Source organism: Sparus aurata, chromosome 11 (assembly GCF_900880675.1).
Source record: "Sparus aurata chromosome 11, fSpaAur1.1, whole genome shotgun sequence".
NCBI classification, from domain to species: Eukaryota; Metazoa; Chordata; class Actinopteri; order Spariformes; family Sparidae; genus Sparus; species Sparus aurata.
The window spans coordinates 35,291,111-35,363,199 of NC_044197.1; the positions used below are offsets into that span (position 1 = coordinate 35,291,111).

At 44.4% G+C, this 72,089-nt stretch overlaps 1 protein-coding gene across 3 annotated transcripts; it reads left to right on the plus strand.

Moving 5' to 3' along the window:
* The first annotated feature begins 12,803 nt into the window (after positions 1 to 12,803).
* LOC115590972 (uncharacterized) lies at positions 12,804 to 42,615 on the plus strand. 3 transcript variants are annotated; one of them, XM_030432486.1, is made up of 18 exons: positions 12,804 to 12,970; positions 13,495 to 14,002; positions 14,243 to 14,380; positions 14,491 to 14,615; positions 14,719 to 14,891; positions 14,982 to 15,083; positions 15,442 to 15,757; positions 37,441 to 37,487; positions 37,696 to 37,878; positions 38,049 to 38,161; positions 38,268 to 38,619; positions 38,702 to 38,828; positions 39,008 to 39,030; positions 40,861 to 40,943; positions 41,020 to 41,100; positions 41,191 to 41,751; positions 41,840 to 42,003; positions 42,560 to 42,615. In XM_030432486.1, the coding sequence occupies exons 1-7, from the start codon at positions 12,887 to 12,889 to the stop codon at positions 15,626 to 15,628; spliced, it is 1,317 nt and encodes a 438-aa protein (XP_030288346.1). In that variant the 5' UTR covers positions 12,804 to 12,886; the 3' UTR covers positions 15,629 to 15,757; positions 37,441 to 37,487; positions 37,696 to 37,878; positions 38,049 to 38,161; positions 38,268 to 38,619; positions 38,702 to 38,828; positions 39,008 to 39,030; positions 40,861 to 40,943; positions 41,020 to 41,100; positions 41,191 to 41,751; positions 41,840 to 42,003; positions 42,560 to 42,615. The 3 variants fall into 3 exon arrangements, with proteins under 3 accessions (XP_030288346.1, XP_030288347.1, XP_030288348.1); XM_030432487.1 differs by lacking the exons at positions 37,441 to 37,487; positions 37,696 to 37,878; positions 38,049 to 38,161; ... (6 more) ...; positions 41,840 to 42,003; positions 42,560 to 42,615 and adding an exon at positions 32,605 to 32,707; XM_030432488.1 differs by lacking the exons at positions 37,441 to 37,487; positions 37,696 to 37,878; positions 38,049 to 38,161; ... (6 more) ...; positions 41,840 to 42,003; positions 42,560 to 42,615 and adding an exon at positions 16,009 to 16,023.
* The last annotated feature ends 29,474 nt before the right edge of the window (positions 42,616 to 72,089 follow it).

Sequence of the window (72,089 nt, forward strand, 5' to 3'; positions counted from 1 at the left end):
AGAAGTCGCTAGCTACAGCTAACGTTGCTAATGCTAGAAAAATGTTGAGCTGTAACTTCTGTAGGAAGTCGGTTAAGACTTTGATAATGGAGAAACTGGTTTACTCTTAATAAAAGATGATACAAGGAGACTTGGATGTATTACGAAGGAAACATTTATTGACACTTGATCTAGGCGAATTCAAAGATAACATAACAAGTGAGAATGATGCCTTTAACACCTTAGCCATACAATTTTTTAACAAATAATTTCACCTTCTCCACAGCACGGTGTAGCTGGATAATGCAAGGCAATCAACTTTGCAGGAATGCGGTATGGCCAGTACTCTGATTCGTCGTCATCATTATCAGCACTCAGCTTCAGTGAGTACATTTAAATAGATTGGCTTCTGAACTGGTGCTGCCATTAAATGTTTTTGTTTCTTCATACCTGTCAAATACTTACATGGCCACATCAATAATTATGTCTCCCATATATGTCTACTACCCTGTTATCTGGAGTTCCTTAAGGGTAAATCCTCAGAACTATCCTTAAAAAAATCAAAATCACTGATTCGATGTCAAATCCAAAGGATTATGTGTTTTCAGCTGTAGTCTCCACAGTTTCTCCCTCAGTCTCTCTCAATCTATTAGATCTGCTAAATCTGTTAACTGTTTTAAGCGCCTCCTGAAATCATATTTATAGGATGGCCTTTTTATGAGATTTTTTAAACCTACTCTTCATTCACCATTTAATTTTTTTTCTGTTCCAACTTCTTTAATTAATGTTTTGTTTTTTGTTGTTGTTGTTGCGGGAAGCACTCTGCAACAGTGTAAGTGCTATATAATAATAATTATCATTATTATCATTAACAATTTTTTCTTTGTTGTCTTTCTTTGTCTGGTTGCAGAGAGATTCATGCCAGTCCACAGTAAACACCTGATTGAAGACTGCTGGTGAATTTTCAAGCAGGAATGATGACAACACCTGCCCAAAGTTCCAGTTTCCTTCACATTGTAACATGTCTGTATGAGACTCTGTCCCCCCTGTCTTCAGTCAAGTCTGGACCCAATGACTCAAACACCAGTCTTGTCAAGGTAATTAGAGGTAAGCTATGGTTTATGTCAGTGTAGCAAATGAGTTGATGCAAGCACTCAAACTACACTCAATCGATCTCCCTCAACTGAACGCTGCCAACAGCTTCATACAAACATACAGTAGAAAAAAAAAATCAGTATTATGGACAGGATTCAGGATTTAGGCTGCAATTCGACAAGGGTGAAACAAATACTGATGATCACTTAGTCCTGAAAAGTGACTGTTTCTACTTTTCACACTAATACAATAAAATAAATGAAATACTCCTGATGACCTGCAAAACTATATTCCAGAGTGCTGGTTTCATTCTATGTATAACTCATTGGAGTTCAGTTTAACAGCAGAAGGCTGAATTTATCTCTGTAGGCATCATGCTCAGGCACTGCATCAATCTAACCTTTGCTTTGTTTCTTTTTTTCTGGCTGCAGAGAGGATCATGCCAGTCTACAGTGGACACCAGATGGACAACACATGAGTCTTCAAGCAGAACTGGTGACTGCTATATGCTTTAAGTTCCAGTTTCTTGAACACCATGTCCATGTTAAGAGCCCTCTTCAGCCAAGTCTGGACTCAGTGACTCATTAGTGTTGATCAACACAGGGCAAGTGGCTCCTTTTTTCATGACGTTTATTTCTTCTACCATGGACTATCCTTCATATGTATGGACACACACTGTCTTTTGAAGATGTCAACACTGCCTTGTGAGTATACTGGACAAGTTCTGTTTTTCAAAGAGAATGTGTATATGCAAAGAGAGGTTCTTAAAGTTTATCAATTATAGTCTGTACTTTGGTTTACAATGGGCTTAATTGGTTATTTCCTTTATAATTTACCATTTGCATTTGCTGACTGTAAAATCTACGCCAACAAACTGTAATTCCATGTGTGTTGTACCATATTTTTTACAGTGAAATTCTGGCAACCACAGATGCCAGTATTTTACCGTAAAGTTGAACTTTGCAATAAAATACCGTAATATATCTTACAGTTTTACCGTGTTTTTTCACTGATGGACTGTAATTAGGTTTACAGTATATATGTTATTTTTAAAATAATTTACTGTAAACAGTTTTATATGATAACTGTTATTTTTACAGCAAATTACCGTAAACAAATAACAGTTCTCTACTGTGAAATTTACAGTTACATTGTGACCGTATTTTCTACGGTAAAGTTCTGGCAACCACAGCTGCCAGCATTTTACCGTAAATTCTACAGAATTTTTTTTACAGTGTAGGTCCTGTATTTTGCTGTGAACATGCTGCGGGACTGACTGTGTCAGCACGGTACTGGAACACGGAAGTGTGCTCCGTAGAACTCTTCCCATCAACATTTGTGCAGGTGACATGTCCAGTCCTGTCACTGGTGTGTTCCTCAGTGACAGCAACACCAGATGTGGGTCAGTGCCTGTCTGCGTTGCTTTCTTCAGCGCATGTTTCACAGTCTTTATGGCCCGTTCAGCCATTCCATTTGAAGAGGGATAACCTGGGCTGGAATGTGTGAGCTTGAACTCCCATGAAGCTGCAAATTCCCTCATCTCATAGCTGGCGAATGGGACATGATCACTTACTATCTCCTTAGGAATCCCGTGCCTGGCGAAAACAGACTTCATCTTCTGAATCACTGAGTAAGCTGTTTTATCAGACAGGTTGAGCACTTCAGGATATTTGGTCAGGTAATCAACTAACAAAAGGTACGGCTGTCCATGTAGCTCGAAAATGTTAGCTCCGACTTTCATCCACGGCAGTTCTGGAACCTGATGTGGTATGAGTGGCTCAGCCTGGTGTTTGGGCTATAGCTGCTGGCACTGCATGCACTTCTCCACCATTGTCACTATGTCTCGTGCCATGCCGGGCCAGTACAGAACTCTTCTAGCTTTAGCTTTTGTGCGCTGCACTCCTTGGTGAGCAAGGTGCAGCTTCTCCAAAATCATGCTCCTGAAGCTCTGGGGTATGAGGATTTTGTCTCCGACCATGACAATGTCATTCTCTATGCTGATACTGTCTCTCAACGGCCTGTAGCCGTGTAGTTTCCAGTCCAAGCTTTTCTTTTTTATGGGCCAGCCTTTCATGTGTTTCTCACACACAGCCTGCAGCACGCTGTCTGCTGCTGTTGCTTTTTTTAGTTGGCTGAGTGTATCCTCACTCAGGGCATCTGTGGCCTCTAAGGCGTACACAACCCTCTCATCACAGGGGTTCTCATTAATATTGTCACCATCTCTGCTTGCCGTGGCGCGGGAGAGTGTGTGTCATGTGCTTGCCTGGTGTGTATGTTACATTTAGATCATACCTCTGCAGTTGTAGAAGCATCCCTTGCAGCCGCGCTGGTGCTTTGCTCAACGGCTTGCTCATGATGACCTCCAGTGGCTTGTGATCGGATTGCACTGTTACTGGTCTGCCGTAGACATACTGGTGGAATCTCTTAGCAGCAAACACTATGGCAATCAACTCTTTCTCTATTTGTGCATACCTCTTTTCTGTGTCTGTGAGTGCTCGTGGGGCATAACACACTGGGCGGCCATCCTGCAGCAAACAAGCTCCCAGTCCATCTTTTGAGGAATCAGCTTGTAGAGTCAGTGGCTGCTTGTGATCATAGTATCTCAGCACTGGGGCTTGTGTTAGGGTAGATTTTAGTGTCTGTAGTGCTGCGCTGTGGTGTGGGCACCACTGCCATGCTACATTCTTCTTAACCAGCGGTCTGAGGGGTGCTGTGAGTGAGGCTTCATTTGGTATGTACTGTGCCAGGAATTTTGTCATTCCCAGCAGACGTTGGAGACCTTATTTGTCTTCTGGGGTTGGCATGTCGACAATTGCTCTGATCTTTGCATTGTCTGCTCTCTGTCCTGCTGTCGTGATGACGTGTCCCATGTACTTCACTGTATCCACTTTGAACTGGATCTTGTCTTTATTAAACTTCACATTTGCAGTCTTTGCTCTCTCCATTACTTTTTGTAGGATTTCATCATGCTCTCGCTCTGATGATGCTGCAATGATCATGTCATCTGCGATGACGTACATACCTGGGATGTCGCCGAAGGTCTCACAGTTTTTCTGTTGGAACACTTTACTGGCAGACTTGATCCCTGAATGGGAGTCTGAGGAAGTGGAACCGGCCCCACGGCGTATTGAAGGTGCATAACTTGGATGACGGCTCATCTAGCTTGATCTGCCAGTATCCATCCTTCTCATCCAGGATGGAGAAGATGGATTTCCCAGCTAGTCTGCTGCGCACGTCTTCGGGAGTAGGAATGGAGTAGTGCTGGCGCTTGACTGCTTCATTCAGGTTGCAAGGATCCAAACATACCGTTAGCGCAGCGTTCTTTTTCTTTGTGGCAACAAGACTGTTCACCCATTCCGTTGGTTCACTGACAGGTGATATCACCTTCCTGTTCTGTAAGTCTTTGAGTGTCTCTTTCAGTGTGTCCATGATAGAGAGGGGTACATTTCTGCAAGCGTGAATCACAGGTGTGACACGTGGGTCAATATGTATGTGATGAACTCCGGGAAACTCACCTAATCCTGTGAAGACCTCTGCATACCTTTGTAGCAGCTCTTCTTTGGTGGCTGGAGGTTTTCCTGTTTGCGGAGATTCTGCTGTAAGAGCCTCAACCCTTTTCACCAGCCGTAACTCCTCACAGGCATCTCCTCCCAGAATCGGCTTGTCTGCCCGGCTAGTTACATGGAAGTCCAGCACAGCTTTGCTTTTGGTCGTCCTGCATTCTAGAGATGCAACACCATCTGCTGGCAGGCGGGCCACACCAAAGGCAATCAGTACAGTATCTGTGGGTCGCAGCTGAATGGGACCTGGTAGCTGTTGGTACATGTGCATGGGAAGCACATTTGCATCGGTACCTGTGTCGAGCTTGAAATGAATGGCTACACCTCTGATTGTGGCTGTCTCATGCCACACGGTGTCTTTCACCTGGTGTGTCCTTTGAAAAGTGGTTGTTTTTTCCACATTTATGACACACTGCACCATAAGATGGGCAGTGACGGGGCTCATGCTTGTATCCACATTTACAGCAGACAGTTGTTGCCTGCTTCTTGCTGCTTGTTTTGCTCTTGTTCCAGCTGCCTGTGTGTGTTTGCCCTGTTGCTTTCCTTAATGCATCTACTGAGGTGTCTTGGACAACAGGTGACGTCGTCATTGCTTGTAATTGTGATTTAGCGAGCTCTGCTGATCTGCATGTTTCCATAGCTCTGCGCAAGGTAAGGGCATCATCACGTAACAGTCTCTCTTTCAGACGAGTGTCATTTATGCTAAACACTAATTTATCCCTGAGCATGTCATCTTCATTTCTGCCAAACTCACAGTCTTTGCTCTTCTGACGTAGCTCTGTGATGAATCTGTCCACCGATATTCCTGATGACATTGTGTGTGACCAAAACTGATGGCGCTCGAAAACGACGTTCTTTTGTGGACTGCAGTAGTCACTGAACGCTTTCAGAACTTCCTCCATCGTTTGGTTACCTCGTCTGGGATGACGGTGAGTGTGTTATACACTTCCAGCGCCTCCTCGCCGACAGTGTGAAGCAGAATGGCTATTTTAACCTTCTCTTCTTTCTCCAACGCACCTGAAGTGACCATATACAACCGAAAACGTTGTTCCCATCTTCGCCAGCTTTCAGCGATGTTCCCGGTGAGTATCAGCGGTGATGGAGGCTTGAACTGCTCCATGTTCGCGGGCGCCTGCTCCTGTTAGCTGCTTGCTAGTCTTCGGTTAGCTTGTTTCAATACCGTCCTCAACCTACTCCGTAACTCTGTCTTCTGACACCATGTTGTGACTTTGTTTAATGTAGACTACTACAATACTACTACTCGTGGGTTACTAACTTAATCACTGCTAATCACATATAGACACGGAGGCAAGGATGCGGTAACGGACCGATCTTTACTGGCGCTCAAGTCACACAGACACAACACATCGAACACTGATCTCAGTCGTAGCGTAGTCCCCCACAGTCGAGCACCGAGTGCTCGATCCAATATACCACAGCGCCCTTCGCTTCCGCCTTCGCTTGGTTGCAGGTAGGCTGCCGGCGGCGACTATAGTCTGGTCTCACACTGTCCCTCCAGTTGTTTTCATGGTGGTTATTTTATTTCAGCAGCTCGCTTGGGTGTTGCTGCTGGCCGCACGTTGCTTACTGCTGGTTGTGCTGCTTACTGTCCGCTGCTGGTTGCTGTGTAGCTGATCGCGTTGCTCCACACCGTGCCGACCGTGATTGCCTGACCGGTATGTAGCACAGTGACTGTAGCTTCCTCCTCCAGCCACTCGTAAGTTGCTAATATCTGTTCTCTTATTGTAGGGTAAAGACACCTGTGTAGCGGCATAGTACGGAAGAGGATTAGGGCCACATGTGAATTTTTTTTTTAGTTCTGACTTTAAAGTCAGAATTCTGAGAAAAAAGTCAGAATTCTGAGAAAAAAGTCAGAATTCTGAGATTAAATTCAGAATTCTGAGAAAAAAGTCAGAATTCTGAGATTAAAGTCAGAATTCTGACTTTTTTCTCAGAATTCTGAGATTAAAGTCAGAATTCTGAGAAAAAAGTCAGAATTCTGAGATTAAATACAGAATTCTGAGATTAAAGTCAGAATTCTGACTTTTTTCTCAGAATTCTGACTTTAAAGTCAGAACTAAAAAAAAAAATCACATGTGGCCCTAATCCTCTTCCGTAGCATAGCAACCGCTAACCTGCAAGAAATCGCTGCTGCTTTGCTTTGCTTTGCTTCGCTGCTTTGCCTCACCACTAGCTGCCCTGCTGCTAACTCCTAACAGCTGCGTTGCTTGCTGCTCAATGCTAGCTGCTTTGCTTTAAGTAGCTATTGCTTTGACTCATTGCTTGGCCTCACACTGCGCTGACACAGACTTTTATTTGCATCCGCGGTTGCTGTGCTTCAACGCTGTCTGCCTGGCACCTGGCTGCTCACTCCAGCTGGCTAAAAGTGTTAGCCTTCGTCCAGGCTTTGTTTAAGCGTTGCCATGGCCTAATCATTGTTCGTCCACGTCATACTGAACTGTGTACTGTCAACCCTGTCACTTGTTGTTTGTGTGTATGTGTGTGTGTGTGTGTGTGTGTGTGTGCATGAGAGAGTACAGTGGGAGAGTTTATCCCATTTTCTTTGTGATTAGTAGTTTATGAACTTTTTTTAATTTTCTTTTGTAACAATTGGTTTCACTGCAACCTGTAATTCTGATTTGTTAGCTTTATGGTTATTTTGGTCTTTGCAGGTTGCAGGTGAATTTCATTTGATGTACATTTTAATTCTATTTGATATTGTGTTAATTATTAGAGATTTGATAAATTAAGTCCTAATTTCTTGTGTTTGTGATTAGTTGCCTTTAATATTGTTTGTGTTCTCACCTGCTGTCCTCTGATTTCCCCTGTTCAGGTGCTGAGCCTAGGGCAGAGTCCTGCACGGGTTCGGGTACCCGCGGGTGACCCGCACAATTTGGATGAAACGGGTGAAAAATAATGTCCTGTGTCGGACACGGGTGCGGATCGGGTCGGACGCCTAGAGAGCGCGGGTCGGGTTTTGCGATTGTCATTTTCATGGCATCAGGTGCAAAAAAAAAAAAAAATCATTAGCGACAGATCTACAAAAATATGCCTGCATTTCAAAATGATAAGCATGTACCGTAATGACTCGAATATAGGACGAGGTTTTTTTCGATGAAAATTATGTGAAAAAGTGGGGTCGTTTTATAATCGGGGTCTAACCGTTGTGACACATGATAGTTGTCTGGGTCGCTACACGACCGCAACAGCAGAGGGCGCCAGCTTATTGTAGAGACGTCACTGACACTGTGGCTGGGGTTATCTGTCAATCACAGCGGAGAAGAAGTGACAGGAGATGAAAAATGGAGAGACGCGGTGATTTTACGGAGCAAAGTGGATCAAGTGTGGCAAGTTAACAGACATCTGAGGCGGAGCTATGATGCTGATTTTAAGATAATGGAGATCAGTGCAGCGGAGGCGCCAAACAACTGTCAGCCAGCCAAGAAATATGGAGTTATGGAGTTACGGAGTGTAACGTCTGAAGATGGCGGGTCCAAAAAGACCATCTGAAAACACTAACAGTAAGAGAAAAGCTTATCGTGGTCCTCTAAGCGGCCGCTTCCAAGAGACTGATAGGGGGTATGTGAGTTTGTTATTGAGAAACTAATTGTGGTTATCAGAGTCTTTTTCTGAAGTCTTGAAAAGAGGGGTCGTCTTATAATCAGGGTCGTCCTATATTCGGGTCAATACGGTATATTTCATATGAGCTCATTCATGCATGCTTGCGCCCTCCCAGAACTCCCATTCCCCACACTGGCTTACTTTCATTTTTAAAAATTGCGTCAGTCTAATTTTGCTTCAGGTGCGGGTCGGGCGTCGTTATCAATTTATAGCGGGTCGGCTCGGGTGTGGAATGTAATTTGTGCTACTGTCGGGAAACGGGTCGGATGCGGTTTTAAGTACAATGGGTACGGGCGGGTACGGGTTTGCAAAATAAGACCCGTGCAGGACTCTGGCCTAGGGTGGTGGATTGGTGTCCTGGTGGCGATGTCCCTCTTGTGTTTTGCACTTTTAGGTTGATTTTGCTTCACTTTTATTTACTTCACATGTGGTGTTCCTGGGATCCCCTTTGTTTTGGACCCATCTCCCCCACTAAGTCTCAGCCCTGATTGGTCCCCCTTTTTGTCCTATTGAGTGACTTCTTAATAAGTTTTTAAGACTGTTTAACCGAAATTAATAAATGTTTTGTACCCAGATATGCTGTCTCTGCCTCATTGTGAAACGGACCTGAGTGCCTTATTTAATTTACAAGTTGTCCTTTAAAAGATAAAAAGGTCCCTGGGTGAAACCCCCAGGGTGGCGTTGTTTGGCATAAAATGTCTTCTTAACAGAGTGCTGCCCAGAGCACGCACCTCGTGCCGCCACAATCTGATTATGTTCATGGCTCCCGCTTGCTCCCGCCTGTGGCACACTTTTTTTTCAATCAACTTTATTTGTCATTCATTTACAAAACAGCGCAGCGCCGGTCAGAATGACGTCAAAGTCGCATTAAATGCGACCTGGCTGTTCAGATTGCGGTCGCATTCAAAAAAATCCGATACGTATCCGATTCAGTACCACATTTAAATGTGGCCTGAATCTGATTAGAAAATGTCAGATTCAATGCGACTTGTGCTGTTCACACTGTCAAAAGCAAATCAGATATGGGTCACATGAGCGAAAAAATCGGATTAAGGTCACTTGTAACTGCAATGTGAACGTAGCCTATTAAGCACCGTTCAGCTGGACTGCGCTCCTCCCCATGTAACTTCTCTGTCCCACTCAGGGGAGGAGCAAAGGAGGAGCACACAGTGATATATAAAAAAAAATAAATAAAAAAGAACGGTTCCCAGCTGCGATTCGGATCCCATCGTTCATGTTAACGAGCCGTTCAATAGAATCGGTTCGTTCGTGAACGTCACAACACTAACAGATACACATAGACGCCTCATTGAGCGCTGGACCATATGTCGACGTCGCCGCCATATTTGAGGAGGCAGATCCGCCCCGTGAACTAATACAAGTCAATGGGGTGAACTTTATCATGCTCCTTCTACAAAGTGCTATAAGTTAATGTGTCTTCACACATGTACGGATATATTCAGGAAACAGAGAGGAACCAAAAACAACAACGTCAAACAACGTCTAGACGTTCTCTGAGGATTATAAACGTTAGCTAATCCTCATATGTTCAGTATACAGGTCGGCACCAAACCATTTTATAATTTTATGTTTTTATGAGTGTTTACAGCTATGTAACGCTGTTACTGTGTCAAAGTCAAGAATATGCAGAAAGATAGTAGTACTACTACTACTACGATTTCACTAATAATAATGTTGAAAACTATATATGGTGCATATTTATAATAGTAGCCTGCCTTCACTTTTTTTTTTTTACCATACCATATATACATACCATATGTTATAATGTTCTGTCATGTTGTATATCTCTTCACTGCTGTTGCAGTTTCTGATCTTGATTTGCAGACTTGATTTTTGTCGCCATGATTGTTATTAGTAGTACTTAGAGCAAAAATCACTATTTATAAAAACGACGGTGTTTTTGATTCACACAGATGCCACATTTACATGTCAGGATGTGGTTATTATGGACAAATTAAATATTTAATTGTCATGTATCCTCACAGTAACAGCGTTACATACATTAGCAGCTGTAAACACTCATAAAAGCATTATAAAATGGTTTGGTGCCGACCTGTATACTTAACATATGAGGATTAGCTAACGTTTATAATCCTCAGAGAACGTTAAAGACGTTGTTTTTGGTTCCTCTCTGTTTCCTGAATATATCCGTACGTGTGTGAATGTGTAAATGAGAGACATTAACTTATGGCACTTTAAAGGAGCTTTATAAAGTTCACTCCATTGACTCGTATTAGTCCAGCGCTCAATGAGGCGTCTATGTATATATGTCTATGGTGCGACCACTGAGGAGTGTCTCTAGCGCCCCTAGTGGTAGTGACCACTGGTCTGTGCCAGAGACCATGGTCCCTTGACAGACCACGGAATCAGCTACAACCCCTGCTGCTGTGTTTGCTACAGGCTCCCGCAGACTCCCGCTAAAATCTTGAGAGAGGCACGACAGAGACACGGCTGTCTGTCCGCCAGTAAATCAGAACTCTCGCATCATACCGCCAGCTGCAGCCAGCTACGGTTCAAAATGGACAATGAAGAGGAATGTGAAGAAGAGAAAATTGGGTCGGAGGTGTCAGAAAGTCATGAGGTAGAGAATGGTACACTGCAGGGGAGTGTTATAAGTCCTACACTATTCACAATAATGATAAATGATATATTTGAAAAAATACCGATAGGAATGGGAAGATCTCTGTTTGCAGATGATGGGGCATTATGGAAGAAGGGAGGCAACATAGACCATTTAGTGAAGAAGCTGCAGGAAGGGATAGACCAAGTGGAAAAATGGGGAGCAGAATGGGGTTTTAAATTCTCAGTGGAAAAAAGTAAAGTAATGTTCTTCTCAAAAAAGAAAATCAGTGGAAATAAAAAGTTAAACTTATACGGAAAGAACTTAGAGTAAACAGCTTTCGATTCTTGGGGTTGATTTTTGATTCTAGATTAACGTGGAGAGAACATGTGAAGAGAATAGTAGAAAAAAGTAAGGGAGTATTAAATGTTATGAGGTGTTTGGCCGGATTAGAATGGGGAGCGGATTTTACTTCATTAAAATACATATATGTAGCACTAATTAGGTCTAGAATAGAGTATGGTAGTGTGGGATATGGATCAGCAGCTAAAATGGTCCTCTCACAGCTAGATGTTATCCAAGCTCGAGCATTAAGAATTTGTCTAGGAGCAATGACAACAGCACCAGTATGCTCCCTTCAGGTTGAAGCAGGAGAAATGCCATTATGGATTAGAAGGAAACAGCTTATAGCCAACTACTGGACAAACCTAAAAGGGCACAGTGAGGATCACCCAACAAAGAGAGTATTGGAGATGTGTTGGGAAAAAGGGAAAGAACAAAAAACAAGCTTTGGATGGGTCAGTGAGGGTATAGCTCAACAACTAAAAATACAGCAGATAGAATTCAGCCCAACAGTTCTGTGGACAACAAGACCAGAATGGATGTTAGAAGAATCAAGTGTAGATCTAGAAATATGGAACATCAAGAGAAGAAATAAGACAGCAGATATAGTACAGGAATTTTATAACTATGTAGATGAAAAGTATGGGGAATATGTGTACATATACACAGATGGTTCAAAAGAGCCGATAACAGGAGCAACAGGTGCAGCAGTAGTGATTCCCAGCAATCATACCACAATATCAAAGAGAACATCAGATCATTTAAGCATATATGCAGTAGAGCTATGCGCAATATTACTAGTAATAGAATGGATGGAGGACAAGGTGGACAAAAAGATAGTCATATGTAGTGATTCAGTTTCATCAATACTGAGCATTAAAAACAGGACAGGTAAAACACATCAAGAAATACTCTATGAAATACTCGTAAAAACATCCAGATTAATACAACAGGGGAGGGAAATAACGTTCATGTGGGTTCCAGCGCATTCAGGAATACAAGGAAATGAAAAAGCAGACAAAATTGCTAAGGAGGCAGTGAAGAAAGAAGAGGTGGAAATGAAAGTAAAATTATCAAAAGCAGAGGGGAAAAGTTTAGTATGGAAGGAAATGAATAATCAATGGAGTCAACATTGGAAGCAGGAGGAAAAAGGGAGACATCTATATAAATTACAAAGTGTAGTAGGAGATATAGGATGTTTTGGAGATAATAGAACAGAACAAGTAATCATGAGCAGAATGAGAATAGGGCACAGTAAATTGAACAGCACACTTAGTCTGATAGGCAAACATACAACGGGTTTGTGTAACTGTGGGGAGAGGGAGACAGTAGAACATGTGGTGATGGCATGTCCTGGTTATGAATGGGAGAGGGAGATGATGGCTACAGGGTTGTGGAAGGTGGGAGTAAGGGAAATTAACTTTAATAATATTATAGAATGTGGAAAATCTAGAGAAGGGAGGAGAATCATCTTCAGATTTCTTATATCAACTGGATTAATTAAAAGGATATAGAAGAAGAGAAAACGAGAAAAGTAAAGTCCAGCAGATGGCGGTATATGCAACATTAAGGACTGCCATTAAACACCAAAGAAGAAGAACAAGAAGAATGTGAAGAAGAGACTGCGGAGCAGCCAGTCGAGGAGCACCCATGGCCTTATTTAAAAGAACTGTTCGAGTTTGTGGGGTCTAAGAATAATTCTTGGCGAATGTGCTGCGTCTTATGCAAACCTAAAGTCCATGAAGTGTTGACATTCAAGAACTCTCCGTCTAACCTCAGGAAACACATACAGGTAAGTCATTAAGGCTAGCTAACGTTAGTAATGTTGCGCTAAATTGGGCTGGTTAGGCTAGGTCAAGGCTAAGTTAACTAGCTAGCTACCGTTATCAGACTACCCTATATGACCATTTTAATATGCTAAATCAACTTGGAGCCCAGGCGTTTATAAGAACCAGGCGCATATTTGCAACAGCCAGGCTACTGTTTATTTTTGCAATGACCAGGGATACCAATAAACAGCTATCAGCACACAATCAACACACGGACACACACACACGAACACAGAGCCCTCCTCTGTTGTTCACCCTGAGGTTTCTCCAATTTTTCCCTGTTAAAAGGTTTTTCTATGGAGTTTTACCTCAGTCGATGTGAGGGTCTTACGGCAGAGGATGTTGTTATGATGCCATGTAAAGCCCTTTGAGACAAACTGTAAAAACGGGCTACACAAATAAAATTGCCTTGCCTTGCCTAACCAGTTAAACGGCCCAAATCGTATCACTTGACTTAATTGTGGCTCTCCTACATTTGTCCCTCTAGAGAACACACGAGAGACACCTGGAGAGGTATACAAAGCTCACAACCCTGAAAAGGAAGAACGACGAAGAACCTAAGGACCAAGCACCCAAGCAGGTGAAACTTTGGGAAGGCAGGCACGTGTCACAGAAAAGTGTGGATAATCATATCGTTGACTTTGTAGTTCAGGGCCTGCACCCTCTGAGTGTTGTTGAGGAGGAGGCTTTACAACATCTCGTGCATCACCTGCAACCAAATGCAAAGGTCATGGCTCGTAATACGATGAAAAGCAAGATCGAAAAAGCAACACAGGAGATGAAAAAAAATCTCAAGGTTGCGATGCGCGATGTCGAGTTCATCGGAACCACTACAGATTGCTGGACAGCACATAGAAAGGGCTTCATCGGTGTCACAGCACACTGGATACAACCCACAAGTCTGCAGAGGTGCTGTGCTGCACTAGCGTGCAAGCAACTGAAAGGACCACACAACTTTACTGCACTCGCAGATGCTCTGACTGAAATACATACAGGTATGTAGGCTATTGGTAAGTTTAGTAGTATTTTACTTAAGTCCAATCCAGTTAAAATGTATAGGTTTGTTACTCACATTTTAATACATTACTTTTAACTAATATCTGGTTCCTTAACTTCTTATCTGTGCATTTATGTGTATGTGTCTGTGCATTTTCCCTGGCTACTGCGAACTTGAATTTCCTGTGGGATCAATACCGTATCTGCTTGCCTTTTCTCTTATCCGTCTGTCTGTGTAGAGTTCAACATCAGAGACAAGATTGTACGTACAACGACAGATAGTGGCTCCAATTTTGTGAAAGCCTTCCGAGTGTATGGTGTCACTGAAGATGAAAACAACAACGCAGAACCACTCGGGGCAGAGCCAGATCAATCAGGTGAGTGTTACACATTGGTTTGTGATGATGACATAGCTATTGTCCAGTGTTTGGGTGTATTGAAAAGCACCCTATGAATGCAGTTAATATTTTATTATTTTATTAAGCAGGAGAAGAGGACAGTGAAGAGGACATGGTTGAGTCCGTTGAAGCCGGTCCCTTGTTGGAGCAGGATGATGGGCTCGAATACCAGCTGCCAAAGCAGCATCGGTGTGCCTGTCACCTTTTGAACCTGGTGGGTGATTGATTGAGTTTATGGATTGAGTAAAAATGGTAATCCAAGGGATGACATGTAAGTGTGAACACTTATTTCCAACACGGTCCTTTGATATTAACAGGTGGCCACAGTTGATGTCAAAGCAGCGAATGATAACCCGGTGTACATAAAGCTCTCTCGCTCATCATTTGCAAAGTGCCAGGCTCTCTGGAACAAGAGCAGCAGATCCACCACAGCTTCAGAGATCATTGAAGAGCACTGCAAACTCCAGCTCCTCAGGCCATGTGAAACAAGGTACACTTTGCACTTTGAGATATGTTCAGCCCTCTGTTTCAGATGTAAACCACTATACAAATATAATGTATCCTTTTTTATTGTTACAAGGTGGAATTCTCTCTTCTATGCTATTGAGCGGATTGTACGAATCATTAAGGAACAAGGAGAAGCAGCCATTGCAGCGGTCAGCAGCGCGCTGAAGATTCTGATGTAAGTTTACTTTGCATTAACACCTAACTGTAGGGTTGGCTGGTGTAAGTAAACATGCAGGAGAGAATCAACATGAGCAGCTAGCTTCTTTATTCACCATCTTTTCAGGCGATACATTCTCTCTTCACTGCTGTTCTTCTACCTGCACTGAAGAATGCGTGATAACTTGTAGTGCTCACTTATAGTGCCACTTAGTGGCCTAACGGAGTAGAACTAGGCATAATGCACTTGTGACAAAGAACACAACAATTACTGCCTGCCTTGGATATTTTTAGGTGTTGTGGGCCTTGTTGTTCCATGCAAACATGTTTGACTGCCTAGACATTGATGGTTTTGTGCGTGTCTGTGTGTTACTCAGGTTCACTTCTGCCGAGATTGCATTTCTCACGGAATACGCAGAGACCATGAGCCCAGTTGCAGGGCAGTTAGCCGTCTTCAGGGAGAGGCCAACGTGCAGCTGGGTTGGCTTGTACCCACCATCACACTGCTCAAGTCCAAGCTCCACAACCTTCACACCACTTCCAAGTACTGTGGGCCCTTGGTGAACGCTCTTCTAGCAGGACTTGAACGTCGCTCCGAAGAGATGCTAGCTGAACCAGAGCTGATTGCTGCTGCCATTCTTGTCCCCAAATTCAGAACACGCTGGACCACTGATGAAGGCATCCTTAAATGTGGTATGTGCTGCATCACTTTCTTTTTGTTTAATATTATGCTATTTTTAATATGCTTAACACCCTAAAACTCACTACCCTCACATCTCTTTGTACATTCAAACAAAGTGGATCTTAACCGACTGTTCGGTTGCTATGGCGCCGTACTAGGTGGCAGCCTGTAACAGCAGCTCCCGTGGGTTTTTAAGTTTTTTTGTAGTTTTTGTTGTATTTCTGTACTGATTTTCGCTGAACTTTTGGCAACTCTTCTCCAGAGACTGAGAGAAGACGAACACCTTTCTTTTTTTCTTTTTTAAACTTTTACGGCGCTTTTTTTGTGATGGTTTTGCTAGCCCTAGCAACGGAGGGTCAGGAGCGCATCACTGAGCGCACTGTTTACACACGCGACCAGCTGATTGCGCTGTGTGAACCTGCACTGCTGCCCGGAACCAGGCCTGAGGTCCTGAAGGAGCTGCGGAGGAGACGCCGTGGCTGCAGAGCTGGAGTCAAACGGAGGGTGAAGAGGAGGAGACACAGACCGGCTGTACCGGCGATCGTCATGGGGAACGTGAGGTCTCTGGGGAACAAGACGGACGAGCTCGCCGCGCTGATAAAGGCTCAGAGTGAATATCGTGAGTGCAGTGTGTTGTGTTTCACGGAGACATGGCTTCACTCAAACATCCCGGACCACAGCGTGGCGATTCCCGGCTTCAGCACTGTTCAGGCGGACAGGGAAGTGACAAGCAGCGGAAAGAAAAAAGGAGGAGGGATTGCACTGTATGTGAGTGAGAGGTGGTGTAATCCCGGACATGTTCATGTGAAGAAACGTATCTGTACCCCGGACATTGAACTGTTGACTGTGGGACTGTAGCAGCAGTCTCTCCCTCCAACTTGTTCGGGTGTTTCCATCGCAGGTGGTTTAGCATGGATCCCGTGCTGTTGTTGTAAGCCAACTTTGCCTGACATAGCCTACACTCAACTTGATTTCCACTGGCAGTTTGTTCAAAAAACACACAGTGCTCCGCTTGTTGACCGCCGCCATCGTGTCCCCCAGTCAACTTGAAGTGACGTGACGTGACATTGGCTGTGGGTTTTTTTTTTTTTTTTATATCAACGTAACATTGTGCCCCATTCATCTATTATGTATGCGGATAACTGCGCTAGTGGGAACATTTAATTGTATAGTTAGTTAATGTTATTATCTGAAGCTTTCAGGCAACATTATCTTACTTTCACTTTTAAAAATTGCGTCCATCCAATTTTCCTTCGGCCGTCGGTATCAATTTATAGCGGGTCGCAGGGCTTGACGCTAAGCTTTTTTCCAAGTAGCACTGTGCTACCATGCTGAAAAATTTAGTAGCCCACAACACTTTTTAGTAGCACAATGAAAATTCAGCAATGTTGGTAAAAACGTCATTTTCAAACAAATAAAGTATTTATTTAGCCTAATCCTAACCCTGTAGACTAATTTTAATGTTATAACTGGCTCTTTTAAACTGGAAGAATGTCCCTGCTCCAGCAGTCAGCATAGTCTGGTCTCCTGACCCGCTTGGAACTAAGCCACCTCTCTACGGCTGGACTTGGGTCATAGCTCTCCAGTGGAGGCCCCTCGAGGCTGATGCGCATCAGGTCCTCTGTTGTGGACACGGCCAGGCTGCTTCGTGTGGAGGTCTTAAAGCTTCACAGCTACAGTGCCCCGGCTGCCTCCCAGTGTCCAACATAACATTTTTTTCTTACTGGCCCGCTTGGCCAGTAGATTCGAGTTTTACTGGCCCCATGTGTAATTATAGTGGCCCAGCCACGAAAAAAATTAAAATAACTGTTTTTCTGGAAAAAAAAAGACTTGTTTATAAACTGAAATTGTTCCCATTTAATTGTTTGGAGAGTCTGTCCCTGCAAAATCAGTATGATCTGGCAGTGGTGGCAAAAAGTAATAGGGGTTTGCGTTATAACAAGTATTACAATTTCAAAATTGAAATGACAACATATTTAATATTTTGAGATGTATCATTTCTCTCACTCCTATAATTATGTTATCATTTTTCAGGTGATTGATTTTCTGAAAGCACTGTACAAACAGTACCATTAATTATCCCAAAGTGGAGGGATCAGTATACCTGGATCATTTTTTAAAGGCCCCCATAATAACCACACCCTGACATGTAAATGTGACATCTGTCTTGATTCATTTAATTTAACTTAAAATATGGAAAACTGACTGCATAATATATGAATCAGAAACAGAAATGCTTTACAGCAGTTCCCATTCAAAGTCAAGAATATGCATAATAATAATAATAATAATAATAATAATAATAATAATAATAATAATAATAATGATGATAATGATAATAATAATGATAATAATGATAATAATAATGATAATAATAATAATAATAATAAACTATATATATGCTTGTCTTGCGAGTCTAATTTATTTTGAAAAAACATCAAGGAAGAAGACGTGACCACTGACACTGCACGTTTTTCTTTTTACGCCTTTTTCACGTGTTGTGCCCAGAAGGATGCCAGAGAACTCACAGAGAAGCTGGAGAAGTTTGTGACATTTTCATCCCGGATTTTTGTGAGGAGGGAATTAAACTCCTGTCCCAAATAAACGCCTGGCCTGTTAAGTGATTGAAACAAATAAACGCCAGGCTATTATTGGGTATTTTGCGGTAGTTCCCTCCTCATCAGCACGAGCTGAACAATAAAATCTAACACAGCAAGAGAGGCGGGACTTAAGGCAGAACAGCCAATCATCAGCCGGTCAGTCCCAAAGCCGGTGTCATGTTTGAAGCAGCAACAGGAGAGGGAAGAGAGAGGAGGCAGCTGCAGCGAGTGCAGACACAGAGCGGCCATAGAAACTGAGCGACTGTAGTGAGGCGTTTGTGCAAAACTGCGGATAAACGGCAGAAAAAATGTGGGTGTTGACTGCTCAGTGCTCACGTAAACAGCAAAACGGTGTATGTACTACAGTTTTGTCGGAGTCGCACTGATGCGACTGAATGTAATTTTCTATTCGCACTGGAAATAATCAACTCACAAATGCGAGCAAAACAGTCGCACTGTCGAGCCCTGGGTCGGCTCTGGTACGGAATGTAATCTGTGCTACTGTCGGAAAACGGGTCGGATGCGGTGACCCGCGCAGGACTCTGCTCTAAGTGACCATTTTAATCCTCTAGCCAATTATCAAGCTAAATATCCAACATGCTAGTTAACGTCAAAGACTGTGGTGGAAGACGACGGTAAAATATTTCCACTAGATTTATTTATGCCTGAATTTTTAAGGTGTGGCGGCTTTTATTTTGCCGTGGCGGTGCGCCACAGTAAATTACATGTAGAGGAAACCCTGAATAGTATATATATTGATGAGAAATGAACGAGGAGGAGGAGGAGGAGAAAAAAAAAGACGTGTAAACGGTTATTGATTTTTCTAAACGGTTATGATTTGTTATCCGTGTACCCGTTTACACGTGTAGACGTTGACACCCCTAGTTGGGGGTGTTATTGCGTCCCTCACCAACTCATCCACAACTTCAATCCCTTCGCGGTCCATCTGATATCATTTTAATAATTCCCCGTTATTTAGCGTCTCCAAACCATTCGGCTGTGACCAGGTCTTAGCGAGTTAGGAGTCCTCTGGACTACTTCTAAGGTCTCCCACACTTCGGTGCTACTTTTAGGCTTAAAATGTTTTGTGAATAACTCTTATTTTCAAAAATTAGGAGTCCTAAAGTTACGATTGACACGCCCATTATTTTTAGGAGTTGCTCCTAAATTCGCCTGTTAGGAGCTACTTTTAGCCTTAAGATTCTTTGTGAATACGGGCCCAGGTCACTTGGTGCTCGACTTGCCATCTTTCTCCCTCTCTCTCTGTCTCTCGCCTCTGCGCTGTCACGTGATGACAACCACACATTAGTGCTGCTGGACATAGAATCATTTTTAGGCATTTAATAAATTATATTTCATAATTAATCCTTATCTCCTATATAAGTGAATTGCATTTTTTTTAAATGACGGTATTGAAACTGATACCGTTGCTATTTTTATGACCCTGTGGTATAACGTATTAGGGTCAATGACAAATAAAGCTCCTGAAAAAGTATTTTCAAAAAGTATTTTCAATATAGATGAAATGCATATTTTTGAGTCCAGAAAAATGTGTTTGAACAAGTCTCATTTATCGAATAACTTTTCTTACTGTTTTAACTCATTTTTTAACAGTATTTTTAACTTCACGAAAAAATGGCAGTTGGCGCAACCAAAAATGTCAGGTGGCGCAACCAAATATTTATAAAAATATATATACATTCCTAATATTTATTTCAAGATTATTTCTTTGGCAACTATCCTTGAGGGTGTCTACACTAGGTGATACATTGTTTTATTATTGTGTTTTGTTTTTTTTTTTACAATAATTTAAGATTTTTGCATTTTGTAGGTCAGGTTTTAAGTATCGTTAACGTCCAATTTTACATTTAAAGACAGGAAAATAATTGCACAAATACAAAAATTCATATATTCAGTATAATAACTACACACATTACATTTAGAAACCATTTGGTCACTTTGACCTATCATTTATTGGTTTACAGTGGTTGCACCACCTGACGAATATTGGTTGCACCACCTGACAACATTAGTTATGACATGAAATATGCTGAAAAAAATGCATTTTCATTAAAATAGTAGCATAGTATTTTTTAGATAGAGACTTAAACCCAACCCATCAAAAACACTTCAGATAAGATTACATTCGATACAACACTACAACACTATAACACTGTTGTAAATGCAACAATGAAGTATCTTTTAACAAAATCGGAACATTTTCAAATGTTGGGTCAACATTGGTAGACAATATCTCATCTCAGTTTTGTGTATTAAAGCACTCCGAGTCTGAATGCATTAGCCGTGTGTGCCGTGAATTGAGAGGCTCTGGCTCTGCAACCACTTTGAGCACTTCAGCTGTGTAGAAAAAAATGATGTCAGCACGATGGTACTCTGTTACCACTAGTTGAAATAAGTACAGCTTTGGCCAACAATTCGATTTTCTCACCGGCATGTATTCTCGGACAATTGCAGTTGTCTGATTGAGTAGCATAGTCAAACTATGGCTGTAATCCGATTAACCTGTGCATGTTTAAATGTACTGTCTGTGTTAAGAGGTTGTAAAAATCTTGGGGTCTGGATGGGTGGCTTTACAAGTTTTTCCTCTCTCTTGTATCTCTAAGCAAAAAAATCGTGATTCTCATTTTTTCCAGAATCGTGCAGCCCTACTTGCCATGATAGTTATCCAACTTCAAACATTCAAAGTTAGGAAACTTGCTTTAAAAATCTTGTTTCAGTGAGATACAGTTGAGTCTGTATACGAGTGACAAAAGATGTTCTCTCACTGAGAACAGCTTGAACATTGCCATAGGTGAGTTTTGACCAGAATTGAATTAAAACACAACTGCAATCATGTTTGCCATAATATTTTTTCATATATTCTAAATCTTTTTTCAATGAAATACAGGTCAGAGTGCCAAAAGACACTTCTCTCACCGCTTGAAAATCAGCACAAGTGATTTATGGCAGAAAATGATTTAAAGTACAACTGAAACAATGTCTACGATGTTATTTATCCAAATTCATACATTCTGAGGTGGTCAAACTTACTAACAAAAATGAATTAAAACACAACTTAAATTATGTTTGCCATAATATTTATCCAAATTTATACATTCTAAGGTGGGAAACTTGCTTGAAAAAACTTTATTCAGTGAGATACAACCTAATCTATTTCTTGGTGCAATAAGACGCTTTTCTCAAAATTTACATCAGTGAGTTTTGACCAAAAACAAATGAAAACGCATCTAGAACCATGTTTTCCATAATATTTATCCAAATTCATACTTTTTTAAGAAGGGAAACTAACTTGTGTGAGAGAAATGTTTGATATATTGTGCTTACATATGAAATGTAATGATAGATAGATAGATGGATAGATGGATGGACATAAAGGATCTTAGTTAAGGAGTTCAAACCAAAGGGGGTTGGTGAAGCTCTTCTGTGTTTAAGCATTTTGAAATTAAATTGTGTGGGAAATGGGGCTGCCCCCGACCAAGGATTTTCTTGGTCGACCAGTGGTCGTCATTTAGAGCGATTAGTTGACTAATCGATGCTGTATATATTAATTTTTTTTTCACCCAAGTATACTAGCCTCAGGGACAGAATAACATAAAATTGTGACACAGCCGCGTGCTATAAATCTGCCGGCTGTTAATGACACCGGCAAATTGTCTAATACTAGCGCATATAACAACAATAAAAAGTATTTATCTCTGCTTTCAAACGTTTGGGCCGCCATGGGCAGGTAGCTAGGCTACTTTCATGTTTAAGATGTTACATCATGTTCGTCGTGGAGGAGTGATGGGCGAAGTTTTTCTTGCAAAGTTTGCATTTCTTGGGGTCATCCTTCTTTTCAAAACGATTCAATATTTTAGACGTCTTTCCCGACATGGTTGGCTATTAATTGTTAACTGTCTAACCGCGATGTCGAAGGGACCTGCCGTGCCTTTTATACACAGGCCAGCCACCAGTCACATAGATTTTGACTTAATTTTGACAAGACACAGCTCCACATGTTTTTTTCCTGCGACCAATTGACCAATGAAATTTTGGTCGGCTAATGAGTTTTTGGTCGACTATTTGGGGGCAGCCCTAATGGGAAACTGTCTAAACCTTTGCTGTGCAAAGATTATGTGTGACAAGTATGGAGACTTGACATGCACATTTAACATTCTGGGAGAAATTTGGGTTTCCAGAAAAATGTAACTTTAGTCCCATTCCAGTAGAAAAAATGATAACACAATTAGTAACTGCTGAAATTAAAAAAGATACAAATTATGTTGGTTGGCAAGGTTTACAAACCAAAAGTAACACCTCCTAAAGCAGCCCAACTTGATGGAGAACGGTGAGCAGAAACACAGAAACACACACACACAAAAGGATGAGATACACGCCATCATTTTGGGCACGGACTGGCCTGGGTTCAGTAGGTTAGTGTGGCAATGTGTGGGGGTCACACTCTGGCATGTTACGTCACACCACCACACTCTGGAATGTCACATCACATCACTACATACTCTGGCATGTCACGTCACACCACCACACCACACTCTGCATGTGACTTCACAACAACACACTCTGGGTCACACCACGTCACACCTAGCACGTCACGTCACACCACCAAACTTTGGCATGTCACCTCTCACAACCACACTCTGGCATGTCATGTCACACCACCGCACTCTAGCAGGTCATGTCACACCACCAAACTCTGGCATCTCATGTCACACCACCACACTCTAAGTAACACCACGACACTCTGGCATGTGACCTCAGACCACTACACTCTGGCATGTGACCTCAGACCACTACACTCTGTCATGTCACGTCACACCACCACACTTTGGCATGTCACGTCACACCACCGCACTCTGGCATGTCACGTCACACCACCACACCACACTCTGCATGTGACTTCACAACAACACACTCTGGGTCACACCACGTCACACCTAGCACGTCACGTCACACCACCAAACTTTGGCATGTCACCTCTCACAACCACAGTCTGGCATGTCATGTCACACCACCGCACTCTAGCAGGTCATGTCACACCACCAAACTCTGGCATCTCATGTCACACCACCACACTCTAAGTAACACCACGACACTCTGGCATGTGACCTCAGACCACTACACTCTGGCATGTGACCTCAGACCACTACACTCTGTCATGTCACGTCACACCACCACACTTTGGCATGTCACGTCACACCACCGCACTCTGGCATGTCACGTCACACCACACCACCAGCTCTGCAATGACACGTCACACCACCACATGTCACGTCACACCACACCACCAGCTCTGCAATGACACGTCACAACACTACACTCTGTCATGTCATGTCACACCGCCACACTCTAGCATGTCACGTCACACCAACACACTTTGGCATGTCACGTCACACCACCGCGCTCTGGCATGTCACGTCACACCACACCACCAACATCACACAACCACACCCTGCATGTCACGTCACACCACCGCACTCTGGCATGTCACGTCACACCAACACACTTTGGCATGTCACGTCACACCACCGCACTCTGGCATGTCACGTCACACCACACCACCAACATCACACAACCACACCCTGCATGTCACGTCACACCACCGCACTCTGGCATGTCACGTCACACCACACCACCAACGTCACAACACCACACCCTGGCATGTCACGTCACACCACCACACTCTGGGTCACACTACGGCACTCTGGCATGTCACGTCACAACACCACCCTCTGGCATGTCACGTCACACCACCACACTCTGGCATGTCACGTCACACCACCACACTCTGGCATTTCACATGACACCACCACCCTCTGGCATGTCTCTTCACACCACCATACTCTGCCATGTTACGTCACACCAACCTCTGGCATGTCACTTCACACCACCACACTTTGCCATTTCACGTCACAGTACCACAACACACTCTGGCATGTCACGTCACACCACCACAACACACTCTGCCATGTCACGTCACACCACCACCCTCTGGCATTACACGTCACACCACCACCCTCTGGCATGTCACGTCACATCACCGCACTCTGACATGTCACGTCACACCACACCACCAACGTCACAACACCACACTCTGGCATGTCATGTCACACCGCCGCACTCTAGCATGTCACGTCACACCACACCACCAACGTCACAACACCACACCCTGGCATGTCACGTCACACCACCACACTCTGGGTCACACTACCGCACTCTGGCATGTCACGTCACAACACCACCCTCTGGCATGTCACGTAACACCACCACACTCTGGCATGTCACGTCACACCACCACACTCTGGCATGTCACGTCACACCACCACACTCTGGCATGTCACGTCACACCACCACACTCTGGCATTTCACGTCACACCACCACACTGTGGCATGTCTCTTCACACCACCATACTCTGGCATGTCACGTCACACCACCACACTCTGGCATGTCACTTCACACCACCACACTCTGGCATGTCATGTCACACCACCACACTCTGGCATGTCATGTCACACTACCACACTTTGCCATTTCACCTCACAACACCACATGCGGGCTCACACCACCACACCCTGCCATGTTACGTCACACCACACCACCAACGTCACAACACCACACCCTGGCATGTCACGTCACACAACCACAACCTGGCATGTCACGTCACACCACCATACTCTAGCATGACACGTCACACCACCACACTCTGGCATGTCACGTCACACCACCACACTCTGGCATGTCATGTCACACTACCACACTTTGCCATTTCACCTCACAACACCACATGCGGGCTCACACCACCACACCCTGCCATGTTACGTCACACCACACCACCAACGTCACAACACCACACCCTGGCATGTCACGTCACACAACCACAACCTGGCATGTCACGTCACACCACCATACTCTAGCATGACACGTCACACCACCACACTCTGGCATGTCACGTCACACCACCACACTCTGGCATGTCATGTCAATCCATTGCACTATTGCATGACACGTCACACCACCACACTCTGGCATGTCACGTCACACCACCACACTCTGGCATGTCACGTCACACCACCACACTCTGGCATGTCACATCACACCACCACACTCTGGCATGTCACGTCACACCACCACACTCTGGCATGTCACGTCACACCACCACACTCTGGCATGTCACGTCAATCCATCGCACTATTGCATGACACGTCACACCACCACACTCTGGCATGTCACGTCACACCACCACACTCTGGCATGTCACGTCACACCACCACACTCTGGCATGTCACGTCAATCCATCGCACTATTGCATGACACGTCACACCACCACACTCTGGCATGTCACGTCACACCACCACACTCTGGCATGTCACGTCAATCCATTGCACCATTGCATGACACGTCACACCACCACACTCTGGCATGTCACGTCAATCCATTGCACTATTGCATGACACGTCACACCACCACACCCTGGCATGTCACGTCACACCACCACACTCTGGGTCACACTACCGCACTCTGGCATGTCACGTCACACCACCACACTCTGGCATGTCATGTCACACCACCACACTCTGGCATGTCATGTCACACCACCACACTCTGGCATGTCACGTCACACCACCACACTCTGGCATGTCACGTCAATCCATCGCACTATTGCATGACACGTCACACCACCACACTCTGGCATGTCACGTCACACCACCACACTCTGGCATGTCACCTCACAACACCACATGCGGGCTCACACCACCACACCCTGCCATGTTACATCACACCACACCACCAACGTCACAACACCACACCCTGGCATGTCACGTTACACAACCACAACCTGGCATGTCACGTCACACCACCACACTCTGGCATGTCACGTCAATCCATTGCACTATTGCATGACACGTCACACCACCACACTCTGGCATGTCACGTCACACGACCACACTCTGGCATGTCACGTCACACCACCACACTCTGGCATTTCACATGACACCACCACCCTCTGGCATGTCTCTTCACACCACCATACTCTGGCATGTCACGTCACACCACCACACTCTGGCATGTCACGTCACACCACCACACTCTGGCATGTCACGTCAATCCATCGCACTATTGCATGACACGTCACACCACCACACTCTGGCATGTCACGTCACACCACCACACTCTGGCATGTCAGGTCACACCACCACACTCTGGCATTTCACATGACACCACCACCCTCTGGCATGCCTCTTCACACCACCATACTCTGGCATGTCACGTCACACCACCACACTCTGGCATGTCGAGTCACACTACCACACTTTGCCATTTCACCTCACAACACCACATGCGGGCTAACACCACCACACCCTGCCATGTTACGTCACACCACACCACCAACGTGACAACACCACACCCTGGCATGTCACGTCACACGACCACAACCTGGCATGTCACGTCACACCACCATACTCTGGCATGTCACTTCACACCACCACCCTCTGGCATGTCAAGTCACACCACCGCACTCTGACATGTCATGTCACACAACACCACACCCTGGCATGTCATTTCACACCGCCGCACTCTGGCATGTCACGTCACATCACCGCACTCTGACATGTCATGTCACACAACACCACACTATGGCATGTCATGTCACACCGCCGCACTCTGGCATGTCACGTCACACCATCGCACTCTGACATGTCATGTCACACAACACCACACTCTGGCATGTCATGTCACACCGCCGCACTCTAGCATGTCACGTCACACCACCACACCCTGCATGTCACGTCACACCACACCACCAACGTCACAACACCACACCCTGGCATGTCACGTCACACCACCACACTCTGGCATGTCACGTCACACCACCACACTCTGGGTCACTCCACCACAATGTGGCATTTTTTTGTCACACCACCACACCACACTCTGCCAGCTTACCTCACACCACCACACTCTGGGTCACACCCCTACACTCTGTCATGTCACGTTACACCAGCACACTTTGGCATGTCACATCAGACACCCACAGTTTAGGTCACACCACCACACTTTGGCATGTCACGTCACACCACCACACTCTGGCATTTCACATGACACCACCACCCTCTGGCATGTGTCTTCACACCACCACCCTCTGCCATGTCACGTCACCCCACCTCAACATACCCTGGTATGTCACCTCACACCTCCACCCTCTGGCATGTCAAGTCACACTACCACACTCTGGGCCACTCCACCACAATGTGGCATTTCTTGTCACATCACCACACCACACTCTGCCAGCTTACCTCACACCACCACACTCTGGGTCACACCCCTACACTCTGTCATGTCACGTTACACCAGCACACTTTGGCATGTCACATCAGACACCCACAGTTTAGGTCACACCACCACACTCTGGCATGTCACGTCACACCACCACACTCTGGCATTTCGCATGACACCACCACCCTCTGGCATGTCTCGACACCACCACCCTCTGGCATGTCACGTCACACCACCACACTCTGGCATTTCACATGACACCACCACCCTCGGGCATGTCTCGACACCACCACCCTCTGGCATGTCACGTCACACCACCACACTCTGGCATTTCACATGACACCACCACCCTCGGGCATGTCTCGACACCACCACCCTCTGGCATGTCACGTCACACCACCACACTCTGGCATTTCACATGACACCACCACTCTCTGGCATGTCTCGACACCACCACCCTCTGGTATGTTACGTCACACCTCCACCCTCTGGCATGTCAAGTCACACTACCACACTTTGCCATTTCACGTCACACAACCACAACATACTCTGGCATGTCGCGTCACACCACCACAACATACTCTGGCATGTCACGTCACACTACCACAACACACTCTGGCATTACACGTCACATCACCACCCTCTGGCATGTCACGTCACACCACCGCACTCTGACATGTCACGTCACACCACACCACCAACGTCACAACACCACACTCTGGCATGTCATGTCACACCGCCGCACTCTAGCATGTCACGTCACACAACCACACCCTGCATGTCACGTCACACCACACCACCAACGTCACAACACCACACCCTGGCATGTCACGTCACACAACCACCACCTGGCATGTCACTTCACACCACCACCCTCTACCATGTCGCGTCACACCACCACAACATACTCTGGCATGTCAAGTCACACTACCGCAACACACTCTGGCTTGTCACGTCACACCACCACACCACCCTCTGGCATGTCACGTCACACCACCACACTCTGGCATTTCACATGACACCACCACTCTCTGGCATATCTCGACACCACCACCCTCTGGTATGTTACGTCACACCTCCACCCTCTGGCATGTCAAGTCACACTACCACACTTTGCCATTTCACGTCACACAACCACAACATACTCTGGCATGTCGCGTCACACCACCACAACATACTCTGGCATGTCACGTCACACTACCACAACACACTCTGGCATTACACGTCACATCACCACCCTCTGGCATGTCACGTCACACCACCGCACTCTGACATGTCACGTCACACCACACCACCAACGTCACAACACCACACTCTGGCATGTCATGTCACACCGCCGCACTCTAGCATGTCACGTCACACAACCACACCCTGCATGTCACGTCACACCACACCACCAACGTCACAACACCACACCCTGGCATGTCACGTCACACAACCACAACCTGGCATGTCACTTCACACCACCACCCTCTACCATGTCGCGTCACACCACCACAACATACTCTGGCATGTCAAGTCACACTACCGCAACACACTCTGGCTTGTCACGTCACACCACCACACCACATTCTGCCATGTCACGTCACACCAGCACCTTCTGGCATTACACGTCACACCACCACACTCTGGCACGTCATGTCACACCACCACACTCTGGCAATGTCATGTCACACCACCACACTCTGGCATGTCACGTCACACCACCACCCTCTACAATGTCGCGTCACACCACCACAACATACTCTGGTATGTTGTGTCACACCACCACACCACATCCTGCCATGTCACGTCACACTACCACAACACACTCTGGCATGTCACGTCACACCACCACACCACATTCTGTAATGTCACGTCACACCACCACACTCTGGCATGTCATGTCACACCATCACACTCTGGCATGTCACGTCACCACACTCTGGGTCACACCACCACACTCCGACATGTCTCTTCACACCACCACACTTTGGCATGTCACGTCACACCACACCACCATACTCTGTCATGTCACTTCACACCACCACCCTCTGTCATGTCACGTCACACCACCATACTCTGGCATGTCACGTCACACCACCATACTCTGGCATGTCACGTCACACCACCACACTCTGGCATGTCACTTCACACAACTTCATTCCGGCATGTGTTATGCCCCGGCCTAGGGTATACCAGGGCTTGACATAGTGGTCTCTCCCTTTTCCCACTCCCAACAATAAAACACCAAAAAGCAACGGATGCAGTCCAAAAACTATGGGAATTTATTTACCCAAACAAAAATAGAGTGAGCAATACCCGAAACAATAAACAAAACAAGCTGGTTTTAAAACTGACTTCCCAAAACAAAAATCAGGGAACACAGCACCTCCTCTTGACATGGAGGGAGAAAACAACACAGTCAAATGCAAAGCATGTCACAGGACATTACCAAACATTGGCATGTCACGTCACACAACCACACTCCAACATGTCACGTCACACCACCACACCACACTCTGGCATGTCATATTACACCATCACACTCCCCCTTGTCACGCAACACAACAACACTCTGGCATGTCACATCACACCACCACACCAAACTCTGGCATGTCACATCACACCATGGCACTCTGGCATTTCACGTCACACCACCGCTCTCTGGTATGTTACGTCAGACCTCCACACAGCGGCATGTCACATCACATGACCACACTGTGTCATGTTACGTCACACAGCCATTTTCTTGCATGTCACGTCACACCATGTCACAGCACCAGCTTCTGCCATGTCATAAATCCATTGCATTCTGGTACGTCACGTCACACAACCTCACTCTGGCATGTCACATGACATTACCAAACAATGGTATGTCACATCACACCACCACTCCTTTTGCGTCACACAACCACACTCCAGCATGTCACGTCACACCACCACACTACACTCTGGCATGTCATGTTACACCACCACACCCTCCCATGTCACGTCACACCACTGCACTCTGGCATGTCACGTCACAACATCACACTCTGCCATGTCACGTCATGCTACCACACTTTGCCATCTCACCTCACACCACCACACTCTTGGTCACACCACCACACCCTCCCATGTCACGTCACACCACCACACCCTCCCATGTCACGTGACACCACTGCACTCTGGCATGTCATGTCACACCACCACACTCTGGGTCACACCACCCCACTCTGGGTCACACCACCACACTCTGCCATGTCATATCAAACCACCACATTCTGGTATCTCACATCTCACAACTGCACTCTGGCATGTCACAACACATTACCAAACACTGGCATGTCATGTCACACCACCACTCTTTGGGTTACTCCACCACACATCAGCATGTCATGTCACATCACCACACCACACTCTGGCTTGTCACATCACTCCACCACATTCTGGGTCACACCACCGTACTCTTGCATGTCACGTCACACCACCACACTCTGGCATGTCACGTCACACCACAACCCCAGACTCTGGCATGTGACGTACTGCCACTAGCCCTTTTAGATAGAAAAGGTACTGTCTTTCTAAAATGGAGGCGTAATCATCCTCCTTTTCCAAAAGGCATAAACATGTAACGTGCCGTGAACAGTGACAATTAATTTGTCTTCAAAATAAGAGCTTTACATTGACCTCATTGGAGTTTAGAACTAGGTTCTTAGCGGGGGGCTTTTAATTTGAAAGCAGCAACTGTTTGTAGCTTGCTGCTTACAGAGACAGAGGAGACGCTAGCATCTCCTGGATCTCCTTGGCTGTCCCGTTGCTCATCTTAATGTCTGCACATATAGTGATGGACTGACTGCTGTGATCTACTGTTTCTTGGTTTTAAAACTCCATGGCTGTGGGATGCACAAGAGTGCAGGTCATCGACACCTCCGTCCATCTCACGCAGGGGCCAGCACCTTGACGTCTCAGATTTAGATAGCAGTTGAGGTTGAAATAAGTGTACCCTCCAATGCGGCAAATTGGCGGACCACAACAGACCCCCAATTTGCCTGCCTCTATCTAAAACCGCGGACCCAGCCGCCAAAAGGACGGGCAAATTGGCAGCTGGTTGCCCTGTATAAAAACGTCTACTCTCTGGCATGTGACGTCATACCGCCACTCTCTGGCATGTTACTTCACACCACCATTCTCTGGCATGTCACGTCACACCAACACACTCTGGCAAGTCAAACACCACCACACTCCGGCATGTCCAGTCACACTACCACTGGGCGTGGAGAAGAGTGGGCAGAACCACACAGATACAGAGACACAAAAGGATGAGATAGATATACATGTATATGATGATTCTCAAACTATTCCTAAATCATTAGAAATGTCTCAATTTGTATTTCTCCATTGCAAGAGCTTATGATTAGAATGTTGGTTAGAGGAAAACAGACAGTTTTTAGTGGATTTGGGAGCAACACATTTGGTGTTGACATTGTTAAGATTCATACATTTTATCTGTTTGTGTATTGCCTGACTGCTGTGACGAATCACTATGCACTTAACCACCTGCCCATAAAGTACTGTGCACTTATACACCTGACTGATAAATGCATCTGTTTTTGAGTCTAAGACACCGTGACTATCATGCACCAACGCGCTGTTCATTAAAAGTGGGTTACTGTGACTTAATTGGTATGTACCAATAAACTTTATTACTAATTGTGTTTTACTAACAACCTGCATTATTAGAAGAGTTGTACATATCCTGTTGATAAATAAGATAGGTCGAAAGCATTAGTTTTTTTTTATGAGGGGCTAATACATTGAAGAGAAAAGCCAGTGTATGAGAGAGAACACAGCTACATTAACGGTGGAGGCCAAGGTCAAAGATAAAACTTGTATTCCCAGAACCATTGAGGTGTGCTTTAGTGAGTCAACCGAGAAACTTAAACAAGTGCGGATAAGCATGAGCAGAAAGACAGGAGAGGGATTTTTTTTTTCTCAACAGGGTGTTGTCCCTAGGAAGTGAAGGGATCGTGTTGCCAAGAGGCTGGGACGAGCCTGTGCACCTACGATGGGAGGGCCAAGTCTAAACCACGGCTCCACCCCACCTGTTTAACCAATGAAAGTTATTCACCTTATCTATCTGCTTTAACTAATTATACATCTTTTGTAAATTGAAATATTAAACACAATGCAGAGAGAAATTGTGCATCTTTTTCTGGGGCGATTGGTTGCAGTTAACAGCTTTGCTGCCTGCGATTTTTTTGAACAGAAAGTGTTTATCGATCAAGATTTACTTAATGTTCACATTTGATCAAGATGGCGGGGGTGGGTGCACCGTTTAGCTCAGTTGGTAGAGCGTCCCATGCCCTTTGCCACATGTCTCTCTCCCCCTCTCTCTCATCCCGTTTCTTGTAATATCTTTAGCTGTACTATCAATAAAGCCGATAAAAGCCCCCCCCCCCCCCCCCCCCCCCAAAAGGAAAATGTTTTAAAAAAGATGGCCGGGGTGGCAGTGCGTGCTGGTGCAGGTACCTATTCTCGCTCAAAACCAGAGATTTATAAAACGGCTGGTGGGAAGTTAAACTCTGGACAGAAGAGGTGAAGTCCTTAAAAAGGGATCAACATGGCGCAGGTAGCTGCGTCGCAGGTGGCAGAGATAGACACCGGTAAGCGTGGTTTGTTGGGCTCCACGCTGAAAGTTCTGCTTCTACTTATCAACGTTATACGCTTGTGTAAGATAAACAACCCGCCGCCTCGACCCAGAGTGAGTAGTTTTAAGAGGTATGGACTAATCTCTGGCAAACAATGCCGGCACCATCTGGAATTGCCCACGAGCAAATTTCAAGATAACCTACCAACACTACTCACATGCGCATTGCTGATGCTGGTACCGTTGACCAAAGGACAATGCTCGCTTGCCTTAAGCAGAAACGCGGATCTACTGCTTCAACTGAACCCTAGCCTACACATGTTTGGCTTTGGTAGCCATGTAATTTTTTCCTGCATACTCAAAAATGGCCAGGCACGAACATGCACGTCAGGTCCGAAGAACGCTAAATACACTCGGAACAATAAACGTGCCTGGATAAAAACAGCCATAATTCAGACCCTGCTGATATTGCTAGCCGGCGATATTCAACTGAATCCAGGCCCCAGCGAAACCCTACAGGGAACGCCGAGTCTCAGCTGCAGGCACACATCCCCGGAGGGGCACTCCGCGGAGACGCACTCTGCAAGTGAGAACCAGACCGCGGGGAGAGTTACCAACTGCTCCATTGTGGCACCCGACCTCGCGCCGGGGACCCTGACTTTCCAGCCAGTGTCGGACTGTCTCGCATTGGGGGGTGTGAGTTCGGGAGCCGGAGTCGGCGTGCAACCGGGGGACACCAACTGGTCGCTACTGGGGGAGCAGTGCGGAGGCAACCGTATACACACGATTCACAGCTCCAGGCAGACCGGACCCGTCTGGAGGACGCATCAAAACTGCACCAAGTATAATAAATCGACTCTCAAACAGATCAATATTTTTCAAACAGTTTATCATGCTAAAGTTATATGGGACCCTGCTGTTAAACCTAAGGGTATATTTGGGGGGCACCTAAATATTAGAAGCCTTCTCCCTAAATGTGATGAAATTAAATCATTATTACTGGACTCAAACCTGGATTTCTTGTGCCTTAGCGAAAGCTGGCTTCATGGCAAGGTGCAAACCTCAATTGTTGACGTGCCTGGGTACAACTGTTTTAGAAAAGATAGGAAAATTGGTAGAGGGGGTGGAGTGGTTGTATATATTAGGGACTCTTTCAGATGCACTGAAATTGAGTTTGACTGTGATGTTTCTATTGAGTGCCTTGGATTAAATGTTTATCTATCCCCGGCCGGAGATGCACTTCCGCATTCTAGTCCTATATAACCCGCCTACATTTGATAGTGAATTCTACGAAAAGTTAGAGAAACTGCTTAAAGCGATCTCTCACAAAGCAGAGGTGATGATATTCGGTGATTTCAATATTAACTGGGCAGATAAAAAAGCCAGAAGTAAACTGAAAAGTGCTATGTCTAAATATGATTTCAATCAAGTAATTAAAGGGCCAACGAGAATCACTAGATCAACTAAGGTTCCGGTTACGTGTTTTTTGTTCTGGTCTTGCTGCAAAGCATCGGCGTTAATTAATCGATGCCAATTCGTCACGTGACGCATCGCGATGCATCACCACATGGATGAATTGCACCCACCTCTAGAAGTTAATAGTGGAAGATGAGCTTTTGAACTTTCTTGACTTCAAAATGAGGACACTAAGCCACGATGAAATGTTTTGCTGGCTTCAAACAACTTCTCATCTGAATGGATTGACGAATCCAAGAGGCTTTTGTTTTAAGTCTGTCCGCAAACTACGCAACGCTGTGTCTCGCACAAAGGCACACAGAAGGACATCAACAAGGCATGTTTGAAAGTGCTAAATGAGTGTGGTGAAAACATTCCCAGGTTTGTTTTGTACTACTTAGATGAGCTACCACCTGTCGGGTTCGGCAGCATAGATGCCTCGGCGCTGCTTGGCAGAGTAGAGCAGTTAAGCCGAGAAGTGTCTAGTTTGAGGAAGGCCCTGGAAGCACAGGTGGAAGTTGGGGGGGAACCTGGGGGTGGCTACTGCGACTATGGACTGCCAGATATCTGCTATTGAGAAGTGCGGTGGACCCTATGGCTTGGACCCTGGGACTGGTAACTCTCTGGAAGGTGAGGTGTCGGGGCCGGGCTCCGTTCGCTGGGAGGAGACACTGGATCAAGCAACAGTGAGCACGACCCCGCGGTCCCCTCAGTGGAGCACTGTTGTTAAAGAAGGATGCCGACTAAAGTCGGTTCCCCAAAACGCAGTGGTGTGGCCAAAACCTGGGACTGTTTAAGCCCAGTTGAAACAAGGTCAGAAGAAAATGGGGATAATTGGTACTGGCACTGAGAGTAACATCCAAGGGGGTAAAACCAAACTGGTGAGTGTTTGCTACTAGATTCTCCCCTAATCCTGATGCTGACACAAGTGATTATTTGACTGAGAGGCTGTGCAATAAATCAGTGACATGCTGGAAGGTTGATTCAAGCCGGAACAGATTCCGCTTGTTTCATATCACTGCCGAATGTAATGAAGTTGCTGATATGTACGACCCACAACTCTGGCCGACTGGGACCTATGTTCGTCATTATTATGAGGCTCAGAGACCCAGAGCTAGTGGTGGTGAAGCCTGCGGTCCAGTGGGGATGAGTGACCTGCAGCGCTCTGTGAATACACCTGCAGCTCCACAAGGGAGCCACAGCCCCGCACTCAGTCAGGCAAATGACAGCAGCCAGTAAAGGCGGCTTAGTCAACAAAATGAAGATCCGTGTTGTGTCATATAATGCGTGAGGGCTGCGTGTTGGCCACAGTGAAGCGGACAAATCACGTTGCGTTGTTGTGGACAAGCTCTTGGAGACCTGTGATATTCTGTGTTCAAGAGACATTCTTAGCCAAACAAGACTTGGACAGACTAAATTCTGTACACAAAGACTTTGAAGGGGCTGGTGAAACCACTACTGACCTCAGCACTAAAACAATCCAAGGCAGGATACCAGTTGGTGTTGCTATTTTTTGGAATAAGAAATATGATCAGCTGGTTAATGTGGTTAGATTGGATGTTGATTGGGCTGTTGGAATAGTTTAATTGTAATGACAAAAAGTTAATTATCTTAAACATCTATGCACCATATGAGTGCTACCAAAATGAAGACGAATACCTTAATAGATTGTCATGTGTCATCAGGCAGGTGCACACATAAGGCCCAAGGGGTGCTAGAGCCCCTGCCCTTTTTACCTCGTATTAAAAAGTGCCCTTTTTCTGTGTTTTTTTAATGAATAAATTCCTGTTGTGCAAAGGGATGTCAAAAAACGGCGGTATAAAAACGCCACGGTTATCTAACACACGCTCGTAATATGGTGTTGTGTGAGTGTGTTGAGCCTCAAGCCACTCCTCTGTCCGCTGCTCTGCTCTGTCTTTCTCCATGAACGGTCGCTACTTTAAAATTAAAAGCCCCCCGCTAAGAACCGCCGTGCAAAAGCCCACTGTAGACTGTAGACAACTGCCACCGCCCATTGGCCCGGAGTCTAACAGTTGCCCGCCGCCCGTTGGTCAGAGGTCTACAGTTGCCGGGGCTTCGCCGCGCTCCATTGGTCACGAGTCTACAGTTCGGACACCTCCCAGCCCCCTTGTGGTGATTGACACTTGGCAGTCACTGTTTGTCTATCAGGACTTTTTTCCGAAAGACAAAAACGATCCATGTTTTTTCCTCCTTGTTAATGCACTTTTTGACGTCGTACATCGTCTGAATAAGCTAGCCTCTTATGTGTGTCCGTTCGTTTGTTCATGTAGTATTGCTCATTTAAATTGGGTAAAGTCTGAAATGACAGCTATTAAGTGCAGTTGTAGGCTAGACACACACACACACACACACACACACATATATATTATGTGTCCTTTCTGTCAGGACATTGGAAGAGAGTTCAAATAAAGAGAAAAATAACCATTCATGGGGGAATTATAATTTTTTGTCCTTCTCTGTAAGATCTTTGCACAGTTGAGTAAGTTGTCCTGCAAGTAACTTACTCAAGTTACTATAACAGTGTTATTTACTGCTGTAAATAACACTGTTATTGGTATTCTAACCCGACATCTGCAAATATGAAGTAGTTTCAATGTCTTTCCCACACATTGTTTCAAGACCCCACTGGCTGGATGTGGGAGTTAGTTAGTATGACAAACTTAGCTCATTTAAGTAAGCCCATTTTAACCGGCCTCACATTTTCTTCTACAGAGTGAAGTAAAAGAACATGGAGTTCAAGGCAGCTTCTTATTTAAGAGGTGAGTCAAGGGTGAAGGCTAGGATATTTCTTCATCACCTCCTGTGTCCTTCACACTAAATCTAGTTTTTTCAACAGTTTGTGTCAATACATTGTCGCTAAAAGACCCTTTCACACATATCTGTTTTGTTGAGCTTTAGTACTTTTATCAAGGGTGAAGTCCCAGATCACTTTAACAGTTCAATGTCAGCTCTCTTTTCTCTTTTTAGCTAAGAGACCTGGAACAGATCCATTGTTGCCTGTCTTGTGTATTCTGGACACAAGTGTACCACAAGATAGGCAACAATGTGTTCTGAAAGCAACAAAGGAGGCCAAACTATGCCAGTCATCCAAACCCTCTATGATACACGATGACAGCAGACTAAGGGATCCAAAGACGGCTCGCAAGGAAGGTAATATCTCCGCAGAAGTGTCACAGAAGTACCACGAACGTATGATCCATGTAGATGTGTTTGCACCTGACCCACCCTGTGTGGTGCTGCAGGCATGCCAAGCTACTGCACTTATATATAACTTACATGCTTAATATTTGTAATAACCTCTCAAATGTGTAACTCTTCAGCTAAGTGCCTTCTGATTTGTGACAATCCCACGGAGAAGCAGTATCTGGGTCAGCTCATCGTCACATTTGGAAAGCACGATGGCAAAAGTTTCAAGTGGCTGATTGAAAATGATGTAGGATATCTCAAATTGTGAGTAATAATAACACATTGTATGAGTTGTTTTTCTTGAATTCATTAACATATTCTCTATTTTATTATCCTCAATCGCCACATTAAAGAGAGCCGCCACCCAGAAAAGAAAAAGGTGCAATTCAGGCCGAGTGGGTGAAGGACTATCTGCACCGGTACGTGGAGTTGTACCCTCCAATCTCCTGCCACCTGGAGGTAAATGTGGACAGGGCCATCTATGGACAGGGGCGCTTCAGGTTGTTCATGTTTCAGGAGATATGGTGGTGGTACAGCCTTCACAAGTGTCTCCAGGCGGATCCTCAAGCCGGAAGCGACCACGAGCGTAAGATGCCTCAGGAGGCTTTCTGCTCAGTCAGACAGTGGCTTGTTATGAAGGAGGATGACATCTCTTCTAAGTCGCTGAAGCGCTTCCAGCACTACATTTTAAACAGAGAACAAGAGGTAGGTCAAGGCTCCTTAAGTTTAAAGCAGGGTGCTGTTCATATGACAAACCTCAAGACTGTTCTCAAACTGCACTTTATAGAAATCTCCCTAAAAAGTGGCTCCTCCAGCAGCAACTGCCACTTCCAGCTCCTCAGGGACCAGAGGTGATGACGAACAGGCAGATGATGCTCTACTGGCAGAGGCACTCGACACTTTCGAAAGTCAAGGTATATCAGTTTATCTCCTTGGATTAATATTACTGCATGAACCTTATTAATGCAGAATCTGTATCGATAAAACCAGCTACAGAATAACACTGAGGATGGTTCTAGAGTTCGGTCCTTTAGCTGCTTTGACACAAATAATCCTCATGGCTGCATAAACTTTTGTCCTGATTTCCTTTCAGGGGACACTTATGGAGCCAGAACGGTGACTTTAAAATTTGGCATCCAAAAAAAAAAAATGGCATTGAAAACAAAACCACTACTGAAAAAGGAAACATTGTCATTGAAACATTTGTTTTGAAAACAGTTGTATTGGCATTGAAACAAGTATTGGCACTGAAAAAAGAAAATAATTCAAATAATTCAAATCCGAAAATCTTATCATTTTATTTTATTGGGATTTTTTTGTATTTTTCAATGACAATCTTCAGATTTTTTCTTCATGTCACTTTTTTTTCAGTGACAGATTTTTTTACAATGTCAGTTTTTTTTCAGTGTCACAGATTTTCAGTTTCAACTTTCTGTCACTGTTTTGGCGTTGAGAGGGCGGGGCCTGAGGGGAGGGGCAAGTAGAGCGTGGTTTGCATATCATTTTAGAAGGTAATGGCAGCAGCCTGCAGGAAGGCGGGGCTGGATGGTCCAGCCACAATAGTGTTGTACGCCGGCCATCTCTGGGCAACACAGAGTCCAACTACCTCGCGGACTTTTCTTCAAGCTCTCTCCTGATGTGCTCAAGTCTCTGTGTATCTGGTTCTGTCCCGGAGCTCCCGAGCTCCGGTCTCTATATGCTATGGAGTGTGGTAGTAGTACCGGGGCGCCGAGCAAAGAGCATTAGCCACGGTTTGCACAACAGTAGAACAGCCTGTTGTTAGGAGCTGGGGCTGCAGCGCTCTGGTGTGCTCCCCGAGCTCTGTGCCACCGCACCGCTACCGGAGACCAGAGCTCCCCTATAAACTCAGTTCATGTGAATAATATCACTATTCCTACAATCCCTCCTTTGAGTCGAAGCGAATAAACTCAACAAGTCAGTATGCGGGGAAAGTCAGCTGTGATTGTGCTACTGTGGTTCATAGTAAAGTACAACAGACGGCTGTAATCAAGTAACATATTTTCATAACTGACTGACTTTTCTCCAAGCACTCTCCTTTATTGTCCGGTCTCTGTATGCATGTACAGCGGTGCGGTGGCGGTGGTGCGGTGGCCCCGGCTCGGAGCAGCACAGCTGGGGCTAATGCTCGTTAGCTCCGTACTACTACCACACTCCATGCGCATATAGAGACCGGTAGCGGTGCGGTGGCACAGAGCTCGGAGAGCAGACGGAGCGCTGCTGTCGGCGCTGCAGCCCCAGCTCGGGACAACAGGCTGTTCTACTGTTGTGCTAACTGTGGCTAATGCTCCGTGCTCGGCGCCCCGGTACTACTACCACACTCCATACACATATAGAGACCGGAGCTCGGGAGCTCCGGGACAGAACCAGATACACAGAGACTTGGGCACATCAGGAGAGAGCTTGAAGAAAAGTCCGCAAGGTAGTTGGACTCTGTGTTGCCCAGAGACGGCCGGCGTACAACGCTATTGTGGCTGGACTGTCCAGCCCCGCCTCCCCGCAGGCTGCTGCCATTACCTTCTAAAATGATATGCAAACCACGCTCTACTTGCCCCTCCCCTCATGCCCCGCCCTCTCGACGCCAAAACCGTGACAGAAAGTTGAAACTGAAAATCAGTGACACTGAAAAAAAACTGACATTGTAAAAAAATCTGTCACTGAAAAAAAAGTGACTTGAAGAAAAAATCTGAAGATTGTCATTGAAAAATACAAAAAAATCCCAATAAAATAAAATTATAAGATTTTCGGATTTGAATTATTTGAATTATTTTCTTTTTTCAGTGCCAATACTTGTTTCAATGCCAATACAACTGTTTTCAATACAAATGTTTCAATGACAATGTTTCCTTTTTCAGTACTGGTTTTGTTTTCAATGCCAATTTTTTTTTTTGGATGCCAAATTTTAAAGTCACCATTCTGGCTCCATAGACACTGACCTGACTCCTCCAGATGCTGCCTCCCAACTACAGCCTTCACAGCCGTCAAAGACAGAAGCCATTCCACCGTCACCTGTAAGCCCATAGTTTATAAATTACACTGACCATGTCAACATTTAGGTTTTATACTAATACACTGATCTCTTTAAAGGGTCCTTCGTCAGCTCCCGCTGGTCAAAAAGGGACGTCGTCTGATGTGACTGAGGCAGCAGTAGCTGCTACTCCAAGTGAGGTAATACATGCAGCTTAATGGAGAAACAGCCTTAGAGTCAGAGCACTTACTGGTTACTAAATGAAGCTCTTGTCTTTGTTATTCAACCAGGTGACATAAGAGGGGTGGCACAAAATGTGGGAGTCCAGTCCCCATGGGCTCCCGAGGCAGACATCAGGTGGCTGAAAGAGGATGATGAGAGAGGGCTCTTTCAACCCCAGATGTCATTTGAGGACAACCACAGGAAAATCACGAAAAAAAGAAAGTCCTCAAAAGTGACCGAATGTGGTTTTATCCACCTGATATTTCCTGGAGTGGTGGTGGGAGGAGGTGTGCCCTCGGCAGACTCTTTTTTCACGGCCGCATGTTTTTTTGGAGACCAGTCGGTGTGTGGGGATACAGCCTCCGCTGTCCCAGGTCTGAGTGCCCAGCGCGTGCAAAGAAGGACACATTTCTGTTCCGCTGTGGCTATTCAAAGACTGTCAGGCAGATCTGCCACATGTCCGGCTGGTACTCGATGCTGACTGAGGTCCTGGCCTGTAATGCTTGCAGGAAAGCTGCACAGGAGTCAAAGGACCATTCCATTGGCCTCTTCCTGGTGTGGGATGCAGGCGTTTTAAACCAGCTCAGTCCAGCTCACAGAGCTGTGTTCCCTGCTGTTTTAACACTGAGGTGAGACTCTCAGTTATTTTACTGTAAATTGAATTCTACAAGATTGTATTAGAACATGTCATTCTTAATGATTGTGCTGTAATTTCAGACGTGGCGTGGACAAGCACGTGATCCGCCTGTTGAGGGACCGCACTCAGGGCAACACCATGGTATGGAGGCAGGTCCAGAAGAGCTACTGTGGGGAGTACCTGCACAGGAAAGACCTCTACACCATCCTCCTCAGCCAGCTCAACAAACCTGGTGGGATCACAAGTAAGTCAGACTGGAGTCGTCTTTTTGATTCAGTGTATAGGAACATGAATGCTGTCACATGTCCATCTGCCGGCCTTAATAAGGAAAACATAATACAACAGGAGTGCACACTGTAACAGGAATGTGGGAGCTTTCTAAGAAGACTTAGGGCTCTATCTTGCACTAAGCGCAATTGACTTTGTAAACTGGCGCTTATATAATTCCTATTTTGCATTCGATGCACATTGGAATTTTCCCTCCACAGATGCACGTCCTTAAATTAGGGAATGAATTTGCGAAAAGAGGAGGCGTGTTCCGGCGCAAACGTTCACTGGTGCTATTTTGCTGTTTCAGAAAACAGTTCCGCAACAGACCAGGAAAAACCTAGTCTAAAGTCAGTGGCGCTTATTCAGATGCTACTTTAAGGGCGCATGCTTGGCCGTAATGTAGCGTGTGCTCAACGTGCATACACTTTGCTTCTCTCATCTACAAGGAAGCAGTTCCCATTTTTGCAAACCATACAAAAAAAAGTTGAAAAGATTTAAACAGAAGAACTAATTCTTTTTCCCTCTGATAGGAATGCGACGCGCCCGCCGTAGCCATGAAGGTCCAGGATTGGCAATGCGCGATGTGCTCCTAGTGGAGCAGGTGGACGGAGATGGAGTTGGGGGAGGAGGAGGAAGGGGCACAACAGGAGCAGGTGGTGCGTTTGGAGACTTGAGGCGATGCGCCTGAGAGGCCGCAGCAACATCGCCACCCGGTCAAGACGGGCATTAATACCTTGCTGCATCCCGGACAGTGCGGTCCGGTCTGACAATGCTGCCACGGTGTGTACTGGTTCTGGATCCTCTGCACTTTGGTGTTTGCGCTGCTCCCTCCTCAGCTGGCCCTTGCGCACTGCTTGGCCCGTGTGCGCTGCTCCCGAGTCCAGGTGCGTTATCCTGGGGATTCCAACCGTAGAAACAATTGTGGCAATTTGGATGGATTTCTCCCATCCCCATACAAGGCCACTTCTCGCTCTTTTACGGCCCTGACGAGAACGTCGGTCTCCTCGGCTGTGAACCGCTCCTGGCGTGCACATGGCAAATACGCCATTATAATAGCAATCTGCCATGGAACAAGCGCACCTGCTTTTAAAGGGAATGTGAGATGACACTCTGATTGGTTTATTGCATGTTACGCCCAAACCACACCTATGAGTAATGTAGCTACTTCAGACCAACCCATTTTAGATTTGCGTCAGGTACAAGAGTCATTTATCCCGCCGGCATAATAGCAACAGTGCCTGGGATCCGCCCACAAAGCTACTTGCATTTTGCGTTTGATACTTGCGTTTCAGATCGTTAAGATAGAGCCCTTAGACTGAAAAAAATTATTTACACACTTACCTTTACTTACCTTACATTATTAATACTCACAGTAACCCTGCTGAATGTTGTAGCTAAGACATCATTTCCATCTGCCAGCCTTAATAATGAAACATAATACAACAGAAAGCTCCCTCATTCCTGTTACAGTGCACACTGTAACAGGAATGAGGGAGCTTTCTGTTTTATTATGTGGGAGGGAGGGAGGGAGGGAGGGAGCTTTCTAAGAAGACTTAAACTGAAACAAAGAAAATACAAAAAATACTTATTTACACACTTACCTTTACATACCTTACATTATTAATACTTACCGTAATCCTGGTGAATATTGCTGGTAACACTGAGCCAGTCAGATTCTTCTACCCCTGATGGAGAGAATTAAAACCGTCAGTAGCGCAAATAGAGATCCTACAGTCTAATGTTTAAGTTCATTGTGTGTCTGTGTCTGCATTCCTTTCTGTTTCCAGGGATTCTCAAACATCAGTTTCAGCGACCACCACCAAAGCGGGTGCTGCCTTCACCAAGGCTGCTGAGGAAAACCTTCCTGATTGCTGAGACAGAGAATATTGAGGACTACCGTACGCAGATCATGTCCACATTTGGGAAAGTCCTCAAATACGACTCCACCGAGAAGGTAATTTTGATGCAGTCTGTCAAACAGGAACATTTAATTGGAAAAACAGTCATTAAGTCAATTTGAATTAAGTATTGATTATGTTTAAGTGATCATTTGCAAAGGTCTCAACCGCCTCAACCAGAGGTGCCAGGACTTGTTTGGCGAGGTTGACGAGGTGGACGAGCGAATTGGTTTGGAGTATCTGTTCTCTCAGTCGTCAGAACCGTTCAGCGCTCCGAACCACTACGCTCAGACCAGAGAGACCCTTCAAGCAGCGGAGGATGAAGATGATGAGGTGGTTGCTGATGAGCTGTATGCTGACACAGAAGGATCCCTGGAGAATGATGTGGGCTACAACTCTGACATTGAGAGCGACAATCTGACTCTGCTGAAGAAGGGTCTGCATCTCACTGATCTGGTTGTGGCTCCTGAGCTTGATCCCTGCATGGAGGATGTGTGTGGTTCAAGTCATCTACCCGGGTGCCAGCACGTGGAGGAGCTGAGTGCTGTGCTAGTCGAGATTGCCTTGGAGGAGGGAAAGCTTGCGCTCGATGAAGCCACGAGACGGAGAGTCATCAGCTGCTGGAACAAGCTCGATCTCCATGATCGCAGCATCCAGCAGTTGAACAGCCTGTACTTAGCGCGCTGGGGTAACGCTCTGTTCGGCCGCAGGAAAGGTGATTCGGATGAGTCATCACTGGTGCAAAAGCTGAAGTTCAGCAAGCGTTACTTGGCCACCCACCTGCTGGACTCAAGGAAGAACCGCCTGATGTACTGCATCATTAAGCAGCTGTGGCTTCATCCCGACTGTGGTGGAAAGGATCGAGGCTCGCCACAAAAGCATCGGATCACAAAAATTTACCAGTGCGTGCAGCAGAGGGTGACGGTCGACTACCCGGAGCTCAGCAAACTCGGGATTCCTATCCTGAAGGTGAACTCGAAGTGTGTTGCTGAGTTCATCAGGAGACAGGAAGCCTTGTCAGCCAAAAATGTCACTGATTAAGGTTTGTCACCAGAGTGTTGCCAGCACTAGTCAACCCCCAGAGGCAGACCTGCCAGATGAGAGACCCCATTCTGCTCGACCACAAGTGCAGTATCTGGTCACACCATCTTTGACGGGGACCAGGAAACTGAAGCAGAGACTGGATCATTTCTCACTCCCCGCTCAGCCGTCGCTCACACCGATCCTCGTCGCCGCAGCTGCACCCCCCACTCAGCCGCCACTTGCACCGATCCTCATGACAGCAGCAGGACTACAGCCCACCTTCACTCTCATGCAGCCCCCGGCAACATCCTCGATATTAATTGCAGCTGCTCCCAAGCCGCAGGTATCTGCAAGATCAAGTTTTTATAAGACAAAAAAAGGAGAGCGCACTGGCACTGTACGTCAGAGGAGGGCTGGGCGATATATCGATATAAAACTTATATCGATATATTTTTGAAATGTGATATGGAATTAGACCATATCGCATACATCGATATAGTTCAAATATGCGCTGTGATCCTTGCTCCGGGCAAACCGCTGACCCGGAGCTCTCTGCACTGCTCCCCCCGCCCCTCCTCCTTCATGCACAGAGAGGGGAGGGGCTGGAACCGACACTCCGGCACTCTTCAACAAACACTTTGATGGCCGCTGTTGCCCCACACTTTGGCCGTGAAAAAATATCATCGTACGGCCACCGGTCAGTGTAACGGGCTTGCCCTGAATTACAGCCACCTGAGTGCACAGTAGTCACTCACAGTAACTTCAGTGAGTCCGCGGTTCGCGCAGGTGGGTTCTCATCATCACGATGATCTCACGTGAAAGCCTCTCAAACAGCAGCAGCGTCTCAAAACAGAAGAGCGAAACTTACAGCACAGCGAGCGAGCGCAGCCGGTTTTGACATGATACGTAACTGACTTATGTGGTAGGATATGGAAATATATTCACAGATTCGAACTTCCCGGATCAATAACTCATAAGTGAAACCTTGTTAAAACACAACTGACGGCTCTTTCCTACCGTAGTACGGTAGACAACGAGCTACAACCGTATGTTAATCAAAACGAGCGGCTGGACATTAACTCTGGTCTGTATGGTCAGCCAGCTGTGAGACGAGGGCGCAGGGACCGTCTACAAAGTGCAACACTGAAAAGAGAAACTACAAAAAATATTCAATAACTTCACTGTTATTCAGAGTGTAGTGCCACCAAAATCATTCCACACATCAGTGGTCTCCTGCTGGTTATTCTACAATTTTTTTGTTTGGAAAAAATGTGCTTTGCCATAATTTGGGGGAATTTCTATTTGGAGAAATATTCAACACACACTAATATTCAGTAAGGTGTCACAAAACTCACCTCACTCTAACCGTACTTAAAAAAACAGTTTTGTAATGTAACATTAACTTGATATTGGTATTTAAAAAATGTTTTAATACATAATCCATGTCTTATTATAAATTAGGATGTTATGGTATCAGTCTGAAAGGTAAATCAACAAATTTTACTCAGTGGCCTTTGTGCCCCTGACAAAAAAAAAAAAGTGAAGGCCAAATGGACTTGCCCCTAAAATGACGAAATTCCCATATTTGGGTCATATTTGGCTTTGATTTTGACTGAACATTTGCTCTCACTTTGCATAAAAATATCGGGATATATATCGTATATCGATATTCAGCCTAAATATCGGGATATGACTATTAGTCCATATCGCCCAGCCCTACGTCAGAGTACCGTGAGACTTTACACCTGTGTACTGTGTGGCCAATCCACTCAGGGACACATAAAATACGGGAAAAAGAATTACTGTGAAAAATCACAATCATCCACTTTAAAAGAACTTGCCAGCCAGACTTTTGAAACATTCACAGACTTCCAGAAAGCAGTGGATGAGGCTTTGGGCCCTCAGTCACAGAGGCCATCAGGGCCATGAAGCTGTCTGAGCAGAAACTGACTCCCGGTCGAAGGGAACAGATCCTGCATGTGTTCACGGCCTCCTCTTACAGTCGTGGCCTTGACGTGACTCGCTGAACTCATGAGCCAGCACTGTAAAGAGCAACACATCCCAAAGCTGCAGGGGCAGGAGATACAGGAGATCAACATTTGCCATCCAGCTGCTGTCAGACACTGATGGGTGGACACAGTGGAGAGAGACATGCAGCTAGTGAGAGAGTGCTGTAAGACTGACTGGATTTTATCCATCCTAAATCAAGTGAATCCTTGACTTTTTTTTTGGATTACTCATCCAAACTGATCGATGTAAAGGAGTCTACTACTGCATCATTAATCTGGATGAGAAATTCACTCATGGATTTATTATCTTTTGTGGGATTGTAAACACCCAAGGTTTAGGCCTTGTAGGCCTGATTCCCGGCCTAGGGGTTCAGTGGATCTGGCTTTGCCATGCCACCTAAAGGAAATTCCCACTCCAACTCAGAGGAGGCCATCTCTATGGCTCAGGTGCGTGAACTACTGGAGCAACAAAAGGAATTTTTAAGACTCTTTTAGAGCAACAGGCGAATAACTTCAAATCCTGTGTTGAAATCCTTGTTGATTCCTCAAAAAAAAGAGTTGGAGAGCTCCGGAGAGAAGTCACTGATCTCAGAGCTAGTCTGGAATTCACTCAGAAAGAATTTCAAGATTTTAAAAACTCTAGCAAGCTGTGGGTTGATTCCTGCAAAGAGACCAAGAGCGATATGGAAACAATCTGTAAAACCCTTATCACAATCAATGACAAAATCGACGACATGGAGGGCCAGTCTCGAAGAAACAATATCATTATTTATGGTATTGGTGAATCAGCGAGTGAAAAATGGTCTGATTGTGAGGAAAAGGTGAAGAAGCTGCTGTCGGAGAAGCTACAAATCGACCACCGCAGAATTGAGCTGGAACGGGCCCATAGGACTGGAAAGCCACCTTCATCTTTGCCCTCAACCAGGCCCAGAGCTATCATCGCTAAGTTTATGCGGTATAAGGACAAACTGGAGGTCCTCAGCAAAGCCAAAGCCGTGAAAGGTACCAACATCTTCATTAATGAGGATTTTCCTGAGGCTGTACGACAGAAGAGGAAAGAACTTCTTCCAGCCATGAGGACAGCGCGGGCAGAAGGAAAGATTGCGTATCTCCGGTATGATAAACTCATCGTGCACCCACCATTTCAGAAACCTGAGCTGACCCCTAAACATGCAACAAATGACTCTGAGCACTGACTATGTGACATCACATGAACACTCATAGCACTCATGCTCTCACACTCAAATTCACTCACACACTTTCACACACATTCTGATATACAGACAGTATCACTTGCTGGTATTAATTGCAATGCCAGTAGCTCCACCCATGAGACCAGTCCTGGACACTTAGCTTTCAACGCTTTGGAGGAGAATGAAGACGGAACTGACTTTCTGTATGATGGTTGTTTTGACCCTGATCAAAATATTTTTCGTCCATTGAAGGTAGAATAAAAAAAAAGTATGTCTTACAGTGAAATTCAGTTTAATTTATTGTGTGATAGCCTGCCAGCAATGACATTTTCAACTTTTCATATGAATATCCATAGCTTGCCAAAGAAGTATGATCTCCTAACTCACCACTTATCCTGTCTGAAGCATGAATTTACGGTCATTGCCCTCTCTGAGACTTGGCTCTCAAATGATGTAGAATCTCTATATGACCTGCCAAATTATACTGCAGTCCACTATAATAGGGAGAGCAGGAGAAGTGGTGGTGTCTCCCTGTTTGTGCATAGAGACAGCCACTTCAGTAAGAGAGACGACCTTAAGCTCAAAACAGGAAACAAGGATATTGAGTCCATATTTATTGAAATAACTCTGTCCAGAAGTGACAAGAAAATAATAATTGGATGTGTCTATCGCCCACCAGATGCAGACATTGCTCATTTCAATGACAGTATGACCCATACATTGGAATTAATAAATAAAGAAGGTAAAATGGCATATATCCTTGGTGATTATAATATAGATCTCCTCAAATGTGTTACAAACTCATTAACTCTGGATTTCCTGAATAATTTATACTCCAACTATTTTTTTCCTATTATCACCGAACCCGCTAGAGTGACAGATAAATCTGCTACATTGATAGACAACATCCTGACCAACTCAGGAGATAAAGTGTTCAGTTCGGGTACACTCTGTGTAGACATCTCAGACCATTTCCCTGTCTTTCAACTCTCCCTTGTAGAAGGAAAAAAGAAAAAACAATTTTCTGATAAAGTTACTTACAGGAAATTTAATGGAAAAAATATAACTTCATTTAAAAAACTAATTGATGCTCTATCGTGGGAGAATGTGTATACCCAAACTGATGTAAACTGTGCATACAAAACCTTTATCGAACCTTTTAATTCTATTTTATTCTATTCTATTCTATTATATATTTTCCATTAATTACAGCAAAGAAAGCAGGAAAACAATACCTGTCTAAGCCTTGGTTTACTAGTGGGATTCAAAAGTCTTCAAGGAAAAAAACCGTCTCTATAAGAAATTTGTGCTAAACCCCACCCCCCTGAACCAAATGACTAACAAGGTATATAAAAATAAATTTAATCATATTATTAGAGCAGCAAAGAAAAAATATTATAGTGAGAAATTTAAAGAATCTTCTAGTAACATTAAAGAAACATGGGCAACTATCAAACAGCTTTTGAATAAGGAAAATACATTATTTGAACCACCAAGTCACTTTGTTGAAGCAGGGAAAATGATCACCAATCCTTACGAGATTGCATGTGGGTTTAATGATTTTTTTGTGAATGTGGGCCCCACAATTGGAGGGAAAATTCCTACCCCAAGTGGAAGCCCCCCTTGACTCCCCCTTCACACAGGGGGCCAGAGGTGGTCATCCAAGCCGACAGGCGCGAGGAAAAGGGGCAGACGCGGTGGTATTCGCCAGCGCCTCAAAAGACTAGGACACCGCCGTATTCCCCTGCCAACCATCATGCTTGCCAATGTCCAATCCCTCCGCAATAAGGTGGATGAGCTCCAAGCTAATGTCAAGTTTCTGGAGGAGTATAGAAGTGCTTGCCTCCTCGGGATTACAGAAACCTGGCTCAAGGATTACGATTCACAGTCCGACTTGAGGATTGACGGCTTTGGAGAGCCCTTTCGCTTGGATAGAGACCCCACAGTGACGGGCAAGTCACTTGGGGGTGGCCTGGCTCTCTATGTCAATCGGAACTGGTGTAGAAACGTGATGGTCAGGGAGAGTCTTTGTGCCCCGGACATTGAACTCCTCTCTGTTTCGCTTAGGTCCTTTTATTTACCAAGGGAATTCACTCAGTTATTTGTCACACTGGTATATATTCACCCCAAAGCTAATATGGATAATGCTGTTTGGGCTATCACTCGCACAGTGCTACAGCTACAAGCTATATCGCCAGACGCTCCTAGCTTTATTATGGGTGATTTTAATAACTGTAAACCAGGGAAACACCTGGGGAACTTTTACCAGTATGTGACATGTGCGACTAGACTTACTAAGTGCCTGGATCTGTGTTATGGTTCCATAAAAGGGGCTTATAAGTCCCTCCGGAGAGCTTCACTGGGTGCGTCAGACCATAACACTGTTTATTTGGTCCCGTCCTACAAACCAGTCCTGAAGAGACACAAACCGGAACGAAGATTAGTTCCGGTCTGGACGGAGGAGTCTATCGGACATCTCCAGGATTGTTACGATTGCACGGACTGGGATTACAGAGACGGTCTCTGACTATGTTAAATTTTGTGAGGAGTTATGTATCCATAAAAAATCAATCTCCATTTTTCCTAACAATAAGCCATGGGTCTCAAAATCAGTCAAAAACGCTATTCATAAAAGAAACATCAGTTTTAATACAGGTGATATGGATACATATAATGAGCTACAGAAGCAGTTCAGGAAAGAAATAAAACTTACCAAGCAGCAATATAAGGACAGGGTGGAAAACCTGTTCAGCACTGGCAGCGCACGCCCTGCATGGGAGGGGGTGAAATTTTTGCTGGGGACGCAGCCCCATAAGAATAACATCTCCTTAGATGAGAAGTCTGATTACGACCTCGCAAATGAACTAAATATTTATTCAAACCGTTTTAATGTCCATGATTTTAGCCATGAACTTTCTGTGTTTAAGGGCGCTGCGTTAGAGCCGAACAGCACAGTGGCGGTGCATGTCAATAAGAAGAGGGTACAGAGAGTGTTCCGGAGGGTAAAGGAGAGGAAAAGCCTGGGTCCTGATGGGATTGGAGGTCGGGTCTTGAGGAACTGCGCCGAACAGCTGGCAGACATCTTCAGCTTTATCTTCTCCTGGTCACTCCGGGCTCACAGTGTCCCCCGCCTGTGGAAGGACTCAATTATTGTCCCTGTGCCCAAAAATAAATGCACAAAGACCCTAAATGACTTTAGACCCGTGGCTCTTACCTCCCTGGTAATGAAGTCTTTTGAGAGGATCGTGAAAGATGAGCTCATGAACACTGTTCAGGCAAACTTGGACCCTCTCCAGTTTGCGTATCAGGCGGGGAGGGGGGTTGATGATGCAATAATCACTCTTCTTAATATGATTGTGTCGCACTTAGAAGGGGCCAATAGCTTTGTTCGTCTGCTTTTTATTGATTTTACATCTGCTTTTAACTGTATCCAGCCCCATATTTTAGCCGAGCATTTCTCAAATTATAATATCGACAAGGGTCTCATTTACTGGCTGTTGGACTTTTTAACTGTAAGATCACAGCGGGTCAGAGCCAATGGTGTCCTGTCAGATGTTCTCTTCTCCTCCACCGGCTCTCCTCAGGGGTGCGTTCTCTCGCCTCTTTTATTTGTTTTATATACCAATGCATGCCGGAGCTTACACGAGAAACGCCACATTGTAAAGTTCGCTGATGATTCAGTGATCGTGTCCCTCCTCAGCCATGATGACCCGGTGCCTGGTCCCGTAGTGGAGGATTTTATCCGGTGGTGTAAGTTTGTCCTTCCTCACCATCAATGTCTCAAAGACTAAGGAAATGACGATTGATTTCAGGAAGACCCGCCCAGCCACCGTTCCCCTGTCCATCAATGACCAAGCTGTAGAGTCTGTCCAGCAGTATAAATATCTGGGGACAGTAATTGATGACAGGCTGTCCTTTGAGCATCAGGTCGATGCTGCGTGCAAAAAAGCCAATCAGCGCATGTACTTTCTTTGGAAGCTCAGGAACATAAACATTGACTCCAAGTTCATGGAAATGTTTTATTCTTGTTTTATTGAATCTGTCCTGACATTTGCTTTTATCTGCTGTTTTGGGTCAATTAACCTTAAAAACCGCAACAGACTTCAGGGCATTGTTAGAGTGTGCAGTAAAATTATCGGTACTCCACTCACAGACATTACCGTCTTGTACAAAACCAGGGCCCTGAACAAAGCGAGACTTGTCCTGTCTGACCCGAGCCATCCCTTAGCACCTGAATTTAAACTGCTTCCATCAAGATGCAGATTTAATGTGCCCAGATGCAGGACTGACAGATTTAAAAAATCCTGGGTTCCAATGGCTATTGGCCTTCTTAACAATTAATAGCACTGTGGTCACTTTAACTCCTTGTTTTATCCAGTTTTTATCCAGTGAGGCACTGTTGCACTTTGTTTGTTTGTTTGTTAAATTGATGTTAATTGTTGTCCCGTGTCGTTGTCCCATGTCACCAATGTTGTTGTGTATTCGATCGTCACTTTTTTATTGTGTATTGTTGTTTTTTTGCTGCTGGCTGCACCGCAAATTGCCCTCCGGGGACAATAATGATCTCTTGACTTGACTTGACTTGACTTGAAGTACTTAAAATAATAGATCAACTCAAACCTTCATTAGCAGGTCATGATGACATCAGAGCAAATCTTGTTAAAGAGGTAAAATTCTCCATTATCAAACCACTAACTTATATCTTTTCACTTTCATTAGAAATTGGCATTGTCCCAAATGACCTAAAAATAGCCAAAGTTATTCCTATTTATAAAGCTGATGATCAAAGTATTTTTTCTAATTATTGTCCAATCTCAATATTGCCATGTTTTTCAAAGATCCTTGAAAAACTTGTATACAGAAGAACTCTTCAGCACATGAATTCAAACAATATTTTGTATAACCATCAATATGGCTTCCGAAAGAGTCATTCAACATACATGGCTTTACTACATCTCACCGACCAAATCTACTCTGCACTAGACAACAACGAGTTTGCACTAAGCATTTTCCTTGATCTGTCTAAAGCGTTTGATACGGTGAACCATGAGGTCCTTTTGTCAAAACTGTCTAGATATGGGTTTCAAGCTGATGTGTACAAGTGGTTCAAGAGCTATGTTGTCAATAGAAGTCAATTTGTTTATTTCAGTAACTGTATGTCCAACAAAAATGTTATGACCTGTGGTGTGGCACAAGGTTCAGTTCTTGGTCCTTTATTATTTTTGATTTATGTAAATGATCTTGCAGTTGTATCTAGTTCTATATCACCTACTTTATTTGCAGACGACACAAATCTTTTTTTTTCCCATAAGCACTTTAAAACCCTAATTTCTGAAGCTAACTCTGGACTTTTAGCTCATTCAAAATGGTTTCAACTAAATAAATTGTCGCTAAACATAAAGAAATCTAATTATGTAATTTTTGCTGGCAAGAAGAAATTTGATAATGCCAAAGTTTATATTGAAGGAAATGAAATCCAGAGAGTTTATTCCACTCGCTTCTTGGGGGTAATAGTCGATGAGAAATGCTTGTGGAAAGAACATATTGATTATGTGTCAAAAAAAATGTCTAAATCTGTGGGAATTATCAGGAAAGTTCATAAATACCTTAACAGGTCTGGTTTGTTTACATTATATTATAGTCTTGTATATCCATACCTATCTTATTGTAATATTGTTTGGGCATGTACTTCTCCTACATCCTTACATAAACTCCATTTAATTTAGAAACGTTTTGTCAGAATAGCCAGTTCAGAGTACACAGCCACATCTGCCCTTTTATTTTCCAAACCAAAGATATTGTCCATTTACAACATTAACACTGTGGAAACATGTATTTTTGTCTTCAAGGTCCAGTATCTGGGACACACACTTCCATATCATTTCCAACAATATTTTCAAAATAACTCAAACATTCACTCCAGAACAACTCGGCAATCAATGCTGCTTGCATATTCCACTCTGTTGTACCACTAGAGCACAGTTTTCCATCAAATATAAAGGTGTAACTTTATGGAACAAGTATATTCACCTGACAGACAGCTCACCCTCCCTACCCGTCTATAAAAGGAAATTAAAAGACCATATGTACTCTATAGGATTGTCTTAATACTCTGTTCTTGTTGTTTTTTGTTTGTTTGTTTTTCTTTTTCTTTTTTGTTGTTGTTTTTTTTCAATAGTTGCCATTGTAATTTATCTCTTGATTCTCTTTAAATTTATCTCTTGATTCATTGTTCAATTACTAATTTTGGTTATTGTGTTTTAATCTTGTTTTTTTTCTCTCATTAATTCATTTGTTATCTTATTTTGATAAGATACATTTAATTTTACTTATTTATTTTAATGGTGAGGTTCTCAATAAGCCCTCCCAGGGTTTCAAACCTCTCCAGCACTGATTAATTGTAGTTTATCATATATTATCTATTGTATATATATATTTTTTTCCTTTATGTGATATACTCTTTGTTTGTAATGTTTTAGTAAAGTGCAAACAATAAAACATAAACAAAACATAAAACATTCCTAACTGTAAATATTTTCATACACACATGCACTTTGCACCTGTTTTTTTAATGTGTTTGTTTTTATTGCAGCTGGGTTTTTATTGTGGCTGTGTTTTATTGTTTTGTTCTATTGTGGTTGCTGGTGTCTCTGCACAGTGTTGTAAAAAGTACCTTGAACTCATGCTTGAATAAACGTAATCGCGCTCAAATTAACTTTTTACAAGTAAAAGTCTTTCAGTATCTGATATTAAATGTACAAAGTTATAGCAGTGATTTTCTGGCTTTAAATGTACTCGAATATTAAAAGTAAGTAACAACTGTTTGTAAGTAAAAAAAAGTAAGTATCTGCCTGGCCGATTGTCTCCTCTGATTTAATGTACTTGGTAACATTCCATCAGTCTCTGACCCATTACAGTTTGACCCAAAGCTGATGTAAATATGTTTTCATGAAGGTTGACCTTTTTTTATGCTGCTACTGTAACTGTAGTGATAGAAACCTCCCACTACCACCAATGTGCACCTGACATTATGTTTGTGGTGTGATTTTGTTTCTCTTTTTAATCTTTCCTTTTACCAGTTTTGATATTGGATTAATCTTTGTTGAATTAAAGGGGGCTGTTGGGCCTTGGCGGAGGTGTACACTCTACTATGTGCCATTGTTATTATATGTCTACATATATATGGGGGTTATATTATTTGAATTTGTTCACAGGAGTTCCCTTTACACTTTCCAGTGTACTAGTGTGACTTACTGATGTTATTGTATATATTGTTATGTAATCATATATAATATATGTACATTATGTAATAATTTATTATATAAATAACTTCAGCAATGAAGAACCCCTGTTTCATTAGATTCCTTGTTTATTAAATTTGTGAATACAACTTTACATTTCTCTCTTCATTGTCATACAAGTACACAAAGACAAATCATAAACACGAAAACAAAATAAATCAGTCCATTGCTTCAGCCACACTACAGATTTAAAGATCATCGATACTGATCAATATGTATTCTGTGTCAGCCTGACACTTGACAGAATGAGTGACATGAATGAAATGTTTTAGTTGACTTTTATACCACAGCACAATGAAATTTCTCATTTCTTTTTTCCGTAATAGCAGCAGTATTATAATAATAATAATGACTAAAACATTTGCAACAGTAAGTTAGTAACACATTTACAAACAGAGGTAGAGTACAGGTGATAGCTGAACTCTGGTGCAGCTACTGCTACACCTGCGGGTAAAACAACCATGTCAATTCAAATCACAAATTGTGTTCATCTCTCCATACCACTTCCTCCTCTCTCCCTTAAACACAACCTCCCAGCAGTTCACATGTCAGGCTGACATCAGAGGGGAGGATGCCATCATTTACCTGTTTCACAGAGCTTGCAGACCCCTGGAGAAGCCTCTATCAGGATAAACATGTGCATCCTCACTCATAGCTCCTCCAGCAAGTACCTACACAAGTATTCTCGATAAAATAGGCTGCATTTTATTGAGATGCATTTTAATAGAACAACAAATAGCTGATTTAAATACAAAAAATCATAAATATTGAATGCATACAGATGATGTCAACAGTCTAATATTTAATTTTATAGGGTGTGAACACAGAGCCGGCCCTGGGCATAGGCAGTATAGGCAAATGCTAGGTGTGCCGTCATCCGCGGGGGGCGCCGAAAACGGCAAGGAGAAAAAAAATAATAATACAAATTTAAAAATATATATATATTTTATCAGTGCCATTACTGTAGTATTCTGAGTATATCGGTTGTAATCACTGTGCATTGTGATGACGTAAGCAAGATGCGCCAGGTGTGTGAGAGTAGGAATACGGGCAATAAAGATGGAGGCAGACAACGCCCCAGTGAGACCAACCGGACTCGTTCTGTTTATTTAGACAACTGACTGTCAGTAACACAGAAATAATACATGGTGTCAGATAATAACTGTGCACATCGACCTGCTGACGGAAGATGGAGAACACAGGTGTCCCCACGCCACGAATGGACTGGGATTCGTCTAACCTTCCCGATACCTGGAGAAAGTTTAGCCAGCATGTTGAGCTAATGTTCTCCGGTCCCCTACACGCTAAAGAGGGTGTAGAGAAGTGCAGCTACTTGCTACTTTGGATCGGCGAGAAGGGCCGCGACGTATTTAACACATGGACTCTTACACCGGATGAAAGGAAACTGCTGAAGACGTACTACGACAGGTTTGAAGCCTATGTGACGCCAAAAGCAAACCCCATTTTTGCACGTTATAAGTTTCACGAGAAGAAACAAGGGGAAAATGAGAGTTTTGACCAGTTCGTAACTGAGCTAAGGCTACTGGTGAAAGACTGCAATTACCCCAGTAGCGATGAGATGATTAGGGACCGCATTGTCTTTGCCATAAACTCACCAAGAGTGCGTGAAAAGCTACTTTGCCACGGTCCAGACCTCACGCTGGAGAAAGCTATCGACATTGCTCGTTCACACGAGCTGTCGCAGCAGCAGCTAAAGACAATGATTAGTCCTGTTGCTAACGCGGCTAATCCGTCCGTCCATGCAGTTATCAGGAGGACAGCCAAGACGGAGCAAGCACGCCATGGACGAAAAACGACCATCGGGACAGACGGTGATAATACCGTCAGGAGCAGAGAGTGTGGTGCATGCGGGCGAGAGCACAGCCGCACAGAGGACTGTCCGGCAAAAGGACGTCAGTGCAACAAATGCAAGAAATTTAACCATTTTGCTAAGGTTTGTAGGACACAAGCACCACAGAGGCAGGGAAAATTTAAGCCCAAGAAAGTGCATGCTGTCTCAGACTGCACAGAGCAGACATCACCTGAGCTATACTTTGACACTATAACGAAACTACATGCAAACACAGCCAGAGAATAGGCATTTGCATAAGTAGAGTTGGGCAAAGCGAGCCACAAATTAATGTTCAAAGCTGACACAGGTGCCCAAGCTAACGTAATACCAGTAGACACGTTCTACGAAACATTTGGAAATGTAAGGCTAGGCCCACCTAACAGTTACATCTCAGGATATGGAGGACAGAAGCTGAAAGTTAAAGGAGCTTGTAAGCTAACATGTAAATACAAAAATGAAACCGCCATGTTAGATTTTGACATAGTGCAAGTTAAGAATGCCCCCCCTGTTTTGGGTCTGAGAGCGTGTCTAGACCTAAACATAGTTATACTGGTACACACAGTTGAAGTAGAGCCAGGAACACACACAAGCATCACAGCAGAGTTTGCCGATGTGTTCAAGGGCATTGGACTATTTCCTGGAGAATGTGTCCTTCACCTCAAGCCTTCAGCTACACCAGTAGTGTGCCCGCCTTGCCGCATCCCATACGCTCTCCGCAGCAGACTCAAGGATGAACTGGACGAAATGGAGAAAATGGAGATTATTCGAAAAGTGACAGAGCCGACTGAGTGGGTAAACGCTTTAGTGGCAGTTGAAAAGCCTAAAACTGGAAGGCTTAGGGTGTGTCTTGACCCTCGCCCCCTAAATAAAGCCATACAGAGACCACACTATCCACTCCCCACTCTAGATGACATCACACCGAAACTAGCTGGAGCACAATATTTCAGCGTGCTAGATGCCAGATCCGGCTACTGGACAATCAAGCTAAGCCATGAATCATCCATGCTGACCACCTTCAACACCATCTACGGCAGATACAGGTTCATGCGACTCCCATTTGGAATAATTTCTGCACAGGATGAATTTCAGAGAAGGGTGGATGAGGCTTACGAAGGGCTTCAGGGCGTCGCAGCCATAGTGGACGACATCCTGGTGTATGGCAACACCAAGGAGGAGCGCGACGAAAACCTGCGTGCCATGTTGGAGAGGACTAGAGAGAGAGGGATAAAGCTCAACGAGGAAAAGAGCATCATATGTGTGACTGAGGTGAGCTATTTTGGTCACAGACTGACACGAGAAGGCATCCGGCCTGATCCTAACAAAGTCAAGGCGATCAGAGAAATGGCTTCCCCACGCAGCAAAGCAGAGCTGGAGACTATGCTGGGCATGGTCACCTACCTCTCTAGGTTTGCCCCCAGACTCTCCGAGGCAACGGCATCCCTCAGACAGTTATTGAAAACAATGAGTTTGTGTGGGACTCAAATCATGACATTGCTCTTCAACAAGTGAAAGACCTGCTGACACAGGAACCTGGCCCTGTACTCGCATACTTCGACCACACAAAGGATGTTAAGCTGCAAGTCGACGCATCCAAATGTGGATTAGGAGCCGTGCTACTCCAAGAAGAGAAACCAGTCGCATACGCATCCAAAGCTCTAACTGAGACTGAAGAAAACTATGCTCAGATAGAAAAAGAGCTGTATGCAGTGGTGTTTGGATGCAAACGATTTCATCTGTACCTATATGGTCGACAGGTGGTTGTCGAGTCAGACCACAAACCGCTGGAGTCAATCATGCGAAAACCTCTGGCAGCAGCTCCCCCGCGACTGCAACGAATGATACTGCAACTACAGCGGTACGACATCACCATCACACATAAGCCTGATAAACAAATACCAGTTGCGGACACACTTTCCAGAAAACCCATCGAGTGCAGTGAGAGCTCACTGAGTGAAAGTATGGACTGGCAAATACACACTGTGGTCAGGAATGCACCTGTAAGTAACAACAAACTGGCAGAGATCAGAGCCGCCACAGTGCAAGACGAACAGCTCTCAATGTTGAGGCGGATCATCACTTCAGGGTGGCCTGAGTCGCGCAAGAAATGTCCACCTGCAATTTTTGCGTACTGGAATCACAGGGACGAGATATCAGAGGCGAACGGCATTCTGCTAAAAGGAGAAAAAATCATCGTGCCCCACTCACTCAGAGCGGAAATGCTTTCACGCATTCACACAGGACACTTGGGGATCGAAAAGTGCAAGCAGCGAGCAAGAGACGTACTCTTCTGGCCTGGAATGGGAAAACAAATAGAGGCGTTGGTAGAATCCTGCAACATCTGCCTGGAGTGACGCAACTCTGTCCAAAAGGAGCCGATGATATCACACCCTATTCCGGAGCGACCTTGGCAAGTGATCGCCACAGATCTGTTCATGTGGAACAACACAGACTACATCGTTGCTGCCGACTACTACAGCAGATATTTTGAGGTAGAAAAAATCACCAGCCTCACATCCAACACGGTGATCCAAAAACTCAAGGCCATGTTTGCCAGGTTTGGAGTACCACAGACACTAATCAGCGACAATGGACCCTGCTATAGCTCACAGGAGTTCAAGGACTTTGCTCGTGCATGGGACTTTGAGCATATCACAAGTAGTACCCACTGTACCCACAGAGCAATGGGTTAGCTGAAAGGACTGTTCAAACAGCTAAAGCCATTATGGATAAAGCACACGTGCAGAGGACAGACCCCTACCTGAGTCTATTGGAATATAGAAACACCCCGGTCGATGGACTGAAATCGCCAGCGCAGCTGTTGATGAGCAGGCGTCTGCGTTCAATCCTCCCAACCACTGACAAACAACTCGAACCAGAGGTTGTCTGTCGCAGCACAGTTTGCAGCAGGAGGGAAATCTGTCAGGAACGGCAGAAACTATACTACAAGACTGCAAGGACACGGCCTTCCCTGCCAGCAGGAGCCACGATCCGTTTCCAGCTGCCAAGTGGAAAGTGGGAGCCTGCAACAGTCATAGATTCAGCAGGAACCCCGAGATCCTACAGCAACCTCACAGATGAAGGCCACGTGCTCAGACGCAACAAACGTCACCTCATACGGTCTGAGAGCAGCACTGATCGAGAAGCGCCGACTCGTGACCCTGATCCTGAGAATGCTGAGCCAATGACTATACAGCAGGGCACCGAGGGTCTATCAGGCCTCAAAGAACCCCTGAACGTTACAACCACTAGATCAGGTCGCACAGTGAAACCAAGAGACAGACTGAACCTGGAAAAAAAAAAAAAAAAAATTTGAAATGCGTAAGTGTATCATGTTTTGATGTTGAGAGTGTTCAGTTTGATGATACAGCTAAGGAATGACAGAGTTAACAGTGCAAATATGATGTGTTATTGCTAATGTTTACAGCAATGTGAAAAAAAAAGAAAACTTTGAACTTAATACTGGTACGTTCTGTTTCAGTTATATCCTGCCTATACACATTGGGAGGAGTGATTTCCTCAAAGTAATTGTACTAAGTTGAAGCGGTTGAATAATATTGTTATAATGTTGTTGGTCGCTAAAGCTGCGTGCATCCACCGTAATTTTATTTTAAAAGAAAGGGGATGTAGTATTCTGAGTATATCGGTTGTAATCACTGTGCATTGTGATGACGTAAGCAAGATGCGCCAGGTGTGTGAGAGTAGGAATACGGGCAATAAAGATGGAGGCAGACAACGCCCCAGTGAGACCAACCGGACTCGTTCTGTTTATTTAGACAACTGACTGTCAGTAACACAGAAATAATACAATTACTGCCATTATTTAGAAATATTATATAAGCCCACAGCAATATAACGTCATGGCAAGGACTATTAAATGAGAGGAGAGGCCTTTTTTCTGGGTTCTGGCTCGGTGCAGTGTACCTATCCTCTGTGAGGGGGGCGGGTCGAGAGGCGAGCTGCCTGAATCTGACCGGACCGAGACCTCAAGACCAAGAGAGAGATTTACTGATGCTGTAGCGCAGTGGTTCTCAACCGGTGGGGCCCGCCCCCTCCCGGGGGGGCGCGAGTAGGCTACAGGATGGGAGGAAAAAAAAAAATCATGAAAATTCCCCCCATGTCTAAATGCAAGTGGTTGGACTGTTATTATTTCTGGCGATGTTTTGTCAAAAGCGACTAGCTACAAATCTAGTGACTTTTACTGGTGTTATTGGAGACTTTTGTGGTGTTTGGAGACTCTGACTTAAAAACACGTATCACTCTGCAGTTACTGTGCTCAACGAGCAGCGGGTGCTGCCGTGAGTCCCTCCCCCATCCAAAAGCACTCACAGGCGGTCAGTCTCTCAGTAGCCTCGCGCAGCAGTACAGCCTGCAGTCAGAGCAGAGAGGAGACACACAGCAGTCCGTGTCCAGGCTGTAAATGAATCGCGGATGCGCATGGCCGCCGCCGTTCCGGCGTACAGAGCGGGTGTAAATGTACCGTATATTGCCAAATAGCCGGGTTTCAATTAACCGCAGGGTCCCCTCAAAACGCCAGGTGCAGGTGTATATTTTGGTAAATAACCTACGGTTCCAAATAAATGCCGAGTCTAATTCATTTATTTATTAATTTTTTTTAATCAAGGAAGAAAACGTGACCACTGACATTGCACGTTTTTCTTCTTCGCCATTTTCACATATTGTGCTGCCTTCTGTCAGTCAGTATCACATCGATGATCGCCATGGCTCCGGTGCAGCAAAAAAATAAAAAGTACGACTAGAATTCAAACTTTCTGCCGTAAAATATGCAGAGGAAAACTCGGGAGAAGCAGCCGCTAGATGTTTCTCTGTCGACCCAAAGAGAGTGAGAGAAACTGAGCTTCAGCGTATGTCCGAGGAGGACAGCAACAGGACCAGGCTGCCTGCTGGAGAGAGGAAGGCGGCCAGCGTGGAGCCTGAGATAAACATGCGGGAATGAGTCATCAGCAAACGGGCACGCCACGAGAGAGTTTCCCGCAAAATGATCAGGGCGATGGAGAAACAAATGTCCGCCACCGTGAGTGACAGCAGAGATGAGGAGTTTGCAGCGAGTGCTGGTTGGCTGAATCGTTTCCTCCACCACAACAACTTCACTTGTAGAAAGATGCCAGAGAATTCACAGAGAAGCTGGAGAAGTTTGTGACATTTTCATCCCGGATTTATGAGAGGAGTTAATTATACGCCTGGTCTGTTAAGTGACTGAAACAAATAAACGCCCGGCTATTATTTGGTATTTTACGGTATAATAAGTCTTCCGGCCCGGGGAGAGACACGCATCACAGTGCTCAGCTGCAGACACAGCAGAGAGGTGACGAGACGCGACTCATCATGACTGACAGGCATCAAGGCCACTCAGCATTACCTTACCGACCCGCCCCCAGATAATTCATTCACAAAAGCTTGGCCTGTGGCAATTCTGGACAGCCTCAAGGCGTCTGGGTGGGTTTGGGGTGGGTTTGTTGGGGGGGGGGGGGGGGGGGGGGCCACCTGCAATAAACCAGCTTTGGGGGGGCCCAGCTTGCAAAAGGTTGAGAAAGAAGAAAGAAGAGAAAGAAAAACGTGAAGAAGATAGAGGTACAGTAACGTCAATGTGTTGAAGTGAATGAAATTAATAGTTTAAGATCGTTGTTGGAGCAGAGTGTTAGCTTGCTAGCTTACTTCGGATTGCAACATCGTTTAATAATAAGTTAATAGCTGAGTCGACGTGTGTTAATGTTACTCCACTTAAATTCATCAGGGACGTTTGGAAAGTTAACATTAGGCCTGTTCAGGTGTTATTTTACAGGTGTCTATTCTGCTTGTACGTCAGTTAAAATGCTTTTAGTTCTCCATCCCCTTTGTCATAGTGTAGTTGTAAATATTGTGTCATAGTTTATGTTTGTTAAAGTTACATCAGTGTTAAAGTGCAGTTGAAATTTATTACTGTTAATACTCCACACCTTAGCTGTCACATATCATTCATAGGCGAAATATTTACACTGCACTTGTACTCTGGTTAGACTTGCTTTTCAATGGCAATAAAGTTGAATGAATCTCAATACATTTTCATTATTAGTCTATATTAGTCTTATGTATAGCACACACCAACCTGTTTTTTAATTTTTTTTATTAAAGTGTAACATGTAGTGGTCACATATACTTCTCTTCTATCTTCAGATGCACTTTGAACATATTTCAGCAGTAGCCCAGTGACACAGCATCAGCTGCTCCTGTCCCTCGACCTCAGCCCAGCAGAGTGACACAGCATGTGCTGACTGGACATCTCTTCTAACTGACAATGTGAGATGAGAGCTAGTTCACTGAGGACCAGTTCAAAAAAACCAAAAAACTGTTAGGCCTACACATTTCCCAAAAACAAAGATGGGAGAGTGTCAACATGACTTTTGTGACAGAGTCTTAGTCAATGCTGAATAAATCAAAAGACGCTGGCTGATGTACTTCAACAAAAATGATAGCTTGCACTGCTTCTGCTGCTAAATGTTTTCTCCAAAAGAATACAGATTTAATAAGGAAGGACCAAAGGATGGGAACAATGCAAGCCACTTGCTGAAGGTTCATGAGGATAGCCAGCAGATATGGAAGTAGAATCATGTCATTAATCAAGAGCATAGATTTTGTTTGAGAGCATGATTTAATTCCTTTTCAGTGACACAGCTCCTTCGCGTGCTCAGATTTTTTCTCCTCATGCTCACATTTTGTGCTTGCATTTAAATGTCTTCTGCTTTCTTTGAAAATGTCTGCTGGAACTCAAAAATCACATGCCTGTGCTCACATTTCTCCTTCTTGCACACAAAAATTTTACTCGCATTCAAATGTGCCCTCTGCGCGCTCAGATCTAATTGTCTGCGCGCTCAGATCTAAGTGCACGCACTCAGAACACACACCTGCTCACAGGTCAAGGTCTGCTCTCTGATCTCTCCTCTGCTCACGGATTTTTCTTGTGTATCAACACTGTCAACCAATAGAAGGCTGGCTACTGTTGACCAATCAGATTATCCCCACTTCTTTGCGGGTGTGTTCGCTGTACTTCAAGGAGCGTCGCATACGGGCGGGCACTCTTTCTACCGGGTTTATCTACTACATCCTCCAGGATGTTAAATGTGGTGGCTCCCTTTATTTTATGACGACTTTTGGAATAAAATATCAGTTAATCAATACACGAGCGCCCCTGCTCTTCATTACAATAGCTACATTAACATAAAGTAGAACAATAGCTGCTCTACTTTCGCCATATTAGCCAGCTACCCAGGCAGCAGGATATATCTTATATCAGTATTTATACTATAAATCTTATATAGTATAAATACTGAAGGATATGCATAAATGTGACGATAGTACAGTGGTTAAGAACTTGGATTTATGTTGCTTTTTGCATCATGGGACGCTGGTTCGCATCCCGGCCTGGCCGGCACCCTCGCTCGTGTAATGAATGAAAAATACGCTATCATCATAGCGAGAATCCGCTGGGTACACGGATTCTACTACTGCATGGGTTCTCAACCTTTTGCAAGCTGGGCCCCTCCAAAGCTGGTTCATTGCAGTTGCGCCCCCCCCCCCCCCCCCTTTAATTCCTTCCTCTCAAAAATCCGGAATGAAAATGTCACAAACTTCGCCAGCATCTTGGTGAATTCTCTGGCATCCTCCAAACTCCTCATCTCTGCTGTCACTCACGGTTGCGTACATTTGTTTCACCATCACCCTGATCATTTTGCGGGACACTCTCTCGTGGCATGCCAGTTTGCTGATAACTCATCCCTGCATGTTTATCTCAGGCTCCTCGCTAGCCTTCTTCCTTCCAGCACCAGGCAGCCTGGCCCTGTTGCTGTCCTCCTTGGACATACGCTGTACCTTAGTTTGATTTTTTCACCAGTCTCTCACTTTCTTGGTGTCGACAGAGAAACTTCTAGCGGCTGCTTCTCCCGAGTTTTCCTCTGCATATTTTACGACAGAAAGTTTGAATTTCAAGTTGTACTTTTTATTTTGTTGCCGCACCGGAGCCATGGCGATCATCAGTGTGATACTGACTGACAGAAAGCAAGCACAACGTATGAAAAAGGCGAAGAAGAAAAACGTGCAGTGTCAGTGGTCACGTCTTCTTCCTTGATTAAAAAAAAAAATGAGTTAGACCCGGCATTTATTTGGAACCAGCGGTTATTTATCAAAATATACACCTGCACCCGACGTTTAAAGGGGACCCTGCGGTTAATTGACACCTGGCTATTATTTGGTAATATACGGTACATTTACACCCCGCTCTGTACGCCGGGCCGGGATGTGAACCAGCGTCCCATGATGCAAAAAGCAACATGAATCCAAGTTCTTAACCACTGTACTATCGTCACATTTATGCATATCCTTCAGTATTTATACTATATAAGATATATAGTATAAATACTGATATAAGATATATCCTGCTGCCTGGGTAGCTGGCTAATATGGCTAAAGTAGAGCAGCTATTGTTCTACTTTATGTTGATGTAGCTATTGTAATGAAAAGCACGGGCGCTCGTGTATTGATTAACTGATATTTTATTCCAAAAGTCGTCATAAAATAAAGGGAGCCACCACATTTAACATCCTGGAGGATGAAGTAGATAAACCCGGTAGAAAGAGTGCCCGCCCGTATGCGACGCTCCTTGAAGTACAGCGAACACACCCACAAAGAAGCGGGGATAATCTGATTGGTCAACAGTAGCCGACTCTTCTATTGGTTGACAGTGTTGATACACAAGAAAAATCCGTGAGCAGAGGAGAGATCCGAGAGCAGACCTTGACCTGTGAGCAGGTGTGTGTTCTGAGTGCGTGCACTTAGATCTGAGCGCGCAGACAATTAGATCTGAGCGCGCAGAGGGCACATTTGAATGCGAGTAAAATGTTTGTGTGCAAGAAGGAGAAATGTGAGCACAGGCATGTGATTTTTGAGTTCCAGCAGACATTTTCAAAGAAAGCAGAAGACATTTAAATGCAAGCACAAAAAAAAAAAAAAAATCTGAGCATGCGAAGGAGCTGTGTCACTGAAAAGGAATGAAATCATGCTCTCAAACTGAAAATCTATGCTCTTGATTAATGACATGATTCTACTTCCATATCTGCTGTGCAGTGGGGCCGCCGTAACCAGCGGCTCCCACTCTTCTAGTTGTGCACTTGTTAAGTTGGCGTCCTGGTGTGTTCCGGTCATCGGCCACCACGACGGGGTTTGCTGCTGTCCTAGCTCGGCTCCGGTCAGACTGAGAAGCTCCGTACTGTCTCGGGTCACTGCATATGGCCGAAGCTCTGTGTCAAGCCTAGTTTCTTCAATTTAAATCATTATTTTCCTTTCCTAATTTAAATATTATAGATTGTTGTGTTAATAATTCTGGTCACACTTAGATTAGTATTTGTTTGATAATAGTTTGGATTATTTTGTTTATTGTATTAAGTTGATTTTGGGTTAAGATATTTTTTTTTTGCTTTGCTTAATATTTGATTATTTCCTAGACTAAGTTGGTTTATATGGTGTTTCTTTGTTAATTTTCTTAGATTGAATTTGTTATTTCTTTTTCTCGTGTTATATTAATCATTTCTATTTTGTTCTGATGTTTTCTTTAGGGTTTCTTTGGGTTTAATTGATTAATTGTGTATTTGGTTTTCTTTCTTTCTTTGTTAAACCGTAGATGCTCCAGATGTCCCCACACTGTGCCTTGTGTTAATTTTGTGTTTCTTTCTTCTTTTACAACAGGTGCTGAGGCCCAAGTGAGCGGCAGTCCTCCCCTGCACATACACACGCACACACTCGCCCTCGCCACACCTGTATTTCTAGTTTGCACTTGCCCTCCAATAAATAGCCCAATAATAAACCAGTGTTTTATTGCTTTTTAAGAATTGCAGCTGAATCACAGCTGCACAGGATACACAGCTAAGTAGTTAGCTTTTAAGTACTTTGTTTATTTTACATTAATTAATCTACATATTGTGTTAAGGCCAGAAAAAAAAACGTGGCACTTACTGCCCTTTTCTGAATTTGAGCCCCTGCCCCTCTAAAATCATGTGCACATCCCTGTGTGTCATGTCTTTTATTCAGGACAATGCTTCTACCTGCATCTACACAGCAAATTCAGGTTTATTAAATAAACTCTCTGAGAGTTCAGTTCAACTCAACTTGAGTGTACATGTGAGACCATCACACACACTCTAGGGCAGAGTTAAAGTGACTCCTTTCTGGAGTTCAGTTTTTACTCTTTTCCCAGTATCTTCATACTCCTTGATCACTTTCATCCCTGCTGGCTTAGATGAGAGATTTTGCTCCACTATCTAAATACAATTGATATAGGCTAAAAGATAAAACAACAATTAACAACAGAATTAAGACATCATTTTGAAGCAAAATGACTATATCTATTGATAACACAGATAATCTATTACAATGGTATTTAAATTCCTTAACCCCAATTTGTTGAAGCTGTTCTAAGTTTTGAAGTCAGGCCTACTTAACAGAAAAGTGTAAAGGTGTGTAAGTAAATAAAATAACATTTCTTGCATGGGTGCTTTCCATGTCAGGTTGACATCCAGCCTCATTTGTGTCACTGCTGCATGAGGTTGAGATGGACAATGTATCTGTTAGACTTGCTGAGGAAGTCCGCTTTGCTGCAGGACAGCATCTGAGGATCACAAACAACGGGGTCATATCAGGATACATGGCACATACTGTACAATTACTTAATATGGTGCCATACAGGACCAACAAATAGCACATTTAGCCATTTGTTTGCCCAATATGGCACCATATTTGGCATTTTCATTCCGACTGATCACTTCAGCCAATGATTTCACTTTAAAGTTCCTCCAAACATCTGAAAGGAGTGCTAATCAGTGCAATCATCTGATGCAGTCTTTAGCTGGATCTTGCAGAACCATGGTGTCCTATCACTAATGTTTACTCCAATGTTTACTCCAATTCTCTCTGCTTTTAAGCATTAGCAATTTTATGATAAAACACGCAGGATACTATGTCACTGTCATGGTGTAAGCTGTGATCACGACAAAAGATTTTATCAAAGTTAAAATTCTGGTTGTGGAAAATAATCTTGCTTCAAACTTTGCTTTTCTGAAGTGTGTTGTACTGATGCTGAGACATAAAAGTAACCCCAGTAGTGTAAATGTTTTAAAAAAAAAATTTGTGTTCAACAGAATCTACTTTATCAAACTATAGGTACTTTATAAACTCATTGGCTCATGACAAACGATTTGTGTGCACCAGCACAATGTAGCAAGAGTTTAGTTTACCCAAATCACAACTTGCCCCGTAAGACCAGATACGATATTTTGTATTTCATTATAAGAAGCCTACCCAGTGTCACAAATTCTGTCTGGTGGGAGGTGTGAAAAGCACATGACAATTGCACATGATTTTTGAGAGATTGTTGTTTTATTGAATATCAGATAGACATTAACACTGTTTCAGGATACAAATCTCTCAAAGCATCACCACAAGAAAAAAAAGAATTAAAAATACATTTACAATCACCTTACCATCATCACCGTAGATGACAAAAGAGACTTCCTTGCAAGTTCTGGAAAGACATCTTCATCCACCTCCATGCCCTGCTCATCTGTCACTCTTAGCGCTGTATTTTATGGTATGAGAAACTTCTGCTGCACTGAAGCATAATTATTACTTCCCTTTTAACTACTTTGAGCAACGAAAACATAATTAACTTAAAGTCCGTGTAAAGCGGCAAAAAAATTGTGTTATGAGTTTGTCACACCAAAGAAACATGTATCATTGACCACTGAGCCAAATTTGAAAGATTAAAAAAATTGTTAAGTATATAAAATTAGGTCTCTAAATCATGGAAAAACAAGCACTTCTTTCTGCTGTGAAACGCTGGGGGCGTGTCAGTTAGAGGCGCTGGAACCACGCCCATGCGGCGGGGGCTACACGTCATGTTAATGACGTCGGTGTCTCCCCAGGTGTTCCCCAGGTGTTCCCCTTGTCTATCTAAACCCGCGGACAGTTTATAATCATATAGATGCTGTTATAACGTGTATTGATTGAGATCCTGACCCACTAAACATCCTGGAAAGTGACGGAGTGAAGTTTTTCGCGCTAAATTACATATATATACATAATCACCATCAGTAAACAGGATGCTGTCTGACTCTGTCACTCGCGGGGACGGAGGCTGTTTTCTGGGGGACAGTTCCCTGTAGTCTCGGTCAGGAGGGCTGGCGGTCGCGGTGATTTATTTTCGTCAAACACTCGGTGAGTTAAACACTCTTGTGACAAGCGTGACAGACACTGTTTTGTGAGCAGAAATGTGAGGAAGAGTCGGGAGGACAGGGAGGGGACGGACAGGAGGACAGACGCTTCTCCACATACAGCTGTGGGATTTGTTTTCCTCATAAGTTGCTAAAGACAGTTACAGTTACTACGTTACTTTTGTTCGGTCATGTAACGTTGCTTTGTGGGACATTTCTCTGTATTTAGTTGAGTGAAGGACCTGTGCAGTTAGACTGTCAGACCGACACGCCCTCGCTCCGCGCCTCCGGATTATCCGTTCACACTGGGACGGCTCACCAATAATGCGGCCCTGATACTACCGCCACATACCGCCGGTGGGACCCGCCGTCAGCAGGACGGAGAGGGTCGGCTGCGGCGCGGCCACATCATGCCGGTGGGACCCGCCGTTAGCGGGACGGAGGGCCGGCTGTGGCGCGGCCACATCATGCCAGTGGGACCCGCCGTTAGCGGGACGGAGGGCCGGCTGCGGCGCGGCCACATCATGCCGGTGGGACCCGCCGTCAGCGGGACGGAGGGCATGCTGCGGCGCGGCGGCCACATCATGCCGGTGGGACCCGCCGTTAGCGGGACGGCGCGGCCACATATCATGCCGGTGGGACCCGCCGTCAGCAGGACGGAGAGTGTCAGCGGCGGTCAGCAGCGGTCACATCTCCTCGTGGCGGAGGAGAGGATGCAAGCCGGGGACGGAGTTGACCAGCGTCAATGGACTCCCCCGTTTCCTTACGTTTCATCCGAAGGAAACTTAAATAAGATAACAGCGCAGTCACCCTGCACACTGTGGCATCCAGGAAAGATACAGAGCGATGTGGAGGAGACATGGCTGGTTAGCTGACTGGTTGGCTGGTTAGCTAGCTGCAAACTATTGTAAGCAATGCAATCCGAAACTGGAGAGTGAGTGGGAGAACCGCTGAAGCCCATGCGCTGAACGTATTTATACCACTTCCGCAGCAGGGCGGGGTTTATGCAAATCATATGGCCGCATTACGTAACGCGGCCATGATTTGCATGATTTCTGACCCGCCCATTAAATCCTGAACACAGAAATGTTGAAAAACTGTTTGTGAGCCTAGCTCCAAAATTAAATTCTACATGGCCGAATGGCTTTAACATGTTTTAAGTAAACACATTTATGACCCGTTTAATGTGTTTAGAAGAAAATGGCTGATTTTGGTTTACACAGACTTTAACTTACCTGCATTGATGAAATCTGAGAAGTTGACATCTTCCAGTTTCACATATTTATTTGCCCCTCCTTGTTCGACCTTTATCAACATCTTGACCACAAAAGTGATTACTTTTACCCATAATAAAAGCAACATGTGGACTGTCACTGTAACGGACGAATCTTTGTGGTAGCTGTTATTGAGGGTACAGCACAATATTAGCTAATCCCTAATCATGTTCAAGTATTGTCTTAGCATGCCTACACTATCCTGCTCAACTATTAGCTTGTTAACCACGTAGGTATAGCAAGTGAGGCGACCGTGTCTCCGCCATTAGCTTGAAAAAATAGTGGAGACTGCTGACTAGGCTCTTCTCTACCAAAATTGTAGGAACATTTACGAGACGTTACCTTGTCCACATTCCTTTAATGCTGGCCAATACCATGCTAACACCCTAGCTGTGCAGTTTAGTTGAATCTGCAAGAAACAAAGTTTCTTCAGTAAATATGTTGATAGAGCAAGAAACACTGTAAGCCAATGTTAACTTTCTTAGTTGGCTTAGTCGGCTGTCCAGCGTCCATGTCCGACGGCGGACAGTGAATGACCAGCGCCAGCGGCCGTTACCGAGCTCAACTTTGTCAGCCTTTTCCAACATGTCAGTTAACGTTAGTTAGCTAACGAACTTTCTGAGTCACTTGCTAGCTAAACCTAGCTAAGCTAGGTAGCAAGCAGAAATGTAAACTTGTACCGCACATACATTTGCTTATCTATGGTATTGAATTCTACCGTATTAGTTTTATCAAATTAAAAATGTAACCAGACAGAGAAAAATGGTTTCAAGTTGTCTTATCAGGACATATTTTGTGTGTTTAACGAAAAAACCCTTATGTTTTCATTCCTTAAAGGGTCATTGTAACTGATAATAACAATAGTATATCTCTGCAGCCTCCGGGTCTGCAGAGATATGCTCCTCGATAATAATGATAATAAAAATTGTATAATACCATATACCGTGATTTCTTTCTGAGAGGGTTAACCTTATTGTACTGTGAACATCTCACACCATTGCAACCCTAGCTATGAATACTATACTAAAACTATGACTAATTCTATAATATGAAATAATTTTTAATTGACTTTATTAAAATGCTCCTATAACAAGGATCATATACTATATCACTTTGTTATCTCTCCTCAGGATCATTATTTAAGTTTTTGACAGGAGCAAAAGAGAAGGATGAAGAGCCTCCTCCAAATGCTGATAATGAAAACTGTAAGTACAGAATTCCACTTTAATTGTTTACCTTTCTTTATGCCATGCCCTCTA

Bases quoted from the DNA above. Each gene is read 5' to 3' on its own strand.
- LOC115590972 (XM_030432486.1), top strand. From the start codon at position 12,887: ATGTGCTGCGTCTTATGCAAACCTAAAGTCCATGAAGTGTTGACATTC. The intron at 12,971-13,494 runs GTAAGTCATTAA...TTGTCCCTCTAG, and splicing joins ACCTCAGGAAACACATACAG to AGAACACACGAGAGACACCT. The intron at 15,084-15,441 runs GTAAGTTTACTT...TGTGTTACTCAG, and splicing joins AGCGCGCTGAAGATTCTGAT to GTTCACTTCTGCCGAGATTG.